The sequence below is a fragment of the Neofelis nebulosa genome, chromosome 7 (genome assembly GCF_028018385.1).
Source record: "Neofelis nebulosa isolate mNeoNeb1 chromosome 7, mNeoNeb1.pri, whole genome shotgun sequence".
NCBI lineage: Eukaryota > Metazoa > Chordata > Mammalia > Carnivora > Felidae > Neofelis > Neofelis nebulosa.
In genome coordinates, this window is record NC_080788.1 from 127,138,821 (window position 1) to 127,210,909 (window position 72,089).

The 72,089-nt window shown below is 38.1% G+C and overlaps 1 long non-coding RNA gene across 1 annotated transcript; it reads left to right on the forward strand.

The window, feature by feature from the left end:
* Window positions 1-16,791: 16,791 nt before the first annotated feature.
* LOC131518260 (uncharacterized) lies at window positions 16,792-42,234 on the forward strand. Its single transcript, XR_009264974.1, has 3 exons — window positions 16,792-16,939; window positions 41,778-41,863; window positions 41,963-42,234. It is a non-coding gene; the product is annotated as an uncharacterized LOC131518260 (long non-coding RNA).
* Window positions 42,235-72,089: the final 29,855 nt, after the last annotated feature.

Genomic DNA, 72,089 nt, shown 5'->3' on the forward strand with positions numbered 1-72,089 from the left:
TCAAACTGACTTAAGGAAGACAAAGGTGAGAATTTGGTGTGTAGAAACAGTAAGTTAAAGGGGTGCTTTGGGGTTGCCTCTGTTAGATTGGGGACCTCAAAGGATGGTGTCAGCTCCCCACCTCTGCCCCCATCTCTAGACTCTGCTTCTCCTTGTGTTCTTCAAAGTGATGGGCTGATGGTGGCCCTAAGCTCATAGCCTATGGTATAAGAGTCAAAAGGAAGTACTCCATTCCAAATTTTATGTAACATTTTCTTGGAAGGAAAATTGATAGTTTCTGTCTTGGTAAAGTGCTCACTGTGGCTTAAGGAATGGGGGACAGTGACGGGTCAGGTCTTGTGTGCATCTTGTAAGCTTCTATGGGAAGGTGAGGCACTGTGGCTGAGCTGGACAACATGGAGTAGGAAAGGAACAGTTTCCAAAAAGAAAGAGGGGTGCTGAGTAGACAAATATATCTGATATCTACTATGGTACTGTCTTGGTTTGTTTCTCTTTCAGGTGGCTATAGTTCTGGTAGAAGATAATTTTCTCTTGGTAGAAATACAGTTTGATTCTTCACTTTAGGCATCTCAAGTCCTATAAATAATCTGGCCTCAATTTACATTTTCAGTTTATTTTCTATTGTTCTCAGTGTCATATCTGGGCTCTAGGGAGACATGACCACTCACTGTTCTCCAAATATTTCCTTCTCCATGGCTTTGTACTGAGGACCCTTGGTTGTCAGAATTGAGGTAAACTATGCTTTCACAAATTAAAAAGCAGAATATTTATGTCTCTTTTTTCTCTTCTTTCCAAAATTGAACTAAGGGTCAGACTTTTTTTTTTCTTTGAGGATGCAATGCCTTGAGTAGCATTTGAATAATATCTTGGGTTTTTTTTTTTCTGGTTCTTTCATTGCTGTTTCAATAATTGATTTAATAACCATTGTATTGTATTCTGCATTGTGCTCATCTATATTGTTTTATAGCCCTCTAATTTTTTTTTCATTTCATTAAAGAGTATTTTTATCTCTCCTTTTTCTTAAATGTAAGTATCCTGGACAATAGCAAAAAAAGTGACAAAGGCTTCAATTAATATGTAGTCAGAGGACAATACAATAGAAATAGTGACTATGAATGTCTAAGAAGAAAATTAGGCCCTGAGAAGAAAAGTCCCCAAAGCTTCTCTAGTATTTTGGTTAAGGATGCCTTTGTTTATTCTTGAATGTGGATTGTCATTGTGATGAAGCAGCAAAAAAAAAAAAATAGGAATGAATATTAGAGAGGTTGTTGTAGTAGGAGAAACTCCTTTGAAATTATGCTTGTTTTGAATTTTTTAAGCATTATGAAAATGGAAGTATCTTTATTGTCTGTCTTTTATTTCTAGATTTTCAAGGACCACAAAAATGTAGGGGAAGGGGGAAAGTCCTTGTGATTTTACCTTATTAATTGGTGCACTACTTTCATTTCTAAAATGCCCTTTCTCTCATTTTCCATGCTGCACTCTTCAACCCTTAAGACCCAGCTGATGGTTAACTGTCTCAGTGAAGCTATCCCTGAGGACCTCAGCCAAAAGCACTCTCTGCCATCCCCTAAAACAGTGGTTCTCAGAGTGTAATCACCAGACCAACAGCAGCAACAATACCTGGGCTCTTACTGGAGATGCAAAATCTGCCCCCCAACCTGCAGATTCAGGAACTCTGGCGGTGAGGCTTAGCAACCCCTGGTTTAACAAGCCCTCTGGGTTGTTAACCGGTACAGTTTGAATACCACAGCTCTGGAACTGTCTCATATTTACATAGAGAATGTATAACATCTGCTCTACCAGATACCGTGCTCCTGGGAGGACATCTATGTCATTTTTTATTTGGAGGCCCCTATAAAAGGTAGAAGACATAGAGACATGAAAGTTTGTAGATTAATGGGCACAATAGGACATAGAGCTTACATTAGCAAGAGAGAGGGAAACAGAGCCTAATCCAGTTCCTCAACTTTCCAATTTGCCTCCTGCTTTGACTGAATGGACCGGATAATTACTAAATCCCTATTTCACTTTATGGCCAAATCCCCATTTTGCTTTATGTGGTGTCTGTCTGAACACAGAACAGACGTGCTCTCCTGCTATAGTCACTAGATACATGTTCATTGATGGTGATCTGCTTCCCTTTTTGCAACCCAGCAATTGCAGTATTATTGCTTAGAGCTTTTGTGGAGTCTGCTGGTCAAGTTTAAGTAAAGGGCAAATCCACTTTAAATATATAGAACAGTCTATTAAACATTTTTTTTTGTTGTTCTTCAGAAGACACTGTTCCGTCCCATCCAAACAGACTCTCGCTCACTTCAGGTGTTGCCCGTGAGGCTGTGGAACTCTCTGGGTGTCTAACCTTGCCCTCTTGTCATCAGCTATTAAAACTGCTAAAACAGAAGAATGCTTAACCACTCCAGCTGTTAAAACATTAGTACATGCTTTGGTGAGCTCAAATTTAAATGCTTTGAATGGCCCTTTAGGGGATCTTCTTCTTTTTTAACTTAGAGTTCAGTCAAAATTCAGCAATAGTTGTAACTTCTTCAGTCCCTGGATGTGCTCCTATTTCTCCACTTCCCCCCAAATGGCCCAGTTAGCCATTAGCGTTAGGATTAATTTTTAAGCTGTTAGTTTTGTATTTGGAATTCACCAATCAAACTCTAATGACATTTTGGCTTTGCCTTCTGTTTTTCACTCCAAGCTTTCCCAGATTTTTTTTTTTTTATTCTAAAATTCCAAATGATTCTTCTAGGATGAATCAGGATAGGATTAGTGAAAAGGGAATCAGAGGGAGCCTTTGTCATCTTACCTGCCTAGTAGATCTAGGATGCAACAACCAGGCCTATCTCTGTTTCCTGAGCCTTACCACAGTTCCTTTCTCTCTTTTAACTTCTTTTGCACCTGTACACATGCCAGCTTCTTATACATTCTCTACTAAGTTTTATAGGATGTCCCCTTAAACTCTCTGGTTTGCTCATTCTTCCATATATTTTCAATTCACTTGGACTTTCTTCAAAGAATGTATTCAATGTTCCCCAAGTTTTATAACTCAATCTCTTACCCTTGTACAGAACTCCAGATTTCTGTTCTACCTGCATTCAACTTGGTTGTCTAAGGTCCTGCTACTCAAAGCATGATCTGTGTATCAGCATCATTGCCATTACCTGGGAAATGTCAGAAATGTTGGATCTAGGGCCCACCCAAAACCTACTGAATTAGAATCTGCATTTTAACAAGATCCCCAGGTGATTTCTGTGCGTGTTAATGTTTGAGAAGGACTGTTCTAATAGGTACCTCACACTAAGTTAAGCCAAAACAGAAATTTTGACTCCTTTTTCTATCCAATTCCTCCCTAGGTGCTCTTTCTCATCACCATCATCCCCCATATCTCATTTCTTTCCCTCCCTCACTCCCCTCATATACTCCATTAAAAAGTCCAATGAGTCCTACCTCCAATGTGTGTCATGAATCGATCCATTTGTACCATTCTCCTTGACAGATATTTTCCATCACTATATTCACTGTATCACTCACTCATCACTGTTTGATCTTATATTTCTGTACTTGTGTTTTGTCTGCATTCTACCCCCTCCCTGCAACTAAAAGGTAAAATCCTTAAGGATTTCTGTCTTGTTCTTCTCTGTAACCCTAGCACCTAAGAGGATGAATGCATGGGGAAGATGCTCAAAAAACAGTAGTTAATGAACGAGGGTTTCCCCCCACCCCCCCCCCCCCCAAACAGCAACTATCATGTATGAGACGCCTCATGACAATGTGAATAATTAATGCTTTGTGACTCAACACTGGCTTCTCTCTGGATCCCAAATTCTTACATAGAGAATTGTTCCATACTAAAGAAACAAATTTCATTTTGAGCAAACTGGCAGGTAAATTAACAATCAGTAATTAGAATCAAATGATTTGAATTCATATCCATATTTAGTCACATTCCAACTGTGTGATTGTGGATGTTATATTAGTTTGAGTTTCAGTTTCCTCATCTGTAAAAGGAGGGCATTGCATTACATGCAAGCTCTCTGTCATGTCTTCTTGATTGAATGTATCCTATGAAAAATGTTTTACCTGCCCATTTCCCTTCCCCTATTTTTCAATAGTTACCTGGTACTCATCAACTGATAGGCTATTTGTGCTCCTGTGTTATTGCTACCAGATATTATGATAATAACTTTGAATCTGTGATCACTTTTAATTGAAGCTGAATATATTTAATTATATAATTTTGAGCTGCCTCAGTTTAATTGCACCAAAATAACAACCAGAAACTGGGACGCTATGAAAGACAGCTGACAAAAGGGTAAAATAGTATGAATAAAGCTTGATATGCACTAGCTGACCTATTATATCCTATACTTGTATGCTAGTGATGGATTTTCTCTGTTTATTGTTCTCATCAACAAAGTAAACTTTATGTAGTCCACCTTTACATGGACTTTTTTTTTTCTTTTAGAGAGAGAGAGAAAGTGTGAGTGGGGGAGAAGAGCAGAGCCAGATAGAGAGGGAGCCTCAAGCTGAGCATGGAGCCTGACACCAGGCTTGATCCCACGACCCCGGGATCATGACCTGAGCTGAAATCAAGAGTCAAATGCTTAACTGACTGAGCCATACAGGTGTCCCTCTGTTTACATGGACTTTTGATCATGTGGCCTACAGTTAAAAAGAAAAACACATTACTGACACATTTTGAAGCCTTTGGAATAGAGTTTCTCTAAGATCTCTCTCTGTTTTAAAACCTATAAACATATACAAATAGGTTGCCTTTAATGCTTTTTAAATACCTTGTAATAAATTACAGACAGATTTATTTATGTAATTCAATAATTTGTGTATCAAGATGTAGATATAAAAAAGTACATGGGGTTTCTGGTCAAGATGAAGAAATAGGGCCCAAATTTACTCTCTTATCTGAAATAATTAAAAACTAGTCAAAGTTTATGAAATGACTATTTTTGAGATGTTGATCAACAAAGGACAAATAAAATAAGCCCTAAAATTTCCTGAATGCTGTCTAGGCTGTGACTAAGGGGAGAGGAATGTAACTGAGTTCTTCCTCAGTCAAAAAGACGGAGCTGGGAGTCTGGGGAAGCCAAGGGAGCTGCAGCCACAGACAGGAGAGAGCCATAGAGATATGAAGGCCCCTATCAAGTCTTTTCCCGAGTGTTGATCGGTGCATGTATGAGGAACTACTGAGGCTGGGGAAATAACCATCCAAAATGATTAGAGAGGAGTGTTCAGAACTGACACAGTGTTTTGGAAGAAATGGGGAGATATTGGTCAACTGGTACAAATGGCCCATTATAAGATCTACAAGTTCTGGGGATGTAATGGATAGCATGGTGATTATAGCTAATAGTACTGTGTTGGATACTTGAAAGTTGCTAAGAAAGTAGATCTTAAATATTCTCACCACGAAAAAGAAATGGTAATTAGAAAAGGTACAAAAGGCTCTATGCTCAGCAGAAAAAATTGAGAAGTTGATTGTCTCCAAAATTAAGACAATCTGCAAAATGAAGAAAAGCCATAGACTGGGAAAAAATATCAGCAAGTCACATATAGGACAAAGGACTTTCATCCATAATATATAAAAATTCTCAAAATTCAATAGTAAGAAAAGAAACAACTTTTTTTTTTAATGGGCAAGATGTTTGCATAGACACTTTACAAAAAATATGTGGATAGCAAATAAACACATAAAAAGATACTCAACACTATGAGTTACTTGGGAAATGCCAATTAAAACCACAATGAGATACCACTGCAAACCTATTAGAAAGTCAAAAATGAAGAAGAATGAGAATATTAAGTTTTGGTAAGATGTGAAACAAATGGAACTTTCATACACTGATAGTAATAATGTGAAATGGTACCCCCAGTTTGAAAAACAGCTTGACAGTTTTGTACATAGTTCAATATACACCTACCAAATGACCCTGCCATTCCATTCCCAGCTACTTACCCAAGGGCAGTGAAAACATACGTTTATACAAAGGCTAGGTCGTGAATGTTCACAGCAGCTTTATTTATAATAGCCCCAAACCTGAAAAAACCTATTTGTTTATCAAGAGGGGAATGGATAAAGAAAATGTTGTATAGATGTTCAGTAGCCCCCTGTATCCAAGGCTTTTCTTTCTGTGGTTTCAGTTATGTGGTCAACCAAGGTCCAGAAGACCATCTGACGTATCATCAGAGGATCAGTAGTTGCCTAATGCTATGTGGCAATGCCTGTGGTACTTACCCCAGTTCATCTCATTATGTAGGCATCTTATCATCTCACATCATCACAAGAAGAAGGGTGAGAACAGTACAATGAGATATTTTGAGAGAAAGACTACAGTCGCATAACCTTTATTATAATATATTATTATAAATGTTCTATTTGATTATTAGCTATTGTTAATCTCTTACTGTGTCCAATTTATAAATTAAATTTTATTATTAGTACATATGTATAGGAAAAACATAGTATATATATATATAAATATATATATATGGTTCATTATCATTGCAGACATCCACTGGAGTTCTTGGAATGCATACCTCAAGGATAAGGAGGTCTAATGTATAATGGAATGCTATTCAATAATGAAAATGAATGGACTATATATACAACATGTGAGTAAATGTTCAGAGAAAGGTTAACACTGACAGGCCTGAGACTGCTTTCTTACAAAGGCCTGCTGAACTGGTTGGCCTTGGCTTGTGCCTGGGAACTTGGATTTCACGAGTGTTCTCACCATCCCCAGAATTGTTAAGAAGGACTCGGTGTACCTAAACTGCACAAACAGTATCGTTTATGTTGAACCGCTTGCTTTTCTTTTGAGAGTCTAGAAGGTTGAAACATTCTGGGCAGGTGCTGCCTACACAACCAACCCCCAATAAAAGCCTTGGGCACTGAGTCTCTAATAAGCTTCCCTGGCGGTTAACATGACACATATGTGTTGTTATAACTTGTTGCCAGGCTGGGGGAGGGGAATTAAGTGTGTCCTGTGTGACTTCATTGGGAGAGGACTCTTGTTTCCTCAGGACTTCACTTCATGCATCTTTTCCTTTTCTTATTATACTTTGTATCCTTTTTGCTACAGTAAGTCATAGCTATGGGCAGTTAAGTCCTGTGAATTCTCCTAGCAAATCCAGTGGTCTTGAACTTATGAAAGAAGCTAGACTCCCTCTTTCTCAAAAAAAGGAATACATAGTATATACTATATGATATTTTTAATATGTGTATGTGTGTGTGTGTGTGTGTGTGTGTATCAATCATACTATATAAGTTTCTATGGGTATGTTCATTTTCCTAATTATAGAGCTGGTTATATGCAAGAATACATATGTTAAAACTTACCAAATTGTACAGCTTACATATGTGTAGTTTATTGTAGGTCATTTATACTGGAATAAAGCTGTTCTTAAGGGAAAAAAAAGGACATAGCACTTTCTATGTAATAGGTAATATTTTCAGCACTTTATGTGAATTATACTGTTTTGTCTTTCTAAAACCTTGTGAGGTAAACACTATTATTATTCTCAGGAGGCTGAGTTTTAGATAGGCAACATTACTAACCAAAGCACACAATAGTGAGAGAAAGAGCTTGCAACTTAACCCATGTCTGGCAGAATTCCATCTACTGTTTTATATTCCATGTATGAAACATAAAATTAATTTTGGTAATTATTTTTGAGATTCTCTTCTATGAATTCCATTGGCACTTGAATTTGAGGATTATAAGATATCATTAGTTCAGCTTTGTGTCCTCTGTCTCTTTGACCTGTTAACCATTATTGCTCTGCCATCATGGCCTTAGGCTTTTAGGACCACGTAGACCAATGGCTTCTGTTTCAGAATTCACTTACACTGACTCCTGGTGCCATTACTCAAAGTTCCTACTTCATCACTCTTATCTTCTACCCTTGGTTCTGTGCTTTAAGCCCCAATTCTGTTTCATATTTGCTATTCAGCTACTGGCTTACTTGTTCTCTTTTTCCCAGCTCATTATCTTTGGCTCTCTCCAACTTATATTTTGACTATTGATTCCCTGGGATTCTTGGCAATGACAGCAAGGGACCCTCTTTCCAGCCCACCCTGACTCCCAAGCTAAAGCCCATCTCCAGAAAAGAAAAGCCAGACATTGAGGTCCGTGAATCAGGTAAAGTTTCAAAGATTAAGCTAAAGTTAAAAGAGAATAAAAGAGAACGTCTGCTCTTATGTTTTGATGTATGTAACTTATTGCTGTTTAGAACTCTGCTGTACATCATCTATTGTTACATTTGTCACATCAATCAATCAGATGCAATTATGAACCTGCCAAATTTGTCCTTTTTATTCAGCAAGGCTGTCTAATTCTACAGCTATTAATAACCTTCTTAACTCTCTTAGTTTATCATCCCCCCCTTTTCCCTACTTTTATCCCCAGCATTTTGATCACTGGTACTGAAAATGGCTTGTGAGATAGTTGCATGTAGAACATGTTAGGAAATTAAACAATATTGGTTGCATCAGCCTGAAGTAAGAGGGAATTATTTTCACGGTGGTGCCTGGTATGTGCATTTTGTAATGCAAATTAGGTAAGCTGTTTTGAAATGGAGAAAAAAGGTCCTTCTCTTAGAGTGTGGACCTGAATGTTATCACTGGATTGTGTAAGAAATAGTTTCACTGGCATAGGAGGCAGTATAATCACCCAGAATTTCATGTCCTGTCATAGACTTACAGTCTGGCTGGGAACTAGAGAGTTCACATTTAATTTTATCTTTCTCACATCTAGTAATACTAAGGAGTCATAGTGAAAATAAATTCTTGCCTCAGTAGCATTTGGAATGTTAAATTGGCATCTAAAATTGTGACTCCAAAAGCCTTATTTCTGTGGAGCCAGCGAGTCTATCTGTGAAGGTTAAGGGCTAAGTGTGTGCTTTAGCCTGGCTGCAAGTTTCTCTCGGCCCTATGATCTTTCTTCATGTAATGGATACGATATAAGGAAGACAGGGATGCAATTTTATGGCAGCTTACAGGAAAGAGAGAAAAAAATCCTTGAATTTTATAACGCTTGGTGATCAGGCCAAACTCTTTGTCAAGATATTCCTCTTGGAATAAAAAATAATCTGCTTCCATTCAGTCTCTGGAATTAGATCTACCAAGTTCTGACTCTTTTGCTTATAAGCCATTAGATGTGGACAAGTTCTTAACCTCTTTGATTTTGTTTCCGTATCTATAAAATAGTGGTGGTAATATTACCTGGAACGTTAAATAAGTAAATAAGACTAGTTACTTGACCATTGGTAACATAAATGGCAATCATGTTGACAAGCCCTGGGACATAAAAAAAAAAAAATCCCCAACCCTCTGAATTCCTAAAACACATCCATTGTGGAATGTGTGAAACGGTATTTTCTTCTCTACTCACCAAGAAAATGGTTAAAAGTAGATCTTAGTTCTTATTCTCTTCTGCCTGATTTACATTTTAGTGATTGCCTCATCACCGATTTTACATTAAATACAGAGGTGTGACTAAATAATTCTGTCTTGAAGCATAAATTAAGAACGCAAATGTACTTAGAATTACACTTCCCCCTCCTTTCTTTCTTCCTCCTCCTTATCGACATAAAATACCATTTACTGAACACCTACACACAATGTGTGGTGCATCGTCCCGTGCGCTCCTAATTTTCTTGGCTTTTTCTAAAATGCTTTTTATTACAGAAAGGAAATAAATCATTGAAAAGTATGACATTTTTCTGTAAATAAGTAGGGGTTTATGTAACTCTTGAAAAGAGATAGTATAAATATGTATTTTAGTAACATTTTATCACAAACATGGGTGACAGGAGTTTCCTAAACAGGAACCATATATTCAAAATAACGAGACAAAACTGTTAAATTCTGGAAGAAAGAGGCAACTATTGTTTGTTTTTCTGTTTCTTTGGGTACCCATCAAAATGTGTTTTTCTCCTTGCATCGTCTTGCTTTTCTCCTAAAAGAGAGCATTTTACCAACTCCTTTAAGGAGTGAAATGGACAATAAAAAATATTACGGCATGTTTCCAAGTCTGTCTCCTTAAAAGCTAAATAATATACTTTTTAATGAACAATTGGGGAACCAGAAAATGGAACTCCCTTCCTGTTTGATTAAAAGGATGTTTAACAGGAGCTCCAGGCGGGCTCAGCAGGTAGAAAACGTGGACTCTTGATTTCAGGGTCTCAGGCTCATAAGCTCAAGCCCCATGTTGGACATAAAGCTTACTTTGTTGTTGTTGTTGTTAATGGATGTTTGGGAGATAACATTTAGCCAAGAAAGTGGATGGAAGACATAAAAAAGAGGTTTGTTCTTTTACATTAAATATCTGGAAACAGCCCATTACATGTTTCTTAATTTTCTGATTATGTGTTCAAAACCATACTTTCATTTTGCCTGGCATCTGGTAAAACTTGCTAAAGTAGACTTTCCAGTTGAGTTCTGTTGGCCTCATATTCTCTGAAATGGTGCACCGAAAGGAACATTATCAGTGTCTTAGGTAGATTTTGGTTTCAGTACTATCAATATGTGACCTTAAGCAAGTTCTCTAGAAAGCAGGTCAAGTCTATTGATGATTTGTTAACCAAATAACCAGTTTTTACCAAATTTTCTTGTGAAAGTTTTAACAAAATATTAGTAAGTTTAGCAAAAGTATGATTTACACTAAAGTTGATATGCTAGCTGACCACATGGTCAAAGAACTTAAAAATGATTAAAAGTTCCTATAAAAAATATTACCTTCCAACTGATATTTTGACGTTTCATACACGTTGGAATTGTTTCCACTCCTTCTTTTGGATTTGAATTTGGATGCTTTTGACTATCATTTTATGTTTTTTCAAACTTAAATCACTTTTAATATTCTGTTGCCAACATCTTAAATGGCATATCAGCTTTCAGTTTGTATCTCTAGCCAATTAAAATTTAAATTTAAATTCAATAGCATGTGAAATATCACAATTTTAAATTAAATTTTAATTTTAAATTGAATTGAATTTCAACTTGAAATGGAATTATGTCTATTTTAAATTAAGTCTAATTTTCAGTTATTTTTATTAAAGAAAGATTTAATCACATTAAGCATTTAAATTCAATTAAAATTAATTAATAAATAAATAAATAAATAAATTCAATTAAAATTTAAACTTAAATCCAAGAGCATCTTAAAGAAATAAGAATAATCTTATTCTTAAAAAAAAAACCTCATAGGAAATGCAGAAACTTTGTTTGCTGATAAGAGATAACTAGGGTAGGCCAATGTACTGTTATTTATTGAAATACCAGATGTAAAAGGATGAAAAAGTTCAAAGCATCTAAAGAAAGTGACTTTCAAAATCTTTTATGGCAGATACAATGATTAGTACTGCTAATATTCTTTGACAAAACAGAAAATATGAGGGAGAATTAAAAAAAATTTTTTTAGTTTATTCATTTATTTGGGGGGGATGGGGGAGAGACGGGGAGAGAGAAAATCCCAAGTAGGCTCTGCACTGTTAGCACAGAGCCCGATGGAGGGCTTGAACTCACAAATTGTAAGATCATGACCTGAGACAAAACCAAAAGTTGGACGCTTAAGCAACTGAGCCACCTAGGCACCCCTAAAGGAAGAATTTTAAAAATAGACTAAAAAATCCTAAAATTGCTAAAATCTGACAAAACAGAAATTCAGAATAATCCACACCAGTTATGTGATGTTAAATAAGCTTAGATGTTAATGATGTTAAATGATGTTAAAATAAGCTTAGAAATCCGTAGAAACTGAAAGATTCTTACAATAAATGCTGACATTTCTGTTCTGCTTAAAAAAATGTTTTATTAGCAGAAATCAAAATTCAACCTTCTAAAGTTCTTAAAATATTCCTATTTGATTTTCAGTTTCCTCATCTATTCAAACTATAAAAAATTTTCATTAAATCAGTAAATTTGATAAATAGAACAAATTAGACATGTAGGAAGTTGAATTTGGCTGAACTAATTTTGAGGACATTGACCTACTGCTGGTTGCTATCTTCTCTAAACCTCACTTTCCATGTCTATAAAATGAGAATGACAGTAACATTGCTTTCTTCCTTCCTTGTTCTCTTATCTGTATTTCTCTTGTACCATTTGTGTATTTCCATCAAAGTATCTTCCCTGTAAATATTCCCAGGGCCCGACACATGGTAGGATCATAATATTAATAATTGCTCATTTCATGCCAGACATTGTGCAAATGCTTTACCCAATTATCTCCTTTAATGCCGACATCAAGCCAGTGAGAAAGGGACTATTATCTCCTCACTATAGATAAGGAAACAGATGCTCAAAGAACTGACTTTATGAAAAAGAGGCACAGGGAGCAAATAATGGAACTGAACTTCAAACCCAAGTGGTGTCACTCCATGCTTGCTGAACTGTATTTCTGAGAATTCCAATCGGTCAGCTCTTTTGTGTGTATGTGTCTGTGTTTACCGTCCAGAGCTATTCTGTTGTCTGGTTCATTTGTTTCTTTTAGGACTAAATACATTTTCAAATGTGAGGCCCTTTCAAGAGGCTAATATGGCATGTGGATGCAGATACGTCTTTCAGTGCAGATGTGGGCTGGGCAAGGATGAGAGATGAGCAATGTGACCTGATGATTAATTACAAGAGAAGGGGGATGAAACATGTACAAGGGAAGACAACTTCCCAAATGTGCTTGTGCTTTGACCCTCAGTAAGACTGGTGTAGATTATTCTGAATTCAAGAGATATTCTAGGTCATTAGTCCTCATTGCTTCTCATTAGCTTCTGTGGAATTGCATAAACTAGATTTGTTGGAGATGTGTAATGAGACGGGGCCACAGGCACCTCTCTGTCTCTGTTTGCAGGGACTTGTTGATGTCTTTGCCTTCGGCAGTTTACTGCTACGAATGTGGTGAACTTACGTATTCTGGAAATTAACAGAGAACACCTGGTTATCCTTTTCTGGGCTTAAAGCCTCATTTGATGTAAAATGTTAGTTTGCCCATTGAGAAAGACTTGTCTATCCATCCATCCCTTAATGTACTATTACTACATTTCAGACACTTCTAAACCTTACAGCTACCAAGATGAAAATGATATTGCCCCTGACTTTTGGGGTTTATGATGTAATAGGAGAGACAGACAAGCAGGAAAAATTAGGATGCAACCAGATATGTACAATGTGAGAGCTGCAAGATAATGATAATTTCTAATATTACTGAGAGCTTAGTTTGTACTAGACATTGTCTCAGAATTTTATATCACTTAACATCATTTTATTCTTATAAAATCTTATGAGGTAGTTACTCTAGTTATGCTGAATTAAGATGAGAAAACCAAGACAGAGATTTCAGATAACTTGTCAGGGTCATAGAAGCAGCAAAGAAATGAACCTATATTTGTATCCAGATAATCTCTCACCAAAGTCACGGTACATGAAACAGTGCGATATTACCTCTTGCATGGGAATACAAATAGAGGCTCCAATGGAAATGTAATACACATTCTCATCATATTCAAGTTATAATGAAGATTGGATACTTAGAAAAATTTCTGCCTTTGGGAAAAGAAATATAAAATTAAATAAGCATGTTTCAATCGAGGCAGTAACACATGATGCTTAAGAACCAGACTGCTGGGTTGAATCTGGGCTCACCTCATTACTAGATGTATAATCTAAGACAAGCTGTTTAATTTCACTGAGCCTCAGTTTCCTCATCTGTAAAATGGAATAATGTTAGTATATATATAGCTCATAGGTTTTTGATGAAGTTACATGAGAATATTTGCAAAGTACTTAGCAAGATGCTTAGAGATTAGTAAGGAGTTATCAATAAATGCTAGCTCTTATTAAATGTAATCAAAGAATTTACAAATTAATTCTTTACAGCATGGAAACCCATACTGTATCTGTTCTGAGTTTTGAGAGAAAATACAGAAGTGGAGTAACTTATAAAGTGGCTGGTGAGGTAAAATATCAGAGAAAGCTATGACAACAGGGATGCCTGGCTGACTAAGTTGGTTAAGTGTCTGACTTCCGCTCAGGTCGGATATCACGGTTCGTGGGTTCGAGCCCCGCATCAGGCTCTGTGCTGACAGCTCAGATCCTGGAGCCTGCTTCGGATTCTGTGTCTCCCTCTCTCTCTGCCCCACCCCTGCTTGTGCTTTGTCTCTCTGTCTTTCAAAAATGAATAAACATAAAAAAAATTAAAAAAGGAAAAAAATATAACAACCAAAGGGGAAATTTGGTTCTAAGCTAAATAAGCTAAAATGAAAAATTGAAGAAAGTTCACAAGTTTGGATTGACTTAAATATTACTTAAAAGACAGGAGCCCAATCAATCAGTTTCAAAATGATAGAATGAGGAGCTCAAAGAAGCCCAACAAAACATAAACAAAAAGATCTGCACCCAGATATATACCACAAACTGTTGAAAATCCAAAAAACAAAAAGGAAAGAAAAGCTTGAAAGTAGTAACCTAATGTGTCCAGGGGACTAATGATATGAGGAATGACTTATAGCTCATGAGAAACAATGAAGCCAGAAAGTAGTGAAGTAATATATTCCCAGTGTGGAAAGAAAAAAATCTTATCAACCGTGACTCATATTATCAGCAAAATATCCTATAAGAGAGATGGCAAAATAAAGACATTCTGCAATAAACAAATACTGAGGGACTTACTTGCAAGGCACTTTCCATATGCTAGCTGATTTCATCTTGACCAAAAACTTGTTAAAGTTTTCCTTTTTTATTACTGTTTTGCCGATGGAGGCTCTGTGAAACCAAACAGAAATTAGGTAAATGGCTTGAGGCCATACGGCTAGTGCATGGGATTTGAACCCGGATCAGTGGGCTATCAGAGAGTATTCATGCTCCTTGTGCCTTCCCAGGAAGCTCATTCCATTGGCTGTCCTGCTTCTAAGCTACTCTCCTTTGAACTGATCTCCCTAGTGCTGCTAGATGGACCCTCCCGATATCACTTCTTTGATGTTCCTTCATCATTCAAAATCCTTGATTTTTTTTTTCTTGCTCATGGCATGAAGGCCAAATTCTTTAGCCTGATTTCTAAGGACTTTTAAAATTTGACCCTTATGTACCATGTAAACATGATCTCTTAATATTTCCCAAGGTGACTGGTTTAAATCATATTTGCCAAACCCATCCTCTCCATCATCTGAAATCCTCTTTGCTTTTTGGGTTGAGGGGCCAACTCAGAGTTTATGTCTTTTAATTTTTCTCTGGCGTTGCCACTCTTTCTTTAATCTTCCTTTTTACATATTGCCATTACCCTCTTTGAATCTGTGTGTGGCCATATATTGTGAGGTTTTTTTATATATATAATACATATATATCTATCTATTTATATATGTATGTAGTATACATATCTATATCTGTATCTATATCATCTATATCTATATATCTATCTACATATATATGTATATATATGTCATAACCAGATTGGAAGCAAGTCTTCTTATTTTTCTTTATGTCTTCAGCAAGACCTAACACAGTACTATCTATATTATAGCAGCATATTAAATATTTACCAAATGACGTCTTATGTTTTTTGGATAAAAAACTAAATATTAAAGTCAAATAGTAAGGAACCCTCCCCCCCCCCCCCACCATATCCTGGTATTTAAAGTGATCCCATTTGGTTGGAAAATTATGTCAGTCTGGTCTTGTTAAAATCAAATCTGAAGGAAACAGAAACCTTCTCTCTTTTCATGTTCTAGTCTCAGGAGGCCACCAAGATTTTTCAAAGCCAAACACTTATGAATTTCTTTTCAACCAACATTGCTATGCACCAAGGGAAAATCAAGACAGCTGTTAGTGGTCGTGGACACTCACAGCTCATAAATTTGGTAAGCAAAGATGGTAGGCAACTGCAATTTGGTGGGGCAGAATATTCCTGCAGATTTGGAGTGTGCAACATTGTGTAATTCTGGGGCTTATGAAGAACAAGCGAACCCAATTAACTGACTCCAAAATAGAGCCTCTCTTAGATATATTGTAAGAGTGGTGAAGAGGGTTAGTATTCATGGAAAAGTAATTGATTTCCTAGTGGAAGCTGAAGACTTAAAAAATTGCTGTTTGGGGGATTTTTGTCTATGAGACTGTTTTCTTCCCGAAATGTGATCTTTAAAGCCACAATTGGGTCGATTGCTAGTATGGATGTCTTTTTGTTTCTCTTTTTCCTTAAACCTCTCCTCTCATCTCATTTTCTCTCGCTTTGAGAAAAAATAAAATCAAATCTTGTTAGGGGTACTCTTTGCCCCAATACACACTAGTTTCATTTATCTCCTTAAATATGCCATAACTATACCTTCGTTTATCTGAATTATCTTTCTGGCTATGTGTTAATTCAATTTACCAAAAGTAAAACACAGTAAGACACTGTGATTGGTAACTGATGTTGGTTCTCTGCCCAGCTCCTGATTAAGGTTCTTATCACCTAAGGGAAGTGGGGAGGAGGTGTGTTGGAAGGGAGGGAGGTAAGTTAAAGTAAAGAAATAGGAGGGACAGTTTTGGGGGTAAATGTGGTGGCTGGATCCTCATATTTCCAATGTTCTCCCATTCTTACCTGAACTGGGGCCAGAGGGGCATAAGAGTATGTCTGTAATTGTTGCTATCCTGGAAATCTCAGGCAGATAAAAGAGCCAGAATCAATATTTCAAAATATTTAGGACAGAGAAGATAAATATGAGGTGAAACCAAGCCATAGTCATGGGACTACCTGAATTTGGATTATGCACCCCATACTTCTCAGCTAGCAAACTGCATGCCCTTCTTGTTCATCTTGCAATAATGTGATCAGGAATTTTATGTGAGTGAGTAGTTGAACTCACATCACTCTTTGGAAGAGTTTTTCCTGTACTTACTAAACTCCTGCTATATGCTGGGCACAATTCTACATGCTAGAGATACTCACTGGTAAGTAGACATAGACCATTTCTTTTACTGCTTAAAGTTTAGTAGAAAGGGCAAGTGCCACTCTCCTCTTGATTTTTTTTTCTCTATATCTCAAATCAAGGAGAAGGAAAACATTTACCCATAATCAAAGTTTATTTTATGTATGTTACTATTATCAACCAGGCATAAAACTCTAGCATTTAGATGGGGTGATCCAACAGTAATAATAATTACAACAAAATGCATATGGAACTTTGGGATTTATAATACACTTTCACCTATATGATCTTTTTTAACCTCAGTGAGCTTCTGCTTTCTCATCTGGAAAATAAGGCATAACAATAGCTATCTTACATGGATAGATAGAGATAGCCAGTCAGCCTAGGGTTATGCCTGCCAGTTGTGAAGGTCTGCATTTTATAGATGCTAAACCTGAACTTTAGAGAGGATGTGTGAATTGCCCGTGGTTGAATATAAAGCCAAAGGGGGGAAACGGGACTTAAAATATAGTCTTTGGACTCCGAAGTCTATGGTTTTTCCATACACCAGTTGTTTCTCAATTGACCCATCAATCAAGAGGGAGAAAGGAGTATATCCTCTCAGAACTTCTCCAGACTTAGTGTTCCAGGAAAGTTGGTTACATTGTACTCTTTTAGGCAGCCCAAATAATAATAGTACAACCAAACAGGAAAGAGAGAGGAGGAACAGAGAACATTAAGATAATAGAAAAATTCAGCCACAAGCTAGCTGACCACCCAGAAATAATCAATTTTGTGCATATCCTTCTAGTCATTATTTTTGAAAGTACTTTATTTCCAGGCTGTTCTTCTTTCCTTATGCTCTAGTTCAAAGGGAGCTGATTACTTTTGTTCCATAGAATATTAGAGAAGGAGAGGACCTTTCAGGCTATCTAGTCAAACTCTTTTAGTATTCAGATGAGGAAGTCACAGCTAGAAATGTGTATATAGGCTAAGGCAAAGTCCTAAGGGGGAAAACAATTAGTAACTTAATGAATTATTTTCTGCAAGTAATTGCTTACAAAAATAAACATTCTATGGCTTGACCATAGTATAATAATTGAAATTTTGTCTGAGTTTAAATTTAGACAACGTTTTGACGTCACATCATTGTTTTAGACCCAACAGAGCCTTTGCAGGGCCTGATATAGGATAGGCTCTCAAAAATATTTGCTATGGGGGTGCCTGGGTGGCTCAGTTGTTTGAGCGACCGACTTCGGCTCAGGTCATGATCTCACGGTTTGTGAGTTCGAGCCCCGCGTCGGGCTCTGTGCTGACAGCTCAGAGCCTGGAGCTTGCTTCGGATTCTGTGTCTCCCTCTCTCTCTGTCCCTCCCCCACTCATGGTCTGTCTCTCTCTGTCTCAGACTAAATAAACATTAAAAAAGATTTTTTTTTAAAGTGGCTCAAGGACACTCAGTTATTATGGGGAAGATACAAGTTTTGAACTTGGTCTTGTTCCAGAGCCTATGCTCTTAGGAACTTTGCTGTACTGTCTTCTAAAAGCTTTGCTGTGGAAGGAAATATGGAAATCATGTGGTGTAATACTTTACTTACTTGCTTTACCGAGGAGAAATAAAAGTCCTAGAGAAGTTTTGGTGACTTGCCCAGGGTCACAATTATTTTGTGACAGAGCTGGAACCATGACAGTTTCTGCCCTTGTGTGCAAGACTGAATTAATTGGAGACAGGTTGTGGTGACATTAGCCTGCAGGTACCAGGCACTTTTCTTATCGCTACCATTCATCAACCAGTTTTGAAAAGCTGGAGAAATGGGGTGGCCCACACAAGCTTTTAAGCTTTTTTTTTCCTTATGTGAGGCGCTTAAGTAATTCTATGAATAGAGACATCATTCTTGCTTGCTCTGGATAAGTGACAGTTTCTTTTGGGGAATACATAGCATTAGTCCACTGGCTACTCAAGATTCTCTGTATGAGGAAAGACAACCCAAAAGAAAAACTGAGTGGTGACTCTGTGCCAGGGGAATTAAAAGATGCTGGAGATTGAACAGGTGATCTTTCTCTCTCCTCCCAGGCAGTGTCCTCCTGAAAGAAATCTGTCCACAATTGTCCCAGGAATGAGTTTCTACTACCTTCCTCTTCGTGGCTGACAAAATAATAAGAAAGATGAGAAGGGCATATGTGGTTTCATTTCCTCCTTCTAACTAGAAAAACTCCTCCAGTAAATGTCTTGAGGCTAACTGGGATATGCACATCAAAGAGAATTTGGCTAACCTGAAATGTCATATTTCATGGGGAGTTCAACAGGGCAATTTATCAAAATTGACCCTCTCAGAGAAGGACCAACCATCCTTAGTAGACCCGAGGTTGCAAAATGCCACCACATTTGGCCATAAAATTTGTCATGTCAGGAGATCTATAGTCAACACTATGTGCTGTGAAATATGACAGAGCTGCTGGGGTATTTATCTTTGTTGCGCCTGACAGATTAGGCTCGCATTTCCACTTCGTCCACTTTTTATCCCAGTGCCATCGATAATGACCTATCAGGACAATCTGCTTGGAAAGAAGACTTGCAGCTCCAATAAGCTAGGATGGGGTGGAGTGAAAGCCCATCCCCAGGCACGTATTTTGGGTGTGCTCTTGTATAAAGCTGAGAAATTATTCAGCGACTTTCTTCTTTTCCAGATGATATTTTAAGAAAAGTAACACTTTAGATGGGAATTTAGGCTCTTGACAAATTGACACCATCGGAGACACATACATTTAACTTTTTTTTTTTTTTTCCATTTTCTCATTTCACAGAAAAGAAACAAAGGGACAGGCATGGTGGAATATCTTCATTTCTGAGTCCCTCCTTGGGCAGGATTGTAAGGGGGGTAATGCAATTGTCAACCTGTCTGCCCCCCAGCTCTGTGTTCTCACTGGTGTACTACTGCTTTTTTACCTAATGTTCTCAGAATCTCTGCATTATCTGCTTTTTCCTAACTTCTGCTCAGTGCACATTCATGTACACCATTACATGGTAACAGGTGCATATGGTTTCCTATCTTATGACTATTTTTTATTATAATAAATATAAAGTTATTGAATTAGAAGAATTTTGGCATTTCAGTTCTTAGCTTCTCCCTGGTAGTGACAGTGGTCGGATAGAAGGAATATCAGTTAACCCCCAAGCATAGTGGATTGCACATTAGAAATAGTTTAGGGGAAGACTCAGAATTGAGTTTATGAATTTGGGGTTTGAGTCCAAACGCCATGGCTTGTGCTGATTAACTTATGACAAGTCCTGGAAGCTCTGTGTCTCAGATCTGTGAAACATTTGATAAAATACAAGTGGCTCTTTTCAGGATTGGTGTACAGATGAAATAGAATTTTATACATACCTGTATATGTGGACATATATACATATATATATATGTATATATATATATATATATATATATATATATATATATATATATGGTTTAATAAATTGAAAAGCATAGTAAAAATGATTTTTCTTTTTTTTTTGTAGAGGAAACAGAAAGAGGACTGGATTTGAAGTCAGAATTTGTGTATGAAAATTCTAGTTTTCCCATGACTAGGTCTGTGATTTCAGGCAAATCATTTACTTGCTCTGAGTCTCAATTTTTTATCTGTTAAAATAATGAGAATAACTTTTATAAAGTTCTAATAGGATATATGTGACATCCTTTAGAAATTCTGAACGTAATACTTATTATAGAAAGTATATTCATCTTATTATAGAAAGTATTTTCATACCATAAAGGAACTTCCATTTGACCTCAAGTAATTTAATTCTAAGAGGTATAGCAGGCAATCACCAAAGGGAATCTGGTCAACTGGTTAATTTGGATTTTATAGAAGGTTAAGATAGAAAGCATTCCTAGGAAAAACATAGCTATCCCTAATACTAAGACTGAACAGAAATTTGTCCCCAGTGTCCTCAAAAAGAGGATATGGTGACCAATGTCCTCAACACTCATTATAATAAACACAAGGACAAGAAGTATTGGGCTGTAAATAAATGTTTATTTTACAATTTTCCCAGTGTTGGGATGCTACAAAATAGACAAAGGATAAATACAGCTCTAACAGAATAGTTTATTACCACAAAACCGTTGGCACAGAAATCCTCTTGTTCCCCAGAGAATCATTGCCCTGGCACAGTCACGGTTACTCAAAGAGAACTCAAATCAGTTGCAATGATTCCTAATGACTTTCTTGCAAAGTTCTTCTGGCTGCTATTCAACCCCCTATGCCACAATTTCTAAATGGGCAATAGAACTCGCATTTCCTGCTGACCTGTTTGACCTGCTGATTACTGCTTCCATGCCTGAAGAAGGAATTCATGTACACAGTGGAAATCCTGATAGTAATCTCTTTTCCAGGGAGCCTACATTAAGTAATCTGAGTGCTTGTTTAAAATGCAAATTCCTGCTGAATCAAAATCTTATAGTAAGGGATCTAAGAAACTACCAAGAGTGATTTTGTATGCGAATTAAAGACTAAGACCAGGACTGGAGATTGGATAAAAGGTTGTAGCTCACTATCAGGTCCTGATGGACTCCACACGGGTAAATAAAGCCCCCTGTCCATGTCTGTGTATGTAAGGCTGTTTCTACAAAACACTAGAAATGGGGTTGGAATTGCCTAGAATTTAGGGAGACTCCTAACACATGATTTTTTGGCCACAAGAAGCAAGTTAACTGTCTGGGAATAGCACACAGCACCATTTTTGGATAACTTGCAGTCTGGCCCTAAAGCTCAGCTAGTTGCCTTGTGACCCACAGAAAAGCTTCTTTCCAGACGCCACCCACATCTCCCCTCTGAATTCTTGGTCTAAATTTACGAGCCTAGTAAACTTGAAGTAGATGTGTTGCTGGTACCTCTGACTCAACATGCTTCCAACTAACACTGTGACTTTCACCTGCTTCTTTTCCTGTATTCTACCATCATAAGTAGAATGTCCATCTTCCTGTGCATCCATGCAAGAAAACCCAGAGCCACATCAGCTTTTATTCCCCACCCCACCCCCATTCCCACACCTGTTCAGTGATTGATTCTTCATCCAAACTACGTCAATTCCAACTTTCTAGTCCCTCCCACAGTGCCTTAATCTTAGACCCTCAGCATCTTGTAACTGGTCATTTGCTACTACTTTCTAATGTATATTAGAACATCAGAATCAATTTCACTGGACGTTCCTGAAACATCTACTTAATTCATCACTGGGCTGGGTGTTTCCACATATTTATGTCACTTCATTCTCGTAAAATTCTGTTTTTATTGTTCCCATTTGCACCTGGAGAAATTGAAAATTGGCAGAGTTGTGTGACTTAAGTAAGATCCCATAATTGTTGTCTGGCAAAGCCAGGATTTGAGCCTGTCTTCCAACAACTGGTCCAGCTGTCTCAAATTTCCCACCTGTAATCACCCCTTCTTCACCCCGCTGCCATGGCCATCTTCCTCTGACAGACTGAGTCACAGCATTGAAAACATCCATAGTTCCCCATTGTCTATAGCAGTGTTTCTAAGTTTTTGATTATGTGCCCTTACCAATAAAAACTTTTGACTACACATCCCATGTATATAGGTTTATGTATTTATTTAAGAAATACTTGCATTTACCAAGTATATTAGTATATATTACTATACATATATACAGAAATATGTATTTTAAAGGAAAGAGAATAAATACAAATAAAGTTATAATATATTTTTTCATGCCCCTATGGATTATTTTTCACTTTCTCAGGGGGTTTCACTCACTTTGGACACCACTGATTTCAAGTTCAAGGGCTTCTATGATCTGGTTGCCACCCAACTTTTTGGGCTTATCTTTTAGAACTTTCCTTCCTAACCCTCTCTATCCAAGACTAACTATGTTACTCACAGTTTCTTGTAAATACTATGCACTTTCTTGTTGCTATTTTTTTGCTCCAACTGTGCCATCAGCCGGAAGTGAGCATTGTCCTTTCTTTGCCAGAAGAAAACTAACAACAGGTATCAGCTACTGTTTGAAAGTTCATCGTTATGCCACTTCGCTTTTACAAAAGACCTACATTAGTGCTTGTTTTCACCAACTGAAAGAAACCCGAAGAGGATTTTTGCTTTTATGAAAAAAGGCAAAGAGTGAAAATAGCATTCAGCTTTTGTTCTGCAGTGAGCTGTGATAGAGGCAGCGCGCCCCTCCAGCAGGCAGAGGGGCCCCCGCCCAGCTCCTTCCAGGGAACTACATCAGCATCTCAGCATCAAGCCGCCATCACTTTGAACTGTGTCTGTGAGCATCTGTGCTTTATCTCGACTTATTTTGTGTATCTGGTAATAAGATGTGTCCTAAGGTATCAGAAAAGCCTAAGAGAGATTATTTTTTTGGTCTGGGAATGCTCAAAAATTGTTCCATATAAGTTAATGGTAATTGCACACCCTATCAGTTTCAGTTTTACTCTATCTTCTGAAGCCAGAAGGAATCTCTCTAACATGGAATCTAAGTCCCATCCTCTGCTCCATACCCTTCAGAAGCTCCCCATTGCTCTCAGGGTAAATTCTCAACACCTTCATTTGGCTTACCACCATGATCTGGTCCCCACTTATCTATCTTCATGCCCTCTTCACACTCTAGTTAGACTGAATGTCTTTTAGTTTCCCAAATGTATCATGCCTCCTGCCTCCCGCCTCCCTCTTCATTTCCTCCTTCAAATGTGGTTGTTGTACAGGTAAATGAGGAGGAGGGAGAGCCCTGATCTGCAGCATTTGACAATTTCCAGGGTGCAAATTCTTTTACCACGGCAGATTTCAAGCTACCAATGTGTTCCTTGAACAGGGAATGGAAGAGATGTATGCACACAATGTACATAATTGGTCCTCGCAAGTGGGTGCCTGCCTGCTCCAGCATATCACTGGGCTAAATCTTCTGAATTCTTCGGATTCGGGCTTAGCCGCCCCTTTCCTTGAGAAGCCTTTCTTGATCATGCCATATGCTTCTACTGCAGCCTGATCTTAGCCTGTTCTCACACTTACCACATAATATTGCAATTTCCTTCACATTTCTCTCACTCTGCTGCTAGAATGTGAGCTCCGATGTGTAGGGATTGTGTCCTGTTCACCATCATCTCTCCAGAACTACCACGCTTGACATATGTACTAATTGATTTGTATGTATTATTCATTTAGTTTTCCTCTAAACCCAATGGTAGAACATTTGACCATTATCACCATTTTACAGATGAGAAAGATTGAGACTTAGAGCATCTAAGTATCTGGCTCAAAGGCACACAGCAAGTGGAGGATAACAGACACACACACACATGCACAAACACAACACACACACACACATACCCACACTCTACCTCAAACACTTATCCACTGTCTTGTTCTGACTTAATTTTGTTTCAGTTTGAAAAGAGCTAGTATGTTTACATAGTCAGTTTCTGTGAAGAAGATTCAAGATCTAAGTCACTTTAATTCAGGGCTCCTACAGAGCAATAGACTCTCAAACACTGTCACATTATAAATTAGTGCAAAGTTAATGGTAAGTAGTTGGCATTATGGTCCTTTAAAATATTATTTGTTTTTAATCAGTGATCCCATTTCTCATAAAATAATCAGAAACATAGACAACACTTTGTGGCCAAAATATTACTCCTAAAGGTTTTAAAAATAACCTTTTTGATTTAGAAGAGTTTTAGATTTATAGAAAAATTGCAAAAGTAATGCAGTTTCCATATATACTACATCCAGTTTCCCCTATCATGAACATCTTACATTACTATGATACATTTGTCATAATAAATGAACCAATATTGATACACTATTATTAATTAAAATGCATACTTTATTCAGAATAATTTCTTGATTTTGTTTTTATTAAATAACCTTTTTTCTATTCCAGGGTCTTATCCAGGATATTGTATTACATTTTATTGTCATGTCTTTTTAGGTTCTTCTAAGCTGTGGGTTTCTCAGACTTACTTTGTTTTTGATGACCTTGAGAGTTTTGAGGAGTACTGGGCACGTGTTTTGTAGGATGCCCCCATATTAGAAACTGTCTGATGTTTTTCTAATGATTAGTCTGGGGTTATGGGTTTGGGGAGGAAAACCACACAGGTGAAGTCCATTCTCATCACATGCTATCAAGGGTACATACTATCAACATGACTTATCACTGTTGCTGTTACCTTGACTACCTGGCAGAGGTTGTGTTTGTCAGGTTTCGCCACTGTGAAGTTACTTTTACCCCCTTCCCATTCTGTACTCTTTGAAAGAAAGCCACTACAAGCAGCTTACAATTAAGGAGCAGGAAATTATGTACCAACTTTAAGACCAGAGTATTTACATAATTTGGAATTTTTGTCCATGGGAAGATTGCCTTTTTTCCTCCATTAACTTATTCATTTAATCATTTATTTATGGATATAGTATGAATTAATAGATATTTATTTTGTACTTTTGGCTATAGTCTAATTCCTCATTATTTTCTTGCTCAAATTATTCCATCTTTTGAAGATTTTTTAGTTGGTTCCTGTGTCCCTTTGACATAACCCATCACTGTGGTTTTTTTGAGCACCTCCTTAGTTTCTACCACTACTGAAGTCTTCATACTCTCCTTTCATATTTTTTTGCTCTCGGTCCTAAGGTCAACAATTCTTCCAAGGAGGCTTTGTTCTTTTTATTGAAGAGTAATATTAGAAAACAAGACCTGGGCTTGTTCCTTCTGGGCTCCTTCAGCTGACAAAGTGAAAAAATATATGTGTGTACACTAACCCATGTATATATACAGACCTATAACCATTTCTAAATGTAACCATCTGTATTTTTATTAAGCTAAACATGGGTTCATCCCAACTCTAATCCTTGACTACATGGATCACTTTAGCCTCCACCATTGCTTATCTGTAACCTCCCACTAGAATAGGGAGAACTCAGTTCTTACCATCCACCATCCATTTACTTAATTCTTCAAATCCAGTTATACTTGTAGTTTCAGAATTGTCAATTATACCATCATGGAAACAATTTTATCAACAAGAATGCACAACTTATGTATAGTTCCTTTTGCCTTTAGTCTTAGGGAATCCACACATTCCAAAGTTATTTAGGTTAGAATGGTTTCCCCATCCCTGTCAATGAAGTTGTTTCATACATTTGTAGCACAGTCAGATCATTTTGCTACAGTCTATATCCCATCATGCGATCCCTGAACTCCTAGATCAGTATTAAAAAAATTATTTCAATTATTCCATATCTTACGGTTTACGCTTTTTGCTGTAAAATCCTATGGGTTTGACAAATGCATAGTGTCTATTAACAATTACAGTATCAGAATAGTTTTATTGCTTTAGAAATTTCCTTGTGCTCCACCTATTGAACACTTTTCCCATTCCCAAAGCAACTGTTTATCATCTGTATAGTTTTGCTTCTTGCAGAGTGTCATATAGCTGGAAACACACAGTATGTCACCATTTAAGACTGACTTCTTTCACTTAGCAATGTGTATTTGAGATTTATCCATGTCTTTTCAGTGGCTTGATAGCTCGTTCCTTTTATTGCTGAACAGTATTACACTATATGGATATACCACAATTTATCTATTCACCTGTTAAAGGACATCTTCTTGCTTCCAGGTTTTGGTGATTATGAATTCCCAATGATTTTTTTAAAAAAATAGTTGAATCATTGGAAATAACAAAAATATTCAACAAATATTGAACTAATCTTTGGGTACACAATTGCACATCCACATAATGTATTAGAAGAGTTTTTAATGACACCGGAAAATGTAAGTAAATGTAAGACACAAAAATTATATATTTAATGTCATCTCAATGTTATGGAACATGCATAAATATCTATATCTGGAAGGAAGTACAACACGATGTTCACGAAAGTTTTCTCTAGGGATTGGAATAATAAGTGATAGTTAATCCTTAAATATTTTTCCATATTTTTCACAAAGGTTATTTCTTTTATAACTAGGAAAAAATAAACCAAAATCATTTCTAAATCACAATTCATGCTCTAGATTTTGTGGAGAATGGTGTTTGCATATGTTTAGAAGGATTTCTGGAATTTTCCTCTTCTTCCTTCATTTCTTGGAGGTTACTTTTTTGGAGTAGTTCTTCTCTGCTGTAGATTCAGTCTCATTCTTCTGACTCTCAGAACCTTTGAGGGTTTTTACGTGACTTGGTTTCCTTTACTTCCTCCTCTCCATCTCTCATTAAAGTCATGGCATATATCACCAACCAGATCTCCTTATTTTCCCATTAGCAGGAGGACACTTGGGCCACGCAGCAATCAGAATTTTCTAGAATACCTTGCATCCCATATTTGACATTATTGACATACCCTTGGCACTGGGTGTCATAAACCTTCAACCTATTACATTTTAAGGTATTTTCGATTATTATTTTTATAGTGAGGGGTGGAGGACACAATGGCAACTACCACGCATAAAAAGAAAAAGGGGAAAAAAACTAAATTAAAGTGAATGCATGTAAACCTAGCATACTACTTCTGAAAGTTTAATTGCTGCTGTTACCTCAGGCAGCTATATTTCTCCACATAAGCAGAACTAATGAGGAAAGTTCATTGTGGTTTTGAAGGTAGATGATTAGAAGAATAACAGAAAGTACAGTCCCTCAATTCTTATGTTTTTAAAGGAGCTCTTAAATTTCTGTTTCTGTTTTAAATAAGTTGATATAGCATATATTTCTGTGACCATTGGCAAAATGATTTAGACAAACCTTATTTCTTTTGGAATATTATAAATTCATTATGTTTTCACCAAATGTTGAAACCTTAATTTTAAGATTTCTTCTCTCTCAGCGCTAGGGACACTGGGAAAAAAGATGTTTGTATTAATTTCAACTCACACCCTTAACCACATTGGAAGTTCTGCAATTCATGAAAATGGATACATCCAGCTGGCTGTCAACACCTGAGCTATGCTTTCTGCAGATTTATTTTGAAAGAAACACCTTTGAAATGGGGAGAGAACCACATGCCAATAGGGTATAAAATGGTTCTTGCCAATGTCTGACTCAGCAATGGTATCCACAAAGCCCAATTCTTCTGGAAAAGAGATGATTCCAAGCCAATGGAGGCTGGTTAACATTTTCTGAGCTTCTACTTTTTTTTACAGGAAATATATTATTTGTTGGATTTTGGAAGATGGATAATCCTTAGTCAGTCTATCCATTGAATGAGTTCATGGTCTAGCAAGAGAAGTAGGAACACAAATAATTCTCTACAAAATTGTGCAGTAAGTGATATTATAGGGATAGGAAACATGGCGCTGTAAAGTGCCATTTTTGAGGAAGTGAAGGCACTGTGGAGAATCTTACAGAGCCATTCCCAACTGCCTGCCCATAGTAATTCTTTAATTTTATGTCATTTTTGTTGGTTCAGATAATCTTGGAATAATATGGGTGATTTGAGGACTGTTAAGCATTTGGATAACTTGATTGCTAAATACTGTGAAGTCTATGATACTGCTTTTTTAAAAAAGGAGATCTAATCTTCATAGTCTGGAGCACAGACCTGACCTAAATTGGCTAGTGGGGAAGGGAGGGAGCCACCTTAAGTGATAAGTCTGGCTCATGCTTCTTGGACAAGCTCCCTCACCCCAGGCATGATCCTTACCTTATTGTACCTTTAGCTTGCACTTAGAAGTCCCAAAGAGCTTAAAGTCCAGAAGCAATGTATAATGGAAAAACACTGGCTCTACATTACCATACACATTCAGAAACCTGAGACTGTAATCAGAATGAAAGGCTGGTACATGGTAGTCTTTAGACATCTTATGTTGGCCACAGAAGTCCAGGACTTCAGTCAGTAAGTGGAAATGAATCAGCAATATCAATAGGTAGATGTTTTTGTAACAGAGATGTTCAATAGGCATCAATGCACTCTGAGTTTATTGTTGGGGGGTCAAATTATCTTCCTATGATTTTTGTATGTCTCTTTCCTACTAATATACATTAGCAAATGTTATGAATTGCTATAAGCAAAAGAACCTATCATCATGTCAACTGTGCTTTGAAAGGCAGTCCTTATCTTATAAACGTTCTGCTTTCTAAGAGTTAAAGTGAGGGCCATTGTCTGGACTTAATGATGACTTTCCTCACAGTAACAATACTGGAATTTTAAAAGCAGAAAGTGGAGAACCTTATTTATTGGATTGATTTAGGCATCAGCCTGTGCTGCCCTTAAGTTTTTATTATGCAAATTTTAAACATAATACAAAAGTATAAAGAATACTATTAAAAACACTATTCAGGTTTTAGTAAATCATAACATTTTGCTATTTTTGCTTTTGAATTTAAAAAATTTATTAAACATCACAAGCTAATTATGAAGAGAATTTTCTTGACAAAAAACAGCAAATAAAATAAAATAAAATAAAATAAAATAAAATAAAAATAAAAACCAGACAAAACAACCAGGCTCCATTACTGCTCATGCCATATTTAAAAGCAACTCTTTTTTTGCTAAAGTCCTCCAAACTTTGAACTTGGGTTTAAATGAGTTTTCAGGATTTGGCTCTTACCTATCTCTCTTGTTTCATCACTTGTCACTTCTGCTCTTTACCAACCCCAAATCTACTACACTCCAGCCATACTGAATTTCTGCCAGTTTCTGGAAGAAGACATACTCTTTCTTTCTCACTTCCTCACTCCAGCAATGCTGTTCTTTCTGCCTAGAATGCCATCCCCTCTACCTCTTCTCTGGAGTTATTCTTAACCAAATCTCAGTCTCTGTGTCCTCTGGAAAATTTCATCTGGCATCCAAGTCAGGTGACTTCTTAGGGGTTCTTCCTGTAGTGGAGTCTTTTTTCTCTTTGGAATATCAAATACTGGTTAAAACAGTGAAGATAATAAACATGGTAGATAACAATTAGTAAAGAAACTAAAATATATCTTGAGGTTTATAAACATTTTTGAAAATTTGTTTAAATAGGTTTAATGTTAAAGAATATAGATCCATTGAAAGTTACATATAATATCCAATTATTTTTATAATGTTTATGTAGTGTTTCTGTGTACTACCTTACATTAGTCTTTCACATACTTATATATGTATATATACATGCATACATATATGCACATGTGTGTATGTATATATGTATGTGTGTGTGTGTGTATATATATATATATATATATATATATGTATATTTTTTCACACAGATTAAAAAACAAAACAAAACAAAAAAATTGAAGACTTAGAAATATGTGGCCTGTCCTTCATCTCTCTCCTATCCCTTGGAATCATGGTTTCAGGCTTCCTATCTCTAGAATATCATTTAATGCCTAACTTTACAGAGAATAAAGTTTGTTTGAGTATATGTTATACATCCAAATAGAGTGAAGTTTTTGAGTATGTATTATCTGGAACATTTACTAATATACCATGCAATACCTAGCATAACATCATCGTATAACAGTTTTTCAATTAATTATTGATTTAAAATGGAATTTTTAAAAATGAAGAGAATCATAACTAAAAATTTTAAAAAGCACTTGAAAATAAATGTGTATGCATCTTGAAAAGCTTAAAAAGAGACTTTCCATAATCAACCTCAGAAACAAGTTTCTCCTATACTTATAAATTTGTTCATTATATTTCCTAATATTTATTGAGACTCCTGTGGTTTTGGTCTTGAATTTACAGTGATGAACTAAACAAATGTGGAACTTTTAATCTAGTTCAGACTTAGAGATTAAAAAAAATAAATCAATTATTTAGGCAAAGAAGAAGAACAAATAAATGATAAATGAAGGGGTGCTTCTTTAAATTGGGGTCTGTCTGAGAATGGTCTGTCTGAGGAAGATATATTTCACTTGGGAATTGAAGTTTGAATAAAAGAGAGGTATATTCAGAGAAGGAGGTTTTGTGTATGTTTGTTTGTTATTATTTTTTTAACACAAAGGGTAGGGAAAGGGGGCTCAAACTGATGTTAAACAAATACAGATCATACAGAGTTTTAGACCAAAGATGGTAGAAAAGAAGACCCAAAACAAATTCTGACTTTCTGTGATTTAATTCTATTTTTCTTTGTGTGTGTGTGTGTTTGTGTGTCTGTGTATGTGTCCCCTATTATGTAGGGTTTTCAGTTTGAAAACAACTTCAGTCACATATTTATGTTTAAACAAGTGGTGTATATGATGACTACTCTTGTTTCCAAGATGTACTGTGTAATCAGATATGGAGGGTTTAAATGCTGAGGGAACAATCTAATTCCCAATCATTTGAGAGGTGACATCACAGTTTCCAAAGATGCTCCTAAGTTTTTCCTTTTTTAGGTTACATGTGGATTTTACCCCATCCAATTGTATGTTATTTGTAACTTTCATGATGAAGACCTCAAGCACTCTTGGTGGTTCGTGGACGTTTTAATAATGATTTTTTATAGAATGTGTTTTGACTTCTGCTGGTACTTGTTTAATTAAACAAGAAGGCCATGAAACTGAGATGGCCCTAATGCTATGGTACCTATATAAGCAAAGCAAACTCTAAGCCTAAACACAAATTTACCAAATCAAAACCTAAAAACAACCAGTCACAAACAGCCAACTAGGCTTTAAGCCAATCAATAATTTCCTTACTTTGCTTCTACCCTTTTTCTATAAAAGTTTGCCCCAGCTCCTGTGTGTGGAGTGCTTCTAACCACTTCCTGTTTGGTGCTGTCTAATTTGAGTCAACTTTTGCTCAAATAAACTCTTAAAATTTCAATATGCTTGTTTATCTTTTAACATATGTAGTGAAAACAGAATGTATATATCAAGCACTGGTAAAGGCTTTTAAGGTCTTGTCTACCAAGCACCAAACCCCATTCAAGAATCCCAGTTCTCTATACTTTTATGCCTCTACTATTAGAAGCTTATTACCTCCCAAGTTAGTCTGTTTTATCAACTCTAGTTTGAAGGCCTTTTCTTATGTTTGTGTAAAATCTCATTTCTTGTAAACTTTACTCATTTTGCTCTTGGGGCAACACAGAACAAGTGTACTTTTTTTTTTTTTTTTAACTTAATGGAATTTCAAACGTATATCCAATTTCTACATTCTTCCTTTCTTAGCTAAACATAATCACATTCCCTTTGTTTCTTTCTCATGTACTGGTCTATCTATCACTGAGAGATTATCTTCTATACCCTAGACACTGTACACTTGACCTCACAGAATTACCCTTTTCAGTTACTCTGTATCTTCGATTTATCTTTCACATCTCTTAAGTGCTTGTTAATTTCCTTCTAATATTTGTGACCCATAGAGAGTTTTGGTTGCTTCAGGAATTTTGTGTTTTACCAGAAATAAGTTCTTCCTTGATTTTTTTCCCTTTTCTTTAATGTTGTGATTTTCTAATGTGTTCATAGTTTCTATCAACTTGATATTCCTGGCAGAGATGGTTTGTCAAAGGGTATGTCTAAAGAAGTAAAGATAGTATTTCCCAGAAAAATGTATTTCACCTGTCTTCTAGTGAATGAAATTCTGTTAGACAGAGAGGCTTTTCTGTAGAATGGTTTTAAAGGAAATGGTTTTAATAGGCCTATTGTCAGTGAGTATAAATACTTCATCCAGAAGACAACTATATATTGTGAGTGGATTAAATTATTGATTTCTAAACTGAGGTTGGCAGGTGCCTTGAGAGTTCTTTGTAGTTACCCACACAGCAACCATGGGGTGTGTGTGTACAAGGGGTGGTACCCAGCTCAAACAGGGTACTAGGGATGCTCCACTTTTATCTGGGGGGGTGTGTGTGCATGTGTTTTAAATTGAGTTTTCTCATAAGACTTAGTTGAAGCTAAGTCTTTAGTTGGCTAAAACTTATTTTGAAAGCCACTGGAATCTTCTGAATATTTTGGATACTATCTGAGGATTGTTCCTTATAAACAGTGGAATATTCTCATTAAGCTTCTTGGTAAAGCTAGCATCTTTTGTGGCATTGGGATTTTATTTATAACAATTGACAAAGATGCCACCCACAAGGGCTAATGACAGTAAATGAAGAAGTAAGGATTAGGAATAGGTAAACTCAGGAACTGCTAGGACCCTGCTGTCATGCAAATGTCCTTGATAATGCAGAAAGGGGAATGAAATTACAGTTCATATGGCTGTCTAGAAACAGAATTGTTCCTATAGAGAATGCTTTCTACAGGTTCCCTAGGGCTGTGCAGCTCTTTAAATCAGCAAGCCCCTTTTATTTTCAATCACAAAGTGGAAAAAAGCACCTTCTTTTCTCTTTTTCTCTTTCAAGAAATCCAAACTATAAGTATTGTTGAGTCACCTTACCTCTCTTTGAAGAGGGAAATGCCATCTCTTTGTTGGGTGAATGTAGAAGATTTGTGAAGAAAAAAAGAGTAGGGAAACGGATCATAACAGCATTGGATTTAATATTTTCTTCTTTTTACAATGTTCTGCCTTGCTTGACATGTTTACTTTACAAACACTTATATTCCTGGCTCAGAGTTGCTCTCTGAACACCACGGTGCATAATTAATGTCAAGGTGGAAGGGCATTATGCTGCAAATGCTGCTCCCTCTGCTCTGAATAGCATTTTTAAAGCCAATTTAGGTCACACATGGTTCAGTCTCTTAGAAGTTTTTCTTAATTGTTCAGCTAAAGAGAATGCCTCAGGGCATTTGTTAACAGACATTCCAATGGGCTGTCTATCCTGGGGTATGTGAGTGTGCCCAGAACAGAATACAGTATCTCACAGGGTGCTGTGTGTGAGGGGGGATGACCTGTGCAGGAGAGAGGGTATTCCAAGAAGGTTCTTTTTTTAAAACCTCAGAAATACAACACAATGTAGCTAAAAAGTATGTGACAATTGTGCCCTGTTTTAAAGAAGAAAGCTGTTCTTATTTTTCTCACCCCAGTAAGCTTCTGAGGTTCACATGGCAAGGAACATGTCAGGCTAGGAACCAGATACAAAATACATTTTTAAATGGACCATTGCTTTTATGTTCAGTTGTCATTTGCTACTTTCTCTGAGTCCTCTGCTGACTGGGGCAAAGGCTGATAAATCTTGCAGTAGCAGTCAATGGAGCCATCATGATGGAAAGTTCTCAATCTTTTTTTGGCATCTGTAGACACTAAGGCTTGAGACAGAAGATGGGCTGTCTTAGGAGTGACAGTCAAAACTACTAGTGGGGAAAGGAAGAAAATGGGGGTCCCTTTAGATGAGTCATCTGCACAGAGGACTACCCCAACTTAGAGTAGAATAACACTAGGTGGCCCCTCCTCCTTCCTTCCATTTCTTCTTTCCCAATGAGATTCTGCTGGAACCCCAGAGTTGATATGGAAGGAGATTAGATTATCTCCTTTGGCATAAGGATTCTTTTGAGATGAAGACAATTGAGAATCAACAGGTACAAAAAGAAACCTTCTTGGAGTTTCTTTGAAGCAGCAACTTCTGGGAAATAAGACTACCATAAATTCCTTTTTCAGGAGAGATCTTCCTCAGGAAAAAAAAAAAAAAAAGAAAGAAAGAAAGAAAACCTACCCAAATTCCCTTCCCTAGGGGAGTTTTATGGCCCTGAAGGAGACAGAAAGTCCACTCATATTTGTATAGACAAACATCATAAATGTTTTTATTTCTTGATTTTTCTTCTAAAAACCCATTTATCTTTCCTGAAGAAAATTATTTGTTTTTTTCAAAAAAGTCTTTTCTATCCCACTTCCTTTATTTAAATTAGGTATATAACCCTCTAACTTCAACCATTTAAGGAGCCAGCTACTTCTTTCATTGGCTCTCATGTGCATACAAAAACCCCTTTCTCTAGTTAATTTCTTTATTTTTCAGTTTAATCTGCACATCCTGTCACCAAAATAAGAGGGTAAAAGAAAAATTTTTCCACCTTTCCACCAGCTTCCCAAGTTCATTACGTCATCGCATAATGCAGACCACATTTTCACACATTTCCTTTGCATTATATATAGACACAGTGAATACTTGTGTAGATTTGCCATATGTCTTAAGCAGGTCATTAAGACACAAAGTCTACAAAGAGAATTCTCCTGCAAGGGATTTAGCGAGAGAATGCTGCAGGCCAAACCTGAAAAGAGTGAGAACACAGGAGGGCTAGGGAGGGAAGCTCTGCAAAGATGTGGATTCCACTGAAGTCCAACCTTAGCCTGATCCCACAGGGAGCTATGGACCATGGTGCACATGATTGTCCCAGCTTGAAGCAGGGGAGCTAGTGGTTTATATCTCATAACAGTCATTGGCGATGGGCTACCCTGGAAGGAAGGTCTAACCTTGCAAGGATTCTAGGGGAATGGCTCCAGTCAGGCTCCTGCAAGCAACTCTCACGAGAAGGATACATCTGTGAGCTGCTAGGAACCAAACTCAGAACAGTTAGGAGATAAATGGAGTCTTGCCAGAGCACCAACAGCATCTGCTACATCATGCAAAATATCCATCTTGTATAGTAATTTGTTTGTGAGAAAGATATCCCAGGACTTATTGTGGTTAAGCTAAATCTTTGTTAGAAGAGGATTATTGGAGATAATGGGCAGGGGTCAACAGACATTTGCTGTAAAGTGTCAGATAACAAATATTTCAGACTTTGTAGGCCAGAAGGTCTTTCATTGATTATTGGATTATTGGATTATTGGAGATAATGGGCAGGGGTCAACAGACATTTGCTGTAAAGTGTCAGATAACAAATATTTCAGACTTTGTAGGCCAGAAGGTCTTTCATTGAAACCACTCAACTCTGCTGTTGTAGCATAAAAACAGACATAGACAATATATAAACAAATGGGGAAGGCTGCATTCCAATAAAATTTAATTTATGTTATTAGATCAGCAGGTGTGTGTGCAGATTTGCTCATAGTTTGCTGACCCCTGAGAAAGGGGAATAAAACAGAGATGAATACTCAGCGTTTCTAATTCATCTACTCTTAATAGAATTAATTTTCATTTCAAATAAAAACCTCACAACTAACATATTTTCCAATTTTGGTTAAGAGTATAGCATTTGCAGTTACAAAGACCGGGATTCTACTTTACCACTTTCCGGGCTACCCAGTGCACAGGGTATTGCTGAAGAATAAGTAAGAAAATGTAGCTAATGCACTCATAATATGGTGGTTGGTTCTTATTAAGTGCTTAATTAATGATACCCTGTTGTCATTGTTATTCTTTCCTATGGAATATGGTTTTATAGTTACTTTCCTGAAATTATCACTATTTTTAGTCAGGGTCTGATTTACTTCTAAGACATTATGAGAATGAAAATAAAGTTTTGCAGGATAAACGTGGCTGCACAAGGGAAGGTCTATATTCTCACCTCAAGTTGGCCCAAGACCAAGATACCTACTTCTGACTTCCCAGTCTTTTCCTCTCTCTCTTGCTCAGCAGAGATAGATGGGGTAGAGGTTTACAAAATAGATCCTCATCTAGAGATGGAATTGATGTTGTGGAGGAATTAAACTGGATGGTAGTCTGGTAGAAAATCTGACATATAAATGGATCCTATTTGTTGTAACAAAGATTTACCAGCTGAGGAAAATGGGATGACCTGAGATAGACCTTAACTTGGCCACTCCCGTGATCACCACCTGCCTCAATTGCTCACTGAATGCCTGAATGAATTTCTAACTCTATTGGGTGTAAGTCAAAACAACCTTCACTTGTTTCATTTAGCTTCCATTATAGGATGGAGGCAAGCCTTGGATTGGGGGCTTGATTTAAACCAGAGCTGTCTTTCTCTGTTTCTCAGGCAGGAAAAAAAAATATGAGCAAAAATTACTCTTGTCTCTAAGGAGCCTGTGGACTTGGCCCCTATTTTGGAGAAGAAGCTGGAAGGCCCAGCACTGCTGATACAGATTCATTGAGGAAGTGTACTCCTCAGAGGCAAGCCATTCGTCATTACTCACTCGCTGGGCTTTTGCTTCCCAGACGACTACATAATGTCCAACTTGGACATACAACTCTGCATCAGCCCAAGGGAAACAAATGGCACCCCTTTGGTAGATTAAATGGATTGGGCCATCCAAGGGAATCTGTTTTGTGGAATCATTTGGCTTACTGCACAGCCTCATGTTACAGATAAATGAAATTCTTTAGCAAAGGAGCCAAACCTGCTTTTTAGTTATTTTTCCAGAAGTAGAGTTATTTGTTGCCAGAAAATGTTCAGCTTCATGAGAGTGGGGGACACTGCAATGTGAGAGCACTGGACTGGGGGTATCCTTTGCATTGCAAATCAAGTCCCAATTTCTCATCAGCTGTAAATACCTCAGTCTCATTTCACTTACTTCCTCATCCATATGTTCCAACCACATTGGCTTTCTCTCTCTCTCAAACCTGTCAAGTGTATGCCATTCCAAGGACCTTGCACTCTCTGTGGCTCTGTCTTGAATATCCTTTATCCAGGTCTTCATAAAACTGGTTTTGGTGATCTTTGATTTGGTTCAAATGTCACTTTCTTGGGGAGTTCTTTGCTGACAACTCCCTTTGAAGAGGCATCCACATCACACTCAGATACATTATCCCAAATTGTTATCTTTATAGCACTTTTCATTATCTCGGACTCTCTTATTTTATTTTATTTTTTTTGTTTGATTGTCTCTTCTAAAATACACGTTTCATGAGAATGATGTCCTTTTCCATCTGTCTTCAGTTTTTAAACAATGCCTGGCACAAGGTGATGCTTAATTAGTATTTTATGAAAGAATGAATTAAAGAATGAATCAGATAATCTGGATCATGTTCAAAACTAGTCCTGTACAAATTGGAAATCTTCATATTCTTTCTGGGTTTCAGTTTTCTTAAAATGAAAGGACTAGATAATCTTAAAGAATTTATATACTTATAATTGGTGATTCTATGGAGATTTTTTATTTTAACTGCCTTTAGGTTTACTAGCCATACAAAAATATATATATCAAGCTATCAGAATCAGGAGTTACTACTTTGCATCTTTCTCTGTGGCTATGTCCTCACAAGGCCAAAATAACCAAATGATTCCATCAGATCTGTTATGTGACATGACAAAAAGTTTATTTTCGGATTATATGAGCACAATTCAAGTTAATAGTTAAAGAAGAGATTAAACTAGAATAGTTGACCCTTAAAATCCTGAGATATGAGATATAAATATTACTTTTCCCAATTGTCAGCAGATTATTTTACATTGAGAAGTGATCCATAGTGATGATAGTAAAATAAGGCATGCTCACTAGAGTTATGCCAATAACCCTTAAGATATCATCAGTATTGACTTCAATTTTGTTTTGTCTTGAAGATAATAGAAAATCTCTCATAACACACATCCCCCCATCGCATTGGCCTGGTCATTTATCTTGAAGATGACACTTTTATTAGCAGGATGTTGAATTCCTCTTCCTAGAAGACTGCAGTTGTCTTACAAAATTGCCTATAGTGTCGCTCACCAATTTTTTCCCCTCCAATTTTATTGAGAAATAATTGACATACAACACTATATAAGCTTAAGGCATACAGCATGATGGCTTGATGTATACATATTGTGAAATTTACATAAATTGTGAAATCCAGCTAACATCCATCTTATATAGATACAATAAAAAAGAAGAGAAAGAAAAAAAAGAATAAGAAATTTCTCCTTGTAATGAGAACTCTTAGTATTTACTCTCTTACTTTTCCTATATATCATACAGCAGTGTTAGCTATAGTCAACATGTTGTACCTTAAATCCTTGGTATTTATGTATCTTAAAACTGGAAATTTGTACCTTTTGAACACCCTCCTCCAATTTCCCTGGCATGACCCTTTGCATCCAGTATCTGTATGTCTGATCTCTTTTTCTTTGGACTGGTTTTAATTAGTTTTTTTTTTTAGATTCTACACAGTAGTAAGATCATACAGTATTTGTCTTTCTCTTTATGACTTATTTCATTTAGTATAATACCTTCAAGGTCTATCCATTTTGTTGCAAATGGTAGGATTTCCTTGTATTTTTTTATGGCTGAATAATATTCCATTGCGTATCCATTCATCCATTGTCCATCAATGGACACTTAAGTTGTTTCCATGTCTTAGCTGTTGTAAATAATGCTGCTATGAACATAGGGGTGCATATATCTTTTTGAGTTAGTGTTTTCATTGACTTTGCATATATTCTCAGAAATGGAATTGCTGGATGATACGATAGTTAAGTTTTAATTTTTTGAGGATCTTCCATACTGTTTTCCATAGTGGTGTACCAATTTATAATCCCACCAACAGTGCACAAAGGTCCTCTTTTCTCTACATCTATACCAGCTTTTTGTTATCTCTTGTCTTTTTAATGATGACCATTCTAACAGGCAGGAGGTGATATTTCATTGTGGTTTTAATTTACATTTTCCTAATGATTAGTGATATTGAGCATCCTTTCATGTACCTGTTGTCCTTTTGTATATGTCTTTTGGATAAATATTGATTCAAGTCCTTAGCCCATTTTTTAATTACATTATTATTTTTTCTATTGAGCTGTATGAATTCTTTTTATATTTTGGATGTTAATCTCATCAGATACATGTTGTGTAAATATTGCCTTGTTCCTGATATTAGAAGAAAAGCTTTCAAACTTTCACCACTGAGCATGATGTTAGTTAGCTGTCATATATGGCCTTTATTATGTTGAGATATATTCCTTTTATGCCTAATTTGTTAAGAAGTTTTATCATGAATGGATGTTGAATTTTGTCAAATGTTTTTTCTACACCAACTGAGATGTTCTTATGTTTTTTTTTTTATTCTATTAATGTGATGTATCACATTGATTGATTCACAAATGTTGAACCATCTTTGTATCTCAAGGATAAGTCCCATTTGGTTGTGGTGAATGATCCATTTAATGTGCCACTGAAATCCATTTGCTGGTATTTTACTGAGAATTTTTGCATCTATATTCATCAGGGATATGGCCTGTAGTTTTCTTTTCTAGTAGTATCCTTTTCTGTTTTGGGTATCAGGATAATGCTGGTTTTTGATTGGGGAGTGTTTTCCCCTTTTCAGTTTTTTTGAGAGTTTTGAGAAGAATTAGCATTAATTCTTCTTTAAATGCTTGTTAAAATTACCAGTGAAGCCATCTGGTCCTGGGCTTTTTTCTCCATTGGGAGATTTTTGATTACTGATTAAATCTCTTTACTAGTTATTGGTCTGCTCAGATTTTCTATTTCTTACTGGTTAAGCTCTAGTAAATTGTACATTTCTAAGAATTTTTCCATTTCTTCTAGCTTATCCAGTTTGTTCGTGCATAATTGTTTATAACCTCTTATAATCTTTTGGATTTCTATGGTATCAGTTGTTTCTCCTTTTTCATTATAATTTTGTTGACTTGGGTCCCTTCTCTTTTTTCCTTGGTTAGTTTAACTAAGGGCTTGTCAAGTTTATTTATCTGTTCAAAGAACCAACTCTTAGTTTAATCTTTTTTCTTTTAAGTTTATTTATTTATTTTGAGAGAAAGAGAGAGAGAGAGAGAGAGAGAGAGAGAGAGAGAGAGAGAGAGAAGCAGGGGAAGGGAAGGGAAAGAGGGAGAGACAGAATCCCAAGCAGGCTTCGCACTGTCAGTGAGGCTCAACTCATGAACTGTGAGATCATGACCTGAGCTGAAATTAAGAGTCAGACACTTTGGTTAATGTTATTTGTTATTTTTCTGTTCTCTATTTTTATTTATTTCTGTTCTAATCTTTGTTATTTCCTTTCTTCTGCTAACTTTGGGCTCCTTCCCAAGGTGCCCAACTTTTCCTACTTCCTTAAGGTGTAGAGTTAGATTGTTTATTTGGGGTATTGCTTGTTTCTTAATGTAGGCATTTATTGCTATAAACTTCCTTCTTAGAACTGGTTTAGTTACATTTTACATGTTCTGGTATGTTGTGTTTCCATTTTCATTTGTCTCAAGAAACTTTATTTTCCCTTCAAGCTTTTCTTTGATCCATTGGTTGTTTAGGAAGGTGTTGTTTAATTTCCATGTATTTGTGAGTTCTCCAGTTTTCCTCTTGTTATTGATGTCTAGTTTTATGCCGCAAGGTCAGAAAAGATGCTTGGTATGATTTCAACCTTCTTGAATTTGCTAAGATTTGTTTTGTGGCCTAACATATGGTCTATCCTGAAAATGTTCCATGCACACTTAAGAAAAATGTGTATTCTGCCGTTTTTTGGATAGAATGTTCTGTGTATGTCTGTTAGGTCCATTTGGTCTATAGTGTCGCTCACCAATTGCTCATCTTTGTGCTGAGATCACATGCCATGTGTTAGTGGTTGATATTATTCAGTTGACTCTATACATTCACACTTCATTCCATGCACATAGCCATGCGTATAATTTTAGAAACTAAAGAAAGAGTTTTTATCTACATATTTCATTTTTTCTCACAGACATTTATCAAGTATCTACTATGCCTAACTCTTTGGGGAATGTAGACAAAAAAGTAGACAGCATGGACCCTGCCCTGATTTATATTCCATATTATATATTGTAAACATTAGTTAAACACCAACTGTTTACCAGGATCAGCAGAACACTTTCCCTTTAATTATGTCATTTATTTGGGGTACCTGGGTGGCTCAGTTAGTTAAGCCTCCGACTTCAGCTCAGGTCACGGTCTCGCAGTTCACGTGTTCAAGCCCCATGTCAGGCTCTGTGCTGACAGCTCAGAGCCTGGAGCCTGCTTCGGATTCTGTGTCTCCCTCTCTCTCTGCCCTTTCCCCACTTGTACTCTGTCTCTCTGTCTCTCTCTCTAAAAAATAAATAAAACATTAAAAATAATATGTCACTTAATCTTCAAAGCCATCATGCTTTATAGATATCATTATCCAAATCTGGCAGATGGGAAAACTGAAGGCGAGAAGTCCTTACGAGATTAAATTTTTGCAAAACTAGTACTTAAAATTAGTTTTCTGATTTCAGGTTCAGTGCCCACTTCAGAAAGACAAATGATACATAGCATGAATTAAATGACCACAGAACATGGCAAGCTACTCTAAATACAACAGGTGAGGCAAACATGTACATCTATATTTCTACTTTAAGGAGGTGAGTGTATTAGTCATGGTTCTCTAGAGAAACAGAATCAATTGTTTGTTTATTATAAGGAATTGGCTCACACAATTATGGAGTCTGCCGAATCCCAAGAGTTGCAGTCTTCAAGCTGGTGACCTAAAGGGGCCAAAGTGTGAGTTCTAGTTTAAATGCTGGCAGCCTTGAGACCCAGAAAAAGCTGATGTTTCAGTTCAAGTCTGGAGGCAGGAAAAAAACCTGTCTGAGCTCAAGGTAAGAGAAATTCCCTCTTAATCATGGGAGGGTCAGCCTTTTTGTTCTAATCAGGCCCTCATTGACTAGATGAGGGCCACTCACATAAGGAAGGCAATACAATGTACTCAGTCCAAGGATTCTAAGGTTAATTTCAATCAGAAACAGACACACCCAGAGTAATGCTTGACCAGATGTCTGGGTATTTCATGGTCCAGTCAAGTTAACATATAAAATTAGCCATTAACGTGGTTTGCCCTATTCTATCTTGATAGGTATTTGTAACAAAAGTCCTCGGTTGTTTCTGCATTACAATTCTTACGTCAAGATTTAAAAAAAATTTTTTTTTTCTAATGTTTATTTATTTTTGAGACAGACACAGAGCATGAACAGGGGAGGGTCAGAGAGAGGGAGACACAGAATCTGAAACAGGATCCAGGCTCTGAGCTGTCAGCACAGAGCCTGACGTGGGGCTTGAACCCACGAACTGTGAGATCATTACCTGAGCTGAAGTCGGACGCTTAAACAACTGAGCCACCCAGGTGCCCCAAGATTTTTGTTTTTTAATTGAAGCAAATACTTGTATTTTATTTGTTTTACACTGCCCGGCATCCGTTTTTCTTTTGTATCAGTTCCTGATATTCTTTTAGGAGATTACCTCTCTTCAGTTGCCTGTTCTTGGGGGGACTGTACATCAAAGTTCCCTACTTTTCTCTACCTGAAGGGCAGACATATGACCCAAGCTAATCTCAGCAGATTCTCACTCTGGGACTATGAATCTTGAGTACAGTGACATAAGGAGGATAAATGATTGGGTTCAACTATTTCAGTGGCAGAGGCTCTTTGAGTACATCCTGCTGCTTACACGTTTGGAACTGCCAGGTTTCAGGTCCAGTTCTTTATTCTCTTACCAACATCCTTCTAATAAATGTCCTTTTCGCTTAAGTTAGCTCCTTTGTTTTTGTTGCTTACAATGGAAGTATCCTATCAGATACAAAAGCATTGTACGATTCCTCACTTTTTTGTGTCTAGGCTCAGTGGGGATGAACATCTACTGTTTTAGATTTGCCACTGAGACAGATTTCCCAAAAGATTAAGTATTCATTTGAAGCCTGGACTACCACTGAGAATTCTGTAGCAAAGCTATTTTTTGAAGTGCTTTCATTTTTACATTGTCAAATTTGGTTTCCTTTGACTCATATGGTCCCCACATCCTGAGATGGGGACTAAAGCCATTATTTTTGCTTCATCTTAAGATCTTCTTATAATACTCACTTTTCAAGTGGGATTCCTGGAGTTATTCAATTTTCTATGTAGCCTGCTTTAACAAGGAGTAAAATGGCTGATTATGTCGTGCTTTTTCTAACACCCTAATGGAGTTTCTGTACAATAAGTACTCATTACCAAACCTCTCCATCCCCAATGAAGAAGCAAAGACCACAAGAGACTAAATGCCTAGATGGAGACTTAACAGCATGGAAGAGGATCCAGGAACTGAACTCAAAGTTTTTTCCCTCATTGGCTTCAACAACCTGGCTGTGTAGTGTTGATCTTTCTCCCTTTCTCTTTTGTGAGTTGACCTGTGCTGCTCATAGAATGTTCTACTGTGTCTCCAAATAAGACTCCAGGAATGGTACATGCCATGGATGCATTCAAGAACTGCATCCAGTCAGAAACACCAGCAACATCTGCTTTAGGAAACCTCAGCACTCCAGCCGTCTCTCCCATTGTTCTGCTTTGGTTTGGCAGATGAAAATGTTCCTCTTTGACAGTTTAATTTGGCTTCTTTAGACCCTTATAAATCCTCAAATCACGATCTGGGTTGTTTTTTTTTTCCTATTGCTATATCAAGTGCATCTCACCATTGCTGCTTTTTTCATATTCAGCATATTATTCCTCTGTCCCCTTGTTCTTTCTGGCTCATATTTGAGCAGTGTCATACTCCACACATGATCCCATCCTTACTTTTCTTTTATGTGTATGGAATGTATCATGGGTAAACCTTCAGCTCTTACAATCACATCAGCAAACATTTAATGCTGCCTTTTATAACCCGAACACGCTTTGTTATTTCTTTCACATTTCATGCCTCAGTGGTTGTTGTAAGTTCCCTGCTGTATTACAACTGCCTGTTCAGACAGTTAATCCTCGTATCCACTGGGACATCACATATTGCTAAGGTCAGAATTTTCCCTTCTGTGAAATTGTGCAGTTTTACTCCTTAAGATATATCATGTGCTTAGGGCTCAAGCTTTAAAAATTTCAAGTAACTTGCCTCCCTTATTATGACAACTGAAAATATTCACAGGTCTACAGGGCCAATTCACAGACTTTTTCCTGAGCCATCCAGAAAAATGAATGCAATACTTAAAAGTCTACACTTCTGCATGGTAACTTTCCTACTTTTGGCTCATATCTGTGGCATCTACAACATATATATCTTTTCAGAGCATACCTTTGTGTTTTTATTTTCAGCAACTACATTTGGCATCTCAAGTCAAGCATATGAAGCACTTTATAGAAGCATTTTCAACAACCTGACTTAATTCAGCATGACTTTTATCTTTATAGCCCCTAGACAGGAATGAGAGTCTTCTCAACCCCACATCTCCATTGTCATAATGAAAGTGAGAAAATACTATTTGCCTAGCAGTGCCTGTGGGAGGTTAAAGGAGGGGCAAATATTCTAATTTGTCTAATGCCTTGTGGGCCTTCCTTCCAAGATTGTGATAGCCCTATCTCCTCTTTCCCAAGGTTAACTTTTCCTTTTCTGATCCTTGAATTGATTGTTTCTTTGATCTCCCTCTCTGGTCCAACAAATGGAGCCCAGGTACCCTCTGCCTACAAATGTGCTTAGGGTCCTCTGTGTCAGAAAACCCATTTCTCTCAACTGTATTGAAGCCCCTGGCCTCCTTTTCTACTCACCATCCAAACTTTGAACCAATAGTATAAACTTGAAAGTTCTGTTTCATCACCTCTCATTCATCCCTGAAGAGTTTAGAGCAGACATTGCCATATTGGTCCACTAAGACTGCAAGGAAGAGTGGTTAAATTGGCCAAGAGGTGGGGGTGATGCAATGTGGGTAAAGGCATATCAGAGATGGGGAGTGGCAAGAACAGAGGCCTGGAAGCAGGACTGAAAAGATCCATTTTGTCAGAGTCAAGTGCAATGGTAGGACTTTCAGATAAGAAAACAGGTTTATCTGGTAGGAATTTTTCATCTTGTGAACTAGAGAAAATTGAAAACAAAATAACACCTTGACTTGCTACATGGAGCAAAATGAGCAGAGAGGACAGCCCTATGTATTATTCTCTGTCACCACTCTTCCCATGATTTTTCCATTGTCCAAGCGATGATTAGAATCCTCATTTCCAGGCTCCATGAACCAGTGCACAGGTTTAAACAACCTTATCAGACAGACTCTTGGTTTATGCTCTCTGTTAATAACTTTACTTTGCCTAACAGAGACTGATGTCTGTCTCTCAACAGTACACAGTCCGGGAGAGTGTTTCCTGTCTGTTGGACACTTGCACACAGAGTTCAGTTCTGCTTGGGGACTACAAAAATGGGATGTGCATGAAAAATGAAATTGGAAAGATAAAATTTAGAATTATCCATGTCAACAAGTGGGTCTGCTCAGGTCAGATGATTGTTCAGCAATCATTTCCCTTTCTTTGGTGTCTTAGGGTATCCTCAGTTGAAATTCTGGGTTCCCACTTAATAACTGCTCCAGATATACATTCATGTTGTCATCTATTGGTTTTTGTCTTGTCTCCTACTCAATGAAAAGAATCCACTTGGGGAGGGACTCTCCCATCAGGTGACCAATAAGCCTGGCTCTTGGGAAAGAACAGTATGATGGCCAAGAACATGGACTGTCATGGCAGATTGCCAAAGTCAAAACTCAACCTAGTTATGTAGCCTTGATTAAATTACTTAACTCTTTGTGCCCCACTTTCTTCATTTGTTAAACAAGGATAACGATAGCAATTTTCTCATAATATTGTTACATGAAGTGAATTAGCACATGCACAGTGTTTAGAACAGCATTGTGCCTTTGTAATTTCAAGCTATTGTGTTGTTCAATTTTGACAAGATACAAGAACTCCTGAAGGTCTTCAAAGCAACTTTCTAAGACAAAGGGCAAAGTTCATAGTGGCAAACAACCAGCTGATCCCATTCTTTTCTATAATGTTCTCCATTTGTCCCACAATATGTCATAAGATGTGAGTAATCACATTACTTTCTTGGGAGGGGGCTGGAATAGGGAGATAATTAAATGATACTGTGCTGGGAGAAGAGTTTCTTTTAGTATATATATAATGAAAAAAATGTTGTAGACATGAGATAGGCATAAAGTACCTTAATGCCTATTTTGCATACACTTTGTCCCTCACTCACTCCAATGAACCATGTTGGTCTTCTCTTAAATTATCCCAGGACCCAAAAGGTTATCAGGACTGTTAAAGAAGAGTTGATACTGATGATAGTGTGTTCACAGGCTAATCACGGCCCAAGCCTTAATTATTGATGATGACAACTATACATAACCTTTGAAGATATTTTTTGTGTATCTTAGAAACAACTAAGAACTAGTTGACTATATAATTCTAGGAAAAAAACTGGTGATGTCAGTTCCATAGAGTTTTGAGGCCTTGTTTCTCCTCTTTCCCCTTCCACGAATGAATTTTCACCCTCAGAATGAGCTCTTGATGTAGATTCTCTATACCTGACCTTTTGGGTTGTTTGTATTAAATGTTCTATAAAAGTTATTTGGCACCTCTCTTCCCTTTCCTGCTCTCTGCCCATAGCTTAATTTCATATTTCCTTTATGGTGGGAAAATCCGGGAGGCTGTCAACACTTGATATTGCTCTGAATTTCAATGGGTAATGACGGCACTGATGGGAGGTCTGGGGTCTGCTCAGCTGAGCCTTGGAAGCACAGATGTTCCTCTAAGAGCTTGCCAATGTTGGCCAAACTCTCCATTGTGCAACTGGGGCTAAAACTATTTTGTAGATAGAAAGTGTCTCCCATTTCTGGTCCTCCTGCCTCCAGACAAGGCTGGAGACACTACAGAGGTAGCTTCTCTCATGGGATTTCCATACTCTGTGCTCTAGTTGGTGGTTTGGAGTTGCAGTTCGACAGTCTGGAACCAGCAAGAAGGTCAGTCTATTCTCCATACTGCACTGTAATTGGGAAGTTCATTTCTTCTGTCCATTCAGTTCCAACTTTAATTTTACTCCTTCCTCTGGCTTATTATGATTGTGCCAAGGACTGCCACCATAGTCTGGACTAATAGAGAGAGAGAATTTATGCCGTAGGTGTTCTTTGTCCTGCTGCTTATGTCAGAAGTGCATAGCGTTGAAACCCTCTTGAGAACGCTGGTTTTCAAAGCTGAAGATTGTGATCTGATGGCTCTGACATCTGGACATGAGAAACAGGCTTAGTGAGAGGTTGAGAGACAGTTGTGTGACCTCTCAAAACCTTCAACTAAATCAAATGTACTTTTGTTGGGAGAAAGATAATGACTGGAACAGATGTCATCTGAAAATGACTATCTGCACAACACTGCCCCATTCCTGAGAGAGATTATAAATTCTCCCCTTGGATGATAATCCTGTTTTCTCTAACCAGGTTTTGGGTTGTATTCAGAGAGAGGAAGATGATATTGTAAAATCAGAATTTAGAAGTCTTTGGGAACTAAAATTACACTAAGTGTATTAAAAGTTTATGATAAAAATCTCACATGAAGAAGAACTCCAAATAATTTATGTAGATACCCTCCTTTCACAGAGGTGGAGCTTAGTAACTTCCTCCCAAACAGCACCAGATGGAGAGGGGGATAAAAGAGTGAAGTTACCATAGAGAAACCTGGTAAATACTACCTCAGCTAAAGGATCAAGGTCAACACCAACAATCATAAATCATGTCAACTGCATGTACTCTGGATGTGATATGATGAAAATGACACTTTGCCTCTGTGATCTTTTCCCCAAACCCCATTACTCCAGTCTAATCATGAGAAAAATATCAGACAAATTTCAGTAGAGAAGCATTCTACAAAACACCTGACCAGTACTTCTCAAAACTCCCAAGGTCTTCAAAAACAAGGAGAGTCTGAGAAACTGTCACAGACAAGAGAAGCTTAAAAGAACATGACAACTAAATGTCATGTGAAATCCTAGGACAGAAAAAGGTCACCAGGCAAAAACTAAGGAAATATGAGTAAACTATGGACTTCAGTTAATTTAAAAAAAAGTTTATAAGATACCAATCATTTTTAAAAATTATTTATTTATTTATTTATTTATTTATTTATTTATTTATTTATGGGAAAGCACAAGCAGGGGAGTGGCAGAGAAAGGGGGCAGAGGATCTGAAGTGGGCTTTGTGCTGACAGGCTGACAGCAGTGAGCCTAACGTGGGGCTTAAACACCAGAACTACTAGATCATGACCTGAATTGAAGTCAGACTCTCAGCTGACTGAGCTATGCAGGTGCCCTACCATTTTCTTATATCTCAACTAATTTAATTCTCACAGTGTGACCATGCCTCCTTTAAGGGCTGGGGCTTAGTATCCTAAACCCATGCTTTGAGAAGTATAGGAACTCACTCACTATATGAGCTGGGACTTAAGCTTAAAATTATATGACAACGTAGAACAGATTGCCATATCCTATGATTTATATATCAATTTCTTATGCTAAAGCTATGATAATTCATTACACTGAAGTATCATAGCTTTCGTGGCTTAAAACAACACCCATTTATATCACCATTTTGTATATCAGTAGTCTGGGTACAGCATGGCTCAGGGGGGTCTTAGAGTTTCTCAAAGCTGGAATCAAGATATAGGCAGAGCTGCCTTCCTTCCTAAAGCCCTGAGGGGTGACTCTGTTTTTAAGATCATTCAGGCTGTCTACCAAATTCAGTGTCTTGTGGTCATAGGACGGAGGTCCCCATTTCCTTTCTGGTTGTAGGGCTGGAGTCTCTTTCAACTCCTTTCATGAGGCCCCTTTCATTCCCCATCACATTGCTCCCTCCATTTTCAACAACACCTCAGGTCTTTCTCATGCTTTGAATCTCTTCAACTTCCCCTTTTGCCCTCAGCTGGGAATGAGCTCTGATTTTAAGGGCTCTTGTGATTCCACAGGCTTGCTGGATAATCTGTGAATAATCCACTGGATATGGGAGTGGGAGATGCAGGTCTCCATCTCATTTCTCCATCTCATTTTTTTCTACCACAACACAACATCTTCACTGAGGGGTAAGATGACTGCAGGGCAGTCCCTGAGGGAAACTAATTTACTGGCCATATGTTACATTCTGATTCTAACTCCAGATCCTTTCAAAGTGATAAATCCATAAATTCTCTCTTCAAAGATGAATCGTTTTTCAGTTTAAAGCTTCTAAACTTAGAATTTATTTTCCAATCTTTGCATGTATCTAAGTGGCAATGTTTTCCTCCAGAAAGCTGTGAATAGCTTGCTTACAATTTCTTTCCTGATTCCCTTTTCCTCCATCAGATGTGACCTCCTCATTCTTTCCTTCCCCCTGGACTGGAAGTACCATGGGCAGAGGGGCATGTCTGTCATATGCACTTGCAGCCTGGTATAGTGAACACAGGAGGCAGCTGGTCATTGCAGAATGAATGAATGAATGAATGGGCATTCCCTCAGAACTGAGGAAATGGGCTGGGGCACGTGGGTGGCTCAGTCTGTTAAGCATCCAACTCTTGACTTCAACTCAGGTCATGATCTTACAGTCGGTGAGTTCAAGCCCCACATGGGGTCTGCACTGACAGTGCAGAGACTACTTGAGATTCTGTCTCCCTCTCTATCTGTCCCTCCCCTGCTTGCTTTCTGTCTCTCTCTCTCTCTAAATAAAAGTAAAAAAAAAAAAAAAAAAAAAGAACCAAGGAAATGTGGTATTCTGAGAGAGTGAGAAGTCCTCACTCAAGCTTACCTCCTCTCTGCCTCCTTCCAGGAAGGTACCAGGACCCTGAGGGGGCCACATTCACAGGGGTGATGTCACTGTGCACTGAAGTCTACAGCCTGGCTTTGGGGCTCTCTTTCTGGTGCTCAGTACTTTCTTTTCCCTGTGGTAGAGGTTGTGAACTGACACAGCAATAACATTCCTGTAACCAACTTGCTGGCACTCTCTGGAGTTTCCTTTTCCACATAACAGGGGAGAGTATGGTAAAATTCAGGAGCTTAAAGAGAAAGAGTTTTGAAAGAAACAATGGCTTTAAGGTTCAGACTGCTTGGGTACCCACATCAACTCTGTCCTTTACTAGCTGTGTGAGCTTGGCAAAGATAGTTACCCTCTCTCTGCTCCATTTCCTCATCTGTCAGGTGTTGATAATGGTAGCAAATGTTTCATAGTGGATGAAAACAAACTCATGTCTATAAAGCATTTTACACAGTGCCTGGCATCTAGAAAATGCTTCTCCCTTGTAGTCAGTGTGCTCATACACTCACTACTTAAGCATTTGTTCAAATCTTTCCTTCTCAGCAAGACCTCCCTGAGCATCCTACTTCGTATCTCAACCTGTTCTGCCCATGAGCCAATTGGCACTCCTGATCTGTTTACTCTGCCCTTGTTTTTCTTTATTACATAGGCTTTCTCTAGATATTCTGATACATTACATTTCTTTTTTAATGTTGGTTATGTATTTGGAGATAGAATAGGGGCTGAGATGAGAAGAAGGCTACTTGTCATGAAATTTTTGTGTTTCCCTTTTAGAGATTAAAAACAAAACCCTCTAAGCTAAATAAATCCCTATGGCATCATAGTTGATGCTTCTACTGAGCTTTAATTTAAGCTTCAAATCGCCCCCACATGGTAAATAAATACCAGACAAATATCTGGTGACTTTGCAATGTCTTTTGTGTTTTCTACAAGTTCAACTCCTCTGGTCCCAACTGTGGTCACCACTAAGCACAGATGATATCCGCATTGTATTTATACCCATAAACGAATAGTCTCAGGGTTCCACTTGGATTAAAAGTGTTGTTAGCAAGTACTCTCCTTGGTCCTGGGCTATCATTTAGGGAAGGCTGTTTGGGACCACAGAAATTCTAAGTGGCACACTTTTTACGAATTTTCCTCCAAATTCCTCTAAGGCTGAAATTATGCTTACTCAATAATCTCCCTCTGGTGCTGTGAACACTTTCTTCTCTAGTCCCTCTTATGGATAGTTCAACTGCAAACACCAACCCTTCCCCCCCTCCATCTCTTTCCGTAAACTTATCTCTTTCTATACTCTTATCCCACTAATGCAAGAAGGTCTGCCACCCTATTTCACCCTACTATGGTGTCATTTAGAAATCTACTTCCAACATCCTTTTGCTCTGGTCATGATAACTGAACCGAATTTTCCTTTCACATTACTCTGTTACTGGTAACCCTCTCCAGGATTAACTCTCATTTAATTTACACACACATTGTTGAAACTTCTACTGAGGTTTAATTTAAACTGCATATCCCTCCCACAAGACAAATAAATACTAGATAAATATCTGGTAATTTCTTTCGCTTATAATCAATCCCTTGATGTTCCCTAGAAGTTTGGGACTAAGTTGGAGTTTGGTATATTTCTTCCAACATCCAGTCCAAACTTTTTTGTACTTCTCAAGTGACAGTTATATTTCATAAAGACTTTCCCAATTTTCCTGACAAGCTGTGATCTCTGCCTTTATTTTAATGTCTTCATTCAAAATTGTGCCCCCTGTTGACATTCTTATTATCCACTTTCTCTTTCTTCATTTTAGTCATGTCTAGTATTTTAAAATGTTGGTTTTATTATTATTTAGGTGAGGCCATAAGATCAGGAGACAACTGGTACTGAAAGAGTTACTCACAGTTCCCAAGAGAAAGGAGTGTGCCACACTATGCAGGGCCACACAGGTTGTCATTGGGATCAATTAGGAGGCAACAGGGGAAAACATGGGCAAGAGCCTTTATTGTGGTTTCTGTGGGAAGGAGTGGGAGAAGCGGAGTAAATAGGTTAAGACTGGCTAATTTAAATAATTTCAGCAGGCTCTAGAGGGCAGAGACTTTCCTGAGTTGTCTATTACCTGCTTCCAGGATGATTAGGGCAGGTAGATCTTGGCCTAGAGCCTAAGAGACAGATAAGGGAGGTGATTAAGGGATATGGATTTTTAAAAAAAATTTATTTGAGAGAGAGAGAGAGAGCACACTAATGGTCGAGAGGGGCAGAGAGAGAGAGAGAGAGAGAGAGAGAGAATCTCAGCAGGCTCCATGCTCAGCGAGGAGTAGGATGGGGCTGGATCAGGACTCTGAGATGATGACCTGAGCCGAAATCAAGAGTCAGATGGATGCTCAACCAGTGAGCCACCCAGGCACCCCTGGAGATACAGGTTTTGAATGGGTTGGTTTTGGATGGGTTGGTTTTCATATGAAAGGAGCACTTGCAGGAGAGTCCTTTATAGACTCTAGGAATTAACTAGCCCTGGGAGGCACAGTCTTTCAAGTAGCTCCAAGTCTTCAGATGTCAGAACATCAGAAAATACAGAATATAAACAGGCATGCTTAATATATCCAGTCTCCTAGATTCTCTCCAGATCTCTTGATTAGATTTCTTTCTTCTTTCCCACTTAAGTCTTTCCCATTTCCAACACTGTTAACTTGATACTATGTTTTCACACTCAGGAATTCAACTTTCCACCAATACTCCAACCCTGTCAGTGCCAATCACTTAAAAGTCACCACCATCACTTAAACAACCAAGATGAAGCACTGGATTAGATAATATAGCTACACTTCACACTCACTTTGGACCTCGTTCTCTGAAATTTCTCTACCACCTGCATACCTCTTGTCCTTTATTTATCTCTATTTGTTTATTCCACTCAACAAGTTCTTTATGCTTATTTAAGCCTGTGATGCCTGGAAATTCGTTTAATCCATCCTCTCCATTTTGAGTTCATGGACTTCTCCAGTCACTTCCTATCAATTTCCAAATGCTATTGATTGACCCTCATGATGTCTTCAGTTTCGCCTTCCACTCTTACTTCCTTCCTGTGGTTTCCCTTCAACCAGAACCAACAAGCAAACTTGTTTCTTCCCCTCTCTAAATGGCATATACGTTACTGCTGGATTAATCTTCCCTAAATATAACTCCTGTGATAAGACTCCTGCACAAATGCCTTTATCGACTTCCTTACATCCACTGAATGAAGAACAAACAGATTATTCCAGGATTAACAACCCTTTATGGTATGGCGTTTTGCTCTTCTCTTGGATGAAATATTCTTTGCTAGTCCCTGGCTAGTTGTAAACTTTCCAAAGGACATGTAACTCCATGGAGACTTCAATTATTTGCACATCACTAGACTGTAAGCTTCTTCATGGCAGAAACTTTATTCATCTTTGTGTTTTCCATAGCTATTTGCATTAAGCCTTATAAATAGTAGGTGTTAAAGATTACTTTGAATGGGATAGAATCTCAAAACCTTACATTAAGAATCTTAGTCCTGCAGTTAACATCTGAATTAGGTGCCATTTTGAAGGAAATAAAGATATTTTATAAGTAATTAAACATACATATCCAAGAAATTACAAATGTTTGTTTGAAACAAACAGTTAAGCAAAGTCCCAGATTGCCACATGTATCTTAGTTTGCATTATATTTTGTACTATCAGCTCTCCTTGTGCTTTCAATGGTACATTTAGTGCTTAGAAAAGGGTTAAACAAATGCTTTCTGTTGTATCCAAAGGAGGAGGGAAAAGTGAGACAAATTAAGTTGTTTATATAAAAGCCAAGAGAATCCAAGACACAGAAATAGTCTAATACATCATGAACTCCCCCACATTGCAGGCTTTGAGAGGGTAGCTACATTATCTTGCTTGGAGACAGCGAGGGGGTAGAGAACAGTGGAAAGTCTGATTTATGATTCTGTATTGAGCAGACAGGCCATTCCTTAGTTTTCCACCTGGCAGGTGAGAGGAAGTAGAAGATAGAGACATATACTTTCAGAAGTAAAAAAGTTCTTAGAGGTCATTTGGTTCAATCTTCTGCCAGTATCAGGAGTCTTTCCCAAGTGCCACCGACATATGGCTTCTGTTGAACATCCCACTGAGAATGATGATTGCTCTATTGAGGGATCTCATTTCACTTTAGGACAGAACTAATTATTAGGAAATCCTTCTTTCTATTGAGTTGAAATATGCTTCCCATAACTTTTACCCAGTGGCCCTCATTCTATCCTCTGGAGTAACACAGAATAGATTTAATTCATCTTTCTTATAATTGCCCTCCAAATAGCTGAAGCTCACTATCATGTCCTCTATCAGTCTTTTCTAGAGGCTAAATAAAAATCTCTATTCCTTACATAAATGACAATTCCAAAGCACTTTATTTCCTTCTTGCATTTGGAATTTATATCATGTCAATTAGCATATTAATTTGTGCACATTTCCACTCTCTTTCTTCCTCTTTGTCCTATGCTAAATTGAATTGAGAAAATTTTTTCCTGATTCTTTTATTCTCCCAGTCACCTTTTTCAAGATCCACCCTAGGTCTTCAATATTTCCTTTAAATATAACATCCAGAAGAGAAAGGAGATAGGAAAAGCAACACATTCTCTTAAAAGAATGTCTTTCCAATGATTTTAAAGAGGAATATGTTGATATTGTGGTAGTTAAGACTATGATGAAATTATTTTATAGGAGTAATGAGAAGATGAGACCATGAGAGACTTAGCACAGAACATAAAGCCTGGAGACTTTGAGGAGGTCTTCCTTAGGCTGCCTCCCACCTGTGATGTTCCTTCTCTTTCCCTCCTAGCTGGGCTATAAGGCTCTGACTGTCCCTCTGCCTGAATTGTAGAGAATCTGGGGTGAATATGACTTCTCTTGATCTTATCAGTGTAGTTCTCTCAAGGTAGCTCCAAATTACAATGTGATGAATAAAATTAAACACATATTCATGGCTTACAGAGAGCACAGGGTCAACTAGAGCCTTCTGGACTTGACCTCCTGAACCTCACTTTAAGTAGTGGTACAAACTGATGAAATATACCAGAATACTAAGAGGAGTATCTGACTTTTATTCCTACTAAATTTTATCATGTCACTTTTTGTCTCTCCCTTTCTTTTATTTTCATTCCCTTAAGAATCTCTTATGGCTTGATTCTGTCCTCTAGTGAAAATTTCTGTCATCTTTCATTTGATAAGTATGACATTTATGTCTTAATATAAACTTTAGATAAAGTTATTGAATAGGATAGAACCAAGAACTAGACCCTTAGGTCTGTCATTTGGGACTTCCTCCAGACAGACATGGGTACTTTAATCAATATCATTTAGGTTCCAATGTCCTACCCTTTGTGAAAACACATAACAGTATTATTAGCCAGGAAACATTTCTTCATTTTGCCCACAAGGGTGTCCTAAAAGCTCTGTTATAGCTTTGCTGAAGTCTTTGGTAAGACTGCATTGTCTTACCAAATTTCCTTCTCAAAAAGAGAAGAGAGTGTATTTTTTCTTAAGCTCATTCTGTTTCCTAAAAATCATTACATTCTTGTGAGTATACCACCATTCTCATTAGCCATTAGTATGGGTGTGTCAGTACAATACATGAGTTTTATTAGTCTGTACTTTCTAGAACCTTTTTCATTTTGAATTTTTATTTTCATTTGGTATTTTTTCTTCTTACTTATGAATGTTTCAAAGACACTGGCATCATGATAATAACTCAAGGTTCACTTAGTACCATGACTTAACTTAGTGTGGAAAATGGTTTATTTAACCCTTTATGATCCATCCAGATTTCAAAGTAGTTCTAGAAAAATCCCCATGTTCTAAAACAGTGCTGTCCAATTGAATTTTCTGTGAAGTTGGAAATTTTCTATATCTGTACTGTCCAAAACAGTGGCCATTTGTCACATATGGCTATTGCACACTTGAAATCTGAATAATGCAACCAAGGGACTGATGTTTAAATTTCTGATGTTTTAATTTTAACTTAACTTGAAATAGCCATATATGGCTAATAGCTACCATTTTAGATGACACAATTCTAAAGATTCTGGACTTTTTATTAACAATACATATTTCTTCAGAGCCTCTTATATTGGAATAATTTTGAATATTCTGTCAAATTAAAAAAAAATTAGCATGCTTCTCATCATGGGATGGCCTCTATCTTTTCATGGAGGTGTTTAAAATCTGTTTTTCTTGATATATATATATATATATATATATATATATATATATATATATATACCTCTGCTCCTCTTTAGACTCCCTAGGACAAAAATTTTAAGGTTCAGTATGGCACTCGGGAAGAGCCATTCCATGCACAGATGGTTGAAATTTTGTTAAAAGGTATAAGGGTAGATTTTTTTTCTCTTTTACAGACATTTCCCCTGTCACCACCCTAACTGTCACCTTCTCAATTAGCAGGGGATGAACTCTTGAAGTTTCAGAGACTGAATGCAGTCTGGATAGGCACATCTTCAACTGGAAAATTGCAAGATGTTAACAAGAAATTAATGCTTACAACAGGAACACATTTCTTAAATAAATTATTTGAAGGTTGGAGCCACAGAGTGTTGTATAAAGAGAAATTAATGCTTTACTAAGACCTGATGCAATTAGAAATGGAAAGATTTTTACACAGGGGTACATTGGGAAAATGTCACTTGCATCCACATTTTTGACATTGTAGCCTGGGTTGCTGTATTGGCATGTCATGACTTTGAAGGTGTGTGTGTGTGTGTGTGTGTGTATGTACAAATGTGCAGAATCCTATAATTAATGTATAGGCAAATCTGCATCTACAATGCTGTCTATTCATTCCTACATCTGAGTTTTTATCCTATTTTCTTATGAATAGTTGATTCTTCTGATAAGAAAACTAGGAAGACCCCTAGGATTTGTTAACTGTTTTTGAAGCTGTGGGGTGAAGGAGGGACTGGATACTTAATCCTCAAAAATGTATGGTTTACTAGCCATGAACAATAATGATAGCCTGCACTTGTAGGCTTAACTGTGGAGAACATCTTGCCACTCTCAGCTTCCTCTGGGGCCACTTCTCTGTGGAAGTGGAGGTTAGGTTGGTCTGACAGGCATAGCTCTCTCATTCCCTGACTCACAGTGACAAATCTGGGACACCACAGGCTCTCAACCCTCTTTGTTTCCTAACTGATTTGAAGGATTATCAAAATGACCAGACCAGGCCCCTAAGGGTATTCAGTAGAAATAATGTATTGGTAAATGGACAAGTGTTTTGAAAAAAACAAACAAAAAAAACCCCATAACAAAACAAAACTCCTAAATAAAGTGCTAAGTGTTATTTTATGCCTCCTGCTACACAAAACCCATTTACAGGCTTAATTCCCTTGTTGTTGTTGGATTTTTTTTTTTTTTTTGACACAGTTGGAAGAGGAACAATTAACTCTGGCCATTGTATTCTAAGTAATTACTGATTACCCCATACCTTCTCAGAAAATTATGCAGAATGGGAAATAAAACCAAACAGTGACCTGTAGGTGGTTTCTAGTGTTCGTAACTAACAAACACTGTGCCCCAGCTCCATTTACGCCAGTATTGCTTAACTGTCCCCAGCCAGCGATGATGGACGATAGTACTTGAGTCCAGAGAAAGGAGCCCTGAGGCCCTTACCGCATCACTGCGCTAATGGACCCTGAACTTGTTTAAGAGAGAGCAATTAATTCTTAGACCAGCTTGGCAGCAGAGACTTCCAGAGCTGACTTTTCTTTGTGTCCTAGAACCAACCACATCATATCTACCCTTGTAGGCCAAACATATATAGAGCAGGAGGGAAATAGAGAATGTGCGCGAGCTCCCCTGCCATCCCATATCTTTATTTTCTGCTGTTTGGCACATACTTGATTTCTTGGTAAATTCCTCCCAAAAAGTGGGAGTTCTCCACCTTCTTAATGAGGAGTAACATCACCTACTTGCCTTTCTTTCTCCCTCCTTTTCTCCGTCCCCACTCACTTCATAAATATTGATGAGGTCTCTATTATGTGTCAGGCACTGTGTTAGGTGGTCAAAAGTGGCAACATATGCAGCCTAAAATATAGTGCTCTGGCATAGGGATTACTTTGAGCTAAAGGCACTTGAAAAACAGCAGGTGCAAGAGAAGGGCATTCTAATCTTCCCTCTTCTGCCTGAAAACAGGAGATTAAAAACTTCCATGTGAAAGATATTCTTGCTGTATTGGGAGAAAAGAAACATTCCTCAATGGGGAGTCAAAGCCGAGAGAATTCTGTACAAATAGACCTTGTCAAAAGAATTCTTATCTTCCTGTAACCTCTCTGGAATATTTAGTTTCTTTTCCACAATTGCCTCTTTTTGTTCAATGCAGTATAAAAGTACTTAGGCTTTGCCACTTCTTTGGATTCCATGTCACATAAAATTTATACAAATCTGTATGCTTTTCTTCTGTTAATCTGTTTTATGTCAGTTTAATTCTAAAGCATAGACGAAAAATCCTAAGAGGGTAGAGGGAAAATTTTTCCTTCCTTACAGTGTGATGGTGACATAGGGATTATAAGGTGATTTTCTGAAGCCAATAGTCTCTGCACCATTGCTCTTCCTTTCCTAAATTTCCCGTCTCCCCTCACCCCAACACCGGCTCACTGAAAAGAGGTGCTGATTTCAGTAGAAGTGGGGAGGTTTACTGGAATCATGGGAGAATTTCGAGGTAGGAAAAGAAACCCAAGTGGACAAAAGGAAGCAAGGCAATAAAAACCTCTAAGTAACACATTTAAGATTTGGCTGCTTTTGTGTTAAAACCATTAGACATGATTAACACTCTGGGTAACTCAGTAAATAAGAGCTTTAGTCCCTTTGAAATAATTCTGGATGGTGGGTGGAGAGAGCAGAAGGAGAAACATAATTAGGGGGTAGGTGGAGAGGCAGGAGGGCCCTTCTTCAGTGTTTACATGGTGGGGGGGGGTTGCTTTTTTAACATGCAACTCAGCCAGTTTACCCTTCCATTGTTACATGCTTAATGATGCTTTATTCTTGTTGCATAATTGAAGGAGATTACAGTTTAAAAGTAATATTTAAAAATGGATTATCTAAATGTATACTGCCTATTATGTTGGCTCAGTACATTGTGTATATAGGTAGTAAAGCATTTTAGGGATTAAGTCGTAATTAATTTTTTATCACTTTAATTTCTTATGTGACTTCTTATGCTCCTTTGCCTGCATATTCTCTAACAGGAATTTTCTGAAGATACCTGAACATTTTTATCCAGCTGCTAAGAAATATCTCTTGGTACAACTCATATAGAACCAACCCAGATAAGGACATGGTAACAGGGGGAAAAAGGAACAGTTTTCCTTGACAAAGTTCCTTTCGTATATAAGTTATGTCTATTGTAGTTTGCTTGAACTAGCTGTTTAAGCTAGATTTTATTGAAGGTTGGATTTGGGAAATTGTGTTTTGGTGGGATTTGTCTGCATAAATATGTACGTAATAAGCAGGATGCACATTATAGGCACTCAATAGATATTTACTGAGTTGGTGATAAATGAGAGGTTTCCTCACCATGACAATTACTTTTTACACTATAATATATTTAAATTGAGGGCTTTGTCGGGTTAATGCAGTATTCTAATGGCACCCTGAAAGGGCTCTTGTGTTGTAGATTTCTATAAAAAAGAGTAAATGCCCAATTACTTAAAAGCCAAAACACCATGTCCAAACATGAAAAGAGATTCCATTCAAACTGGATATTTCTGGAACATCTGATTTTAAACAAACAGCCCTGTTACCTCTGTAATTATTCTGACAATGTTAAGTTTTACCTGAGCCCTGTGCTCTTGCAAAAGAACAAAGATGAACAAATCCTCCCACTCTTTGTGTTCCTGGAAATGATTTAGTGCAGAGAACTATCTTTCCTCATATGACCTAGATAAGACTCATGGACAACCCCCTACCCTTGTTTGCCCGTGATAAGGCCAGACACAGTCCTTCAAGTTTCCATTCTTCACCTCTTTTTAAAAAAACATTTTTTAATGTTTATTTATTTTTGAGAGACAGACAGAGTGTGAGCAGGGGAGAGGCAAAGAGAGAGAAAACACAGAATATGAAGCAGGATCCAGGCTTGGAGCTGGCAGCACAGAGCCCGATGTGGGGCTTGAACTCACGAACTGAGAGATCATGACCTGAGCCAAAGTCAGAGCTTAACCTACTGAGCCACCCAGGCACCCCTCCATTCTTTACCTATTAAATGATTAGCTAACCTGTTTTGTCCCCACTCAACAACTGAAACAAAGTGCTTATTAACTAAACTTTGATCATGGTTCCTTCGTTCTCCCAGATTACTGAACTTTGCTCTGCTTCTCAGCCTGAGCCTGTGCACAACCCCTCCTTAGCAGCCTTCTATGGACTGGAAGTTTGTATACCCTCCAAATTCATATGTTGAAACCCTACCCACCGATGTAATACTAGAAGGTGGGGCCTTTAGGAGGTAATTAGGATGAGATGAGGTGGTGAGGATGAAGCTTTCATGAATGGGATTGGTGCCCTACTAAGAGACCGGAGAGAGCTTGCTCTCTCTCTTTCTGATCTCTGCCATGTGTGGATGTAGCAAGAAACAGGCAGTCTCCAAACTGGAGGAGCTTCTCACTAGAACTGACCATGCTGGCATCTGATATTCCAGCCTCCAGAACTGTGAGAAATAAATTTCCATTAGGTATGAGCCTCCCGCTCTATGGTAGTTTGTTATAGGAGCCTGTACTGATTAAGACTCAGCCCTTCCTGAGACTGGCCTTATGATAAAGCATTCTCTTATCTACTATCCCATCACACCATCTTTTCATCCCCCTTCTCCATACCCAGCTCTTCGTAGCCTTGTTTAATCCTACTCTATAAAAGAAGCATCCTTTTTGCCTACCTCTTGAGGTACTTATAGATCTTACAGTCAGAGTGTTCTTCCTACTTCAGTGCCCCCACCCTTTCCCTATTGCAAGAGGTTTCCCACATTTACCACTTGCAATAATTCTTTCAAATAGTCTCTCCCTACCAAGTCTGAATTTGTCTTTATCTGACATCACTTACACTTGTCAGATACTATATCCCAAGATTCTCAGACAAATTTAAAGAGTTCCTAAGAGATTTCAAGAAAATAAACCAGTTGTGAAATTTTTCTTGCTGTTTTCAAAGTTTTAGAATAGATTCAGACACTCGGGTTGCCAAAACTAGTTCTTCTTGCAGTCTATACTTGGAAACTTCCAACCCTCCCTCTGTCTAGCCCATATTTGGTTCCCTACTCTAGGCTAAAATTCTCTGTGTGCACCTTCTTCTTGAAAACAAGGCTATTGAATAGACCTTAGACACTGAGGATTTGTTTCTAGTTTCTATTATTTGACAGCAACCCCTGAGTTCTGTGGCATGAGGTGATCTCTAATTTTGCTAAAGCCTCATGTGCTGGGGGACTGTATGGTTGGAAATGTGAGATTTAGCTGCCTGAACCTCACTGCGGCTTTATTATCTGGAAACAGTGTTAAGAGAGAAATAATGTTTTAGATGTGTTCACGTATTTTGGGAACCCTTGGAGTGCAGGCTTTCTGCTGTGTTCATTAGTTCCTCCAGCTCTCAGGACAGCTTTTGACATACTATGTACACTCATCAGCTATTTCCTTCAATATATTATTAAAGGCAACCATATCTCTGGGCCTTCTGCTGCAGATCTAGAGGTGAAACAGCTTTCTGGCTCTTCTTACCGGGTTGACAGCAGAGTGAACAGGTACATAAGGGAGGCAGCATTTTCCTCCTGACTCTCTTCTCAAGGTCAGAGCAGGAAGAGAGTGCCTGTGCTCTGCAGAGCATTCTTCACATGGTTGTTATCTATCCCGTTGGGCTTAATTCTGTTCTTAATGAGCTGCACACCTGTGTCCCTGGCTGGTTGCCCTCCACACAGTGGGAGGAGGCAAGGGAGGGCAAATTCCTCCTTCCTCCTGAGTCCTAGGATTCCGAGTGTGCCTGCCTGTATTTTGTTGAGCATCCCAAGTGTGGGTGGTATTTTGAACATCTTCCCAGTATGTTAAGCAGCCAACATTAGCTTTGTTATGCAGATTGAGGTTAAAGATAGTGAAATTTCTCAGTCTTCCCCAGCACACTACAGCCCAGCGAAAAAGGAAATCATGCCTGATGTTTTATTATTATTATTATTATTATTATTATTATTTTAATTTCCTGTTGAGTGGATGCTTATCTCAACTCAGAGAAGATGGTGGTAGAGCCAACCACAGCGTTGAGCTTTAGGGTGAATGGCCTTACAGTAAAGAATGCAAAATGAGGTTACTTTATAAGGATCTGGTGTCCAGAGAGAGACGGACAGTAACAACTCAGATTTCTATTTGACCATTATCACAATTTAAGAAAATTGCTGGATGAAATTTTATCAGTTACAAAATATATTTGGGAACTCAAAGTGTAGCCTTTGCAAAGTGTGCAGAATTTATTTGGGAACTCAAAGTGTAGCCTTTGCAAAGTGTGCAGAATTTATGTCAGGGGTTACCATGGGAGCACCTTAAGGCATTAAAAAGCCCCTCCCTGGAGAAACTGAGACTGAGGGACAATTAAGAGTCCTGTGGTGGGCCATATCTGAAGACACATGCCAGACATATTGAAGTGTAGACAGTAGAGAAAGTAAATGATGTCTGAGGTATGACCTCAATATTCAGAGTTCTGAAATGACACTCTAGCTGTGGCTGCTGGTTTGTTTGAGCTTCTTACACAAGCAACCTTATGTAGCACCTTCCAGGGTGTGAAAGGGATCACAATATGCCACCCCTAAATACGTCTCTTTGGCATAAGGATTATTTTGATTTGAAGGCAATAAAGCAACAAATGCAGAAAGAGCTCTTTGCTCTCCCCCATCTGCCTAAAAGTAGGACATATATTTCCCTTTGTGCAGTTGTTCCCCAACAACCCTTTCCCACACCAAGAGAAGAATAACCCTTATCACTAGAGATGGAAAGTAGGCACAGAGGTAAGTCAGCATAAACAAATGTTACTAAAATAGCCATTATCTTTCATTCGTTTTCCCCAATATATTTACCTTCTTAAAATTAGTGCCCCTAGAACACTAAACCTCTTTTCCTTTGTTACATCACTTTTCACACATGTATTTCTCTTTGTTAAAATGATATACAAACCCCAAGATCTAACTGATTCTTTAGGTCTTCACTTCTTTTCTATGAAGGCCTCCATGCGTATAAAAATTAAAATATTAACATCAAACAAAATTTGTCTGCCTTTTCTCCTGTTAATCTGTCATTCATCAAATTTACAGGCTCCATTTATGGAACCTAAAAGGGTACAATAAAGATTGTTGTTGTAGTTTTTCCCCTTTCCTGCAGATACTATCTCAAATTTCTCTGTCTCTCTCTCTCATTTTCTCTATGTCCTTCTAAGTTGCCTAAGCCATTGGCTACCAGATTTTTTTTTATCCTGTACTTTTATCATCTTATCAGGAGGCACACAGCTCCAATAAATGTGTATTCACTTATAGATGACATACTAGTAGAGCTACACTAGTATTTCTGTGCATTTTAAAATACACATAAAAATAGAAATGTTGAATAAAAAATATCAGTATTCTGATATATTCTTTTCTTAACTCCCCAGTGGATCTTTGAACCCTCATTTTACTTTGGAGAACCTGCTGTAAGGTGAGCTTCTTTCAAGAGCCAGAGTGAAGTTTTTCAGATGCAAATATATTTCTATCACTCACCTGTTTAAGACAAAGATGGCTTTCCTCTGCACTGTGAATGATATCCTGTTCCTGGAGGCCATGGGGCCCTCCTGCCCTGTTTCAGTCTGACCAGTCTCCTTCTCCAGTCACTTCTCTGCTCCTTTGGCCCTGGTTCATTAGGGTCCTGCCATATTGTTTTCCATTCCAGTTTTTCAAAAGCTGCAGTCTCATGCCTGTCACTAAGTTTTCATGTAAGTTAGTTTGAAGGCTCTTGCTTCTGTTCCTCACACAAATAATTTTTGCTCATTCTTTGAATCTTTTCTTTCATGTCACTTCTTCTAAAAACAAACTTCCCTGACACCCACTCTCTCTTTTCCCACTAATCCAAATCAATGTTCCCTATACCAAGCTCTCATCTCATTCTTAAGTTTTCCTTCATGGCACTTATTGCAATGGATAAACTTGTGACATTGCTTGAAAACTATTTCTGCCAATAACTTCTGTGTGCCCTGGAACTCTCCTCCTCCCCCTCCTCCTCCTTCCTGTAGCATTTTATCCTGGTGCTTAGCACAATATTTAACACATTGTAAGCACATGATACAATTTTGATAGTTGAGCAAATGAATAGTGAGTGACCATATTTTCCAAACCAAACACCATGGCATGTCATTTGGGGGAGCAAGGGTTTGGAGTAGAGACTCTTCTGTAAAAAAACAGCATGTAGGACTGGTGAATTTCTTTTCTATTCTTGCCAACTACATATCAAGTTGGGATTTGTAGGTATTGTGATATGAATATCAGACAGAGATTATATCCAAAGACTGACCATATTGCAGAACGCTGTAGGAGAGTGCCTCTCCTTCTCAACGTGCTTATCACTTAGTCAGTTGTAATGCTGCCATTTTTGGCAAAAAGCTGCTGATGCTACAAGTCCAGATCTCACTTTTATTCAGTTATCTTGATTAGGCAATAACGCAGCATTCCTAAATTATTCACAAGTCTCAGGCATTGCTGAGGACTAGCAACTGTCAAACAGGGTAATTGTCAGCCAGGCAGGAGGAAGGACCTGACTTAAATGTATGCATTTAAATTAACAGGAAAAGCAGAACTAGAAAAGTGACCCCATCCCTTCCTTAAGTGCCTGGACAATTAAATGCATAATGGATTTCCCACAGGGGTCCTGTGCCAGATGCTTCTCATCTCCCTCAAACAGAAAGGGAGATGCCATTCCCAGTGTAATCCAGGGCAGAGGGTCTGACATTGACTGAGTGCCTATAGTGTTTGGCCAGTGCTAACCTGAATAAACACATGTGATGGGAACATATTTTGAAATATAAATTGGGGCCTTTTTTCCTTTTTTAATTACCTCCTATGATAATCAAGCCTAGACAGCTGTATACTGCGTTGAAGGGAAGAGGGAGGCCACCGTAGAGTCAGAGCACAAGGTCAAAGAAACTTAGCTAGCTATTTACTTATTTCTTCAATAAATAATTAGCATAACTCCTAAGTTGTACTAGGAGTTCTGGGGATGCAATGCAATCAAAACATTGTCCCTACCTTGTGAAACTTACATTCTACTTGGATAGATAGATACTAAACAGAAACTAAAAAGTAATCAATATAGCCACTGTAACAATGATAGTATTCATAATAAAGTCAGGCTAAAAAGACAGAACATGAAGTAGGTGAGAATATGTAGATGCCACATTCAATAAATGTCATTTAAATAGTATTGCCAGGTTTAGCACATAAAAATGCAAGATGTTTCTACTCTTGAAACCAATATCACACTATATGTTAACAAACTAGAATTTAAACAAAAATTTGAAAAAAAAAATACAAGATGCCCAGTATGTAAATACAAGGGCCATACTTAAATTAAAATGTTATTCATTGTTAATCTGAGATTCAGATGGATTTAACTGAATATCTTCTGTTTTATCTTGCAACCCTACACTTGAATTGATTCTTGAATAATGTGAAGAATCTGGCTACAGGAAGCCCTAGAGAAGAAGCTGGCAGGCAGGGGATTCACCCTAAATTAAAGTGCCCTAAATTAGGAACAAGGAGGAGAGACTGAGGATGGGGATGAGAGGTTGTCCAGACCAGACCTGTGAAGGGCTGTGAGCCATGGTATGGATTGTGGATTTTATTTTAGTGTGATGGGAAATCACTAAAAAAGTCATCTGGGAAGAAAAATGACATTATCTGCTTTTTGTTTTAAAGCTACCACTTTGGCTTCAGGGTTGGACACCGCCAGGAGGTAAGAGAGGCAATAGATACAAGGGAGGAAAAAATTATTTCTTCTACCTACCTTAGGTTCATTGGCTGGAGCCCTGTAAATTAGATTGGCAACAGACAGATTAACAAGAGAAGAACAAATAGAAGTTTATTGTGTGCATTGTACATACACATGGGAGTAATAATACTCAATGACTAATAACTCAGAGGAGTGATCAGAAACTTGGCTTATAAAGTTTGTGGCATCTTAACAACAACAAAAAAATACATTTGTAGAGAAGTGACAAAGGAAAGGGTCTTTGAGCTTCTAGGGGTGGCAAATTGGGGGAAGGAGGGTAAATATAAAGGAGAAACTGATAAAACATAAGGGTTGTTTTAGCAAGATTGGTTTTGTAGATTATTTTGGTTTCCCTTTGGGTTAAGAGTCTAGAGTTGTCCCTGGTGATTCAGAATTATCCTGCCCTTCCTGGTAGGGAGAGAGGAGACGGAGAATTTTCTTAATTCTCAATTGCCTTCAGCTGAAGTTAATCCTTATGCTGACATGGCATATTTTGGGGTGGCATATTCTGCACCCTTTCCAAGAAACACCAATGGAGGAGGCTATTACAATAGAACTGGCAAACGATGGTGGGGTTTGAAGGAAGGTGGGCCTGGTGGAGGTGATGAGAAGTACTTAGATTTGGTATATATTCTAGAAGTAGAGCCAATGAGAATAATCAGAGGATTGCACGTGGGGTGATGGGAAGAGAAGAATCAAGAAATATTCCAAAGTTTTTTGGCCTAAGCAATCATTTCAAAAGTTGCTAACGTCAGCAGGAACAACAAATTTTTATTCAAATTTTTGCAGATTTCTCCCACTTTGGCATCAGATAAAAGAGGCTGGAGAAGAAATGGGGAGAGACAGGGAGGAATGGCCATTTGAAGTGGATGCTGATGGATTATTCAGCATCTGGAAACATGTCCAGGGAGCTATATGGGATCTGAGTCACATTTGTCCTCGTTGTGACTTTCTGATGAGAACTATGGAACGATAACAGGTAGCAAGGTGTTTGCTATGTTCTGAGACTTGAGTTCTGAGACAGCTCCGCAGCCAACCCACCCCATATGAGCAACTGTGACATCCAATGACCTGGGACACTCAGAATGGTTCCCTCTTCTTCATCCTGAATATTTTAGAATGCTGTAATGACAGTGTGGAGGCAAAGCTGCCATAGATGTGGTAGTCAGGCTGATAGCCCTTCAAAGATGCTCACATCCTACTCCCCAGAACCTGTGAATACATTGTGTTATATGGCAAAGGGGAAATCAGGTTGCAGATGGAATTAAGGTTGCTAGTAAACTGATGTTCACATAAGGAGACTTTCCTGGATTACCTAGGTGGATTCAGTATAATCACAAGGGTCCTTTAAATGTGGAAGAGGGAGGCAGATGAGTCAGTACTGAGTGATCTGATGGCAAAAGACTCAACCCGCCATTGCTGGCTTTGGAAATGGAAGGAGGCTGAGAGCCAAGGAATGCAGACATCCCTTAAAAGCTGGGAAAGATGAGAAAACAGATTTTCCCCTAAAGGTTCCAGAAAGGAAAGAAGCCCCGCTGACACATAATTTTAGGCCAGTAAGACCCTTTTCAGACTCCAGGCCTCCATTACTCTAAGATACTAAACTCATGTTGTTTTAGGCCGTTAAGTTTGTGGTAATTTGTTGCAGCAGCCATGGAAAATTAATGCACTGACCAATGTAGAAGTGGATAAAAACAGCTGGATGTCTTCCACTGAGGAGAGCAATGATAGAACATGTTTGTCCTCTCATACACAGACTAGTCTTCAAATCTGCTCTGGCAGAGGGCACTGAAAATAAGACACTTACCTAGATGATTGAGGGGAACATGTAAAATGTCACGTTTCTTTCAATTTTCCAAATCCTGGCCTTAGTTACCAGTTGCTGCAGACTGAATGTGACCCCCCAAATTCATATGCTAAAATCCTAATCTTCATTTTTTCGGTATTAGGAAGTGGGGTTTGGGGAGGTAATTAAGACATAAGGACAGAGTCATGTATGGGATTAGTGCCCTTATAAAAGAGGCCCCAGGGAGTTCTCTTGTCCCTTCTACCCCTGTCTGTGAACCAGGAAGCAGGCTTCCACCAGACGCCGAAACTGCCGACACTACGATCTTGGAGCTCCCAGTCTTCGGAATTGTGAGAAATAAATTTCTGTTGTTTATAAGCCACCCAGTTTATGGTATTTGGGTATAGCTGCCAGATCCAGTAAGACAGTAGCTCAGCTTTCCAGAAGGAATTGGAAATTTGGGGGGTTCTGTTCTACATAGAACACTGACTTTTCTGTGATTTCTACCCCTATACTTCAAGCTCCTTCAAAGTGCAAACTATGTCTTATTCAACAGTCTTAGCCTAGCACTTAGCAAATTGTTGTTGAACAGATAGAGAAATAAATGAATGAAAAAATGAATGAATGAATGCATCCCTTTCCTTTCAATTTTGACAAATGAGTATGGCAGGCCAGTGTGTATGGCCAGTGTGTTGGAAAATCACCAGTTAAGCCTGAATTCATGCAAGTCATTTTGCAAAGCGTGGTTTGACAGATCCATTTGTTATGCAAGGTCATGTTGTTGTAATTGTTGTCCCTTAGCATAAATATGGGCCAGGGACCAAGCATTCAAATGCAGTAAGTCCTTGGCATTTAATCTCTTCCTTTGTTGCTTGACCTGATCTCTGATGGGCCGGAGGAGAACCAGCCTGAAAAGCAGCCTGCAGCCCTGCCAGACTGCTGTAAGAATGACAGCTTTGGCTCACAAACGGAGCAGGGCAACGTGAGGGGTGATACGGTCAGTCGGCAGGGGATACTGGAACTTAGCTGGCTTGGAGGATGGGGACAGAGGGCGAGGCAGGGCAGAATGAGAGAACATTAGGAGAACTGTGTGAAGTAGTCGGTTGCTTCAGGTTAAATCTGAGATGCATTTGTTCAGTGATTGTTTGCTCTACTGGATGCTTTGAGCCAGGCGCCATGCAAAATACCCAGAGGGAGGGAGGCTACGATGAATAATCACAGCTGACATTTACTTCCTTTTTATTGTGTGTCTGCACCGTGCAAGGGAGTTAAAAAGCAGTATCTCATTTAATCCTCCAAACAATTCTGAGTGCAGAACAACCATCACACTCACTAAAGTGATGAGGAAAATTACGCTTGGTGACAGTAACTTGCCCAAGGGTACCCACTTAAGTGGCAGAGCTGGATACTCAAACTGTGGTCTGAATCAAAAGACTATTCTCTTAATGACTGCATGTACTGGCCTGGTCTTTAGTCACTGAACCCGATACTTGAATTGCTGTACTTATTCTAGTAGAGGAAATAAGATACACAAATACAGAGGTTGTAATATGAGACCAAATGGGATAAATGCTATAGGAAAGGAGTGAGCTCAGCATTATGGAACACAGAACTGCTGGGAATGCAATTCAGGCAGGATTTAAGGACAAGAGTAAACAAATAATATCAGCAGCCACTGAGTGTTTACTATGGGTCAAGGGCTTTACCTTCATTTACAAAATATTTACTGAGCACCTACTATGCACCTGACTTCCTTCTGAGTACTTGGGATATTTTAAAAAATAGAACAGAGAGATTCATCTGCCTTCTTGGGTCTTGCATTGTAGCAGAGGGAGAAACAGTAAAGAATAAGCTATGCATATATTGTTATACACACACGTGTTCACACACACACACGCACACATTTTAAAATGTCAGACGGCATTAAATGTAATGAAAAAGAAAAAGTGGAAGAGGAAAAAAGGTATTTTAAATGGAATAGGGTGTCCTGAACTATCTCATTGAAACCTCCCAACTCTTCTGAGGCAGGTACTGTTTTTCTGCCCCTTTTTTCTGATGGAGAAACAGGCTTAGGGAGGTTAACTGGTTTGCTCAAAAAAGTAATGAAGCTGAGGGATGGGTGCCTTGGTGGCTCAGTTGGTTAAGCATCAGACTTAAGCTCAGTCATGATCTCATGGTTCTGGAGTTCGAGCCCCACATCAGGCTCTATGCTGACAGTTCAGAGCTTACTTGGGGGATTCTCTGTCTCCCTCTTTCTCTGCCTCTTCCCTACTCTCTTTCTCTAAAAAAGAAAGAAAGAAAGAAAGAAAGAAAGAAAGAAAGAAAGAAAGAAAGAAAGAAAGAAAGAAAGAAAGAAAAAGAAAGTAATGAAGCTGAGATACCAGCTTGGTTATGGACTTCAGGATCTGTACCCTCAATGCCTATGTTATTGTTACTCTCCAGAAGGCTTTGAAAATTTTCTCCTTCTCCTTCCAGAGACTACAGATGAGCAGTTATGGCTGCCTTGTTTCTCTTGATCTTCCTAGAACCTGCTGAACTGGGAGACGCTGAGAGTCCTTTCTCCTGGGCCCAGGTCAGCCTCAGCTCTGGAGTCTCCAGCAAAACCCACAAAAGGTTCAGCACCTTCAGCACCTACCCTCTGGCCACCAAAAGCCCCATCAGCACTACAGAGCCACATCTGCACAGCCCCAGGGCTTTAGCATTCATTTTTCCTGCTTTCTCCACCTTTTGTCATGTCCCCGGAACCATATCTGTACTCATTAGGCTCTTTGGAAGCTAGGCTGTGGGCCAGACAAGGCCAGTGCAGGGACCAGCTTTTGAATGTGGGCTATTGCTCTCCAATCTCAGGATTAAAAAGCCCTTCCTGGCCTTTCCTTCACAATGGCCCAGAGTCCAATAACTTGGAGCCACTGCAAGCCAGCTCCTATGATGAGGTGGAAAGAAAATTGGATTGGAGATCTTCAATTCGTGTCACTTTCTGCTTTTCTGGAAAGCCTTGTCTTTGAGAACCCTGCCTGGTTTCTGAAATCCCTTCTAGGTTGTAATCAATCTTTAGTGTGTAAGTGGGTACTTTGGTTGGGTCTTATAAGCTGACAAGGGCTAGCCTAGGGCAAGATTATTAAGTAGATAATATTTTGATTCATTCACCAAACACAATATTTTGTCATTCACTTCTCAGTACCCAGTGAGGTAGGAACCATACTAATATCCCCATTTTACAGATGACAAAACTGAGGTACATGGAAGTTGAGTAGTTCAAGGCTAAATTACTAGAGAGTAGTAGGGCTGGATTAGAAACTGAGTACTGCCATAGCTCATATATTTATAAAATAACCTTTAGATGCTGGGGACATGTCTGGATTAGAGATCTCTGATTTCAAGAAACTTATATCCTAGTGGAGAGAGAGGCAAGTAAACTGAACAAGGGGCCATTTCTTATAAGTTGACAGAATGCAAGTAAAATACTGGGAGAACATCCAGGAGAACCAGTGGACGTTGTCTTCTCCTTTCTCACCCACATTATTTTTGTCTTTCCACAAAATCTATCTGGCTGTTTCCTCATGACTTTCTAGAGGATCATGTTGAAACATGCCCAAATGACGTAGCCAAGTCTTACCAGTTAATCTGTTTCCCTCAACTCTAGCTATCTGTTACTGCATAACAAGCTATTCCAAAATGTAATGGCTTAAGCAACAACCTTTTTATTATCTATCATGATTTTCTGGGACAGGAATTTAACGGGACTTGGCTGGTCTATTCTGTTCCACCTGGCAGAGACTCTGGTCACTGGGTAGTACATAACTGGTGACCGGGCTGGTATAGAGGCTTTGCTCACATACCTGGCATCTTAGAGGGACATCTGGAAGGCATCTCCCTCTTCATGTAGTCTCAGGACTTCTCCGTGTGGTCTCTCTGGAAGATAGTCAGAGTGCCTACATGATGCCTCAGTTACCAAGGGAGACCATAGTTAAAGCTGCCAGCTCTTTTAAGGCTAACACAGCTAACTGACACAGCATCACTTCCACCATCCTCCATTGGTTAAAGCAGCCAGGCCAGATCCAAGGGGAAGGGAAGTACTCTCCACCTCTGGATGGGAGGAATGTCGAAGAATTTATGGCTATTTTCATCTACCACTCTTTCTAGTTGACTTGGCTTTGTATTTTCATAAAAGATT